Source organism: Gouania willdenowi, chromosome 4, assembly GCF_900634775.1.
Source record: "Gouania willdenowi chromosome 4, fGouWil2.1, whole genome shotgun sequence".
Lineage (NCBI taxonomy): Eukaryota > Metazoa > Chordata > Actinopteri > Blenniiformes > Gobiesocidae > Gouania > Gouania willdenowi.
This window is the reverse complement of record NC_041047.1, coordinates 27,734,102-27,799,249: the sequence shown is the minus strand read 5'-3', so window position 1 is coordinate 27,799,249 and position 65,148 is coordinate 27,734,102. Positions and strand designations below refer to the sequence as shown.

General features: G+C 40.2%; 1 protein-coding gene across 2 annotated transcripts; it reads right to left on the bottom strand.

Moving 5' to 3' along the window:
- Nucleotides 1–5,190: 5,190 nt before the first annotated feature.
- rgmd (RGM domain family, member D) lies at nucleotides 5,191–33,267 on the bottom strand. Of its 2 annotated transcripts, none has more exons than XM_028445347.1 (5): nucleotides 33,208–33,267; nucleotides 23,942–23,982; nucleotides 14,623–14,771; nucleotides 8,316–8,827; nucleotides 5,191–6,885 (listed from the first exon to the last, which is right to left on the bottom strand). In XM_028445347.1, exons 1-5 carry the CDS (start codon nucleotides 33,250–33,252, stop codon nucleotides 6,202–6,204), a joined length of 1,431 nt encoding a protein of 476 aa, XP_028301148.1. In that variant the 5' UTR covers nucleotides 33,253–33,267; the 3' UTR covers nucleotides 5,191–6,201. The 2 variants fall into 2 exon arrangements, with proteins under 2 accessions (XP_028301148.1, XP_028301149.1); XM_028445348.1 differs by lacking the exon at nucleotides 33,208–33,267 and adding an exon at nucleotides 32,357–32,455.
- Between the last annotated feature and the right edge of the window lie 31,881 nt (nucleotides 33,268–65,148).

The window sequence follows — 65,148 nt, the reverse complement described above, 5'->3', positions numbered from 1 at the left end:
AACAAACATTTTTTAATATTTCCACTTTAGCCCAAGGGAAACTATGTCCTTATTATGGAAGCAACTTCCTGTGGGATACAACAATAAAGGCAAATAACTGGGCTTTGTTTAGTTAAAATAAATTACTTTATTTAGTATCATAGACCATTGGTTCTCAATTTTTTAGCCTCAAGTACCCCTTTCTCTACTTTTGAATTCAAGTACCCCCTTATGTCCGACTACCTGCTCAGAAACACTGTGAAAAAAAAGGCAGTGGCGATCCGTACGGTTGTCGTATCACTATACCCGACATTTCTATCGGTACGCAGCGCCCCTCATTGGCCAGTTTACGTCATGTGACTAAGACTAAACTTTACCCTAAACCTAACCCTAAAATTGTTGTGGATAATGTGTTATAACAGATCCCTAAACCTACGTACGTGTACTTCGTAATAGTACAAATTGACACTTTCCAAAGAGAACTATAGAGCATAATGATGGCATGAATGAGTGGTAATAACACACAGTTTAAATAATCTACTTTTGTAAATAAGTCAATGAAACAGAATTTAGTGCCTCCTGAATAGATTTATTTTTTATAGTTTTTTCATTATTTCCAGTCACCTTGTTTTATCAGTTCATGTTCTAATAATTTCTATCATCATTTTATTGTTTTTTATCTTTTTATTATTCAGTATATTTTTCTCTCAGTGTGTGTGTTTTTGGTGTTGTTTGGTTGTTTCTAATGTGGTTTTTTTTTGTTTCTCTGTTATATTGTTGTATTTTGTAGTGATGTGTATTTTTCTTTCATGTGGTTGTTGTTGTTATGTGTGTTGCTGGTTATGGTAAAGTCTTTTTCTCTCTTATTGTGTGTTTTTGTTGTTATTTTCTGTATTTTATTGTTGTTTATCTGTTGTTTCTCTCTCTCTCTCTCTTTCTTTCTCTCTCTCTCTCTCTTTCTCTCTCGCTCTCTCTCTCTCTCGCTCAAGCACCCCCTGTAGTGCCATCACGTACCCCTAGGGGTACAAGTCCCCCATGTGAGAAACACTGTCCATAGACAATGTCAAGTGTGCCTCAAAAAGAGCCTTTCACAATAAGAGCCCTGGATGTATGCTACACCAGTGGTTCTTAACCTTATTTGAAATATATAAAATCTCAGAAATAAATATTATCAAATACACCAAGAACTATTTGTGCATTCATATTCCCAGTTAACTTCAGAATAGACATTAAAGTTCTGCTGCTGGTGATGCTGCTTTTAGTTGTTATGCTGCACAGAAGTGGAACCAACTCAGCAGAGCTGAAGTCAGCATACAATGTGCAAATCTAAGTTAAAGGAACTATTTTTCTTTACTGAGTATGACTGAGAGGGACAATTTTTTATTTTATTATTGTTGATTTAATGTTTTTACTGCTGATTTTAATGTTCTTATTAATGTTTTCTGTTGCACTTTTTCGTCATGTAAAGCACATTGAATTGCCTTGTGTATGAAATGCGCTATACAAATACCTTACCTATATGCCAGACATGGGCAACTGGTGGCACGGGGGCCACATGTGGCCATCAGTTTATTGTACGGTCCCCAAAGTAAAAGCACACAATGACACACACAAAAACACCCACAATGAGAAAAAATATACAAAACAGCAGCAAAATACACAAAACAACTCCAAATAAAATTACAAATATCACAGAAAAATGCACAAAAGGAAAGCAAAAGTACACACATTTACTCTAAAAACACACAGGAAGACCACAAATATTCACTAAAATAATTAAGAAAGAATCAAATGACACTTAAAAAACACAAAATGACTCAAAACAGACACACACACACACATGAAAAAAAAAAACAGGTCCATGCTTTTGTTCTCTCCTGTATTGATGCTCATTTTTGGGTTTCATTCTAAATGCTGACATGAATGTTGATTATGTGGCCCTCAGATCAGACTATCACAGTTTTGTGGCCCTCGCTGTGATAAAAGCAGCTCACTTTTGTTATGTATACTGTCACAGGCTGAGGGAACTACACCACGTTCAGTGTCAGGGCTCACACACACACACACACACACACACACACACACACACACACACACACACACATACCACACACACACAGTCAAAGATACACCCAGGTTTAGTCAATACAAAGACTCCATATATTGATTAACTGATCATATATGCATGAACAGGGGGAAAAACACCAAGTATTTTGCTGTGAATCACAATCATCACAGTAAAAATCTATTACCATTTACTGACCTTAAAATCAGCATGAACACATTTAAGCACAGGAGCATTTAAACTGTGCCTGAGGATAGTGTGGTTGTGTAAACATTCTTATTTCCACTACAGAAAAAGACTTTTACTGCCAATCCATCATAACTTGGCTCTTTCACTCCATCCCTCTTCAGCTTCCACCTTGTATTAAATATGAGGTGATGAAGTCACACAGGACAGATCTGATTTGGGCCATCTGGAGAGCGCTCCCAAAGTGAAGAAGTAAAAAAAAAAAAAATGATGAGGCATTTCATCGACTTATCTCCTGTATCGTGCTGATCCCTGTTGTGTAGTCAGAACGTGAAGAAAATGGGACATGAGGAGATTAAGTATGACTGCATGTGTGATGAAACATGCTGTCACTCTCATGGCAGTATCAGGTTAACTTTAACTAGATTCCAAATCTGAATTACATCCACGTCTTCTGATCCCCACTAAGCATTAATTCTTAATGTCTTCATAAAGAGTGAGCCTGGGCTGTCTTAATTGCATTCCTAATAGCAATAAAAAGTGATGGCAGCCCCATAGTGTCCTATCACTGCACCCACTGTTTATATGTAGTGCTAATATCAGCACTGTTGACTCTAACCTGGTGTTAACCACAAACTAAATCCTATTTGGAGCCATGCAGCGCTCTGGTAGACAGAAGCCAGCTCAGCACTCAGAGGTAACATTTACACAGGGGGGCTGAGAACACACTGAGGGTTCCTAAACACAGGCAATGGAAGCCTGTCAAAACTCTCCTCTTACCACAAGCTGTCATCACATCTAATTGACTGAGGACACCATCAGGTCACAGGTAGTAGTGCAGGATGCCAGGGAGAACATGCAACTCCCCTATCTCTGCCTCATGTGTCCCAGAATTAAGGGACGCAGGAGCCCATCACACGGTTAAACGTATTGATTACACTGGATTGATCACCGGTCAACGCAAAGCGACACAAGGGAAACCAGGTTTGGGGTCAATTATAATTGTAATTGATAATTAATTACGATTATAGAATAATTATAATTGACTTTGTAATTGTAAATGACGTGAAAATTCTATAAAAAGGTGCGATTATAATTTAACGCAAAACTGGGGAACCACGTTACAGTTCTATGTACAGTTCTGCACATACAGTATGTAGTTAACAATTATTAAAATATGTTTTATATCAAAATTTCCCACATTTTACACATTAAAAAAATGTTAATTGAGGGGTATACTGACAGATAAAAGGCTCAAACACCCATAGCAAAAATATTAAAACCTATATTTTCATTGATTAGGAAGTCTAATAAGGTAATCAATAGATAGGAAATAAATTAGATAATAAATATTTGTTTTTAGTGTATTTTACAGCTGACAGGAGGAAGGTTAACTTATTAAGTTGTTTATTTTAGGCTAAATAACAGTGATTAATTGTAATTGAATTTCAGTAATTGAGAACATAATAAAAAAAAACAAAATTTTTAAATGTTATTGAACTGTTGTAATTGGAAAAAAATGCTGGGTACCGTAATCATAATTGAACATGTAGAATTGAAAACGTAATTGTAACTGAAAAATGTAATTGATCCCAACCCTGACAGAAACCAATACAAAACTACAACAAACTAAGAGTTGGATGATATACTGAGTTTAACTTCATGATTTATGATATGATGGATGATAATGGACTCGCAATAACAATAATAATACAGTATATATATCAATATGTGGTGGACTAATGGTTAAGGAAGTGAACCTGTAACCAGAGAGATGTAGGTTCAAATCCATCGTGAGCCACCACGGGCCTTGAGCAAGTCCCTTAATCCTAACTGCTTTTTGAAGAAGAGATTTATAATCTCAATGAGTCTTTATTGATTAAAAAATAAAATATATATATATATATATATATATATATTTGGTTTAACTCTGGACACATACTCTGGGTATGACCATTTCAACTCAATAGGAATATTAAAATACAACAAATCAAACTAATCCGCTCCACCTGAGATACCACTCATACCATACGTCTTGTGTTGTTTTATTATCACAATATCTTGTAAAAGTCTTAGGAATAGAGCACATGTAGCTCATGTCAAACTCATGGCCTGGGGGCCAAATCCGGCCCTTTGAAACATCCAATTCAGAAAACAAGGGAAAGTAAAAATTACGGAGAAAACATGAATCATTAAGTGAATGAAACTTTAAACTTAACACACGGTGCTTATATCGCATGATTGCAATCATTCAAATACTTACAAAAACCTTCAATTTTTCCCAAATTATTACATTATATTTCCATTACTTAAATAAAAGGTGGTCACAAAATCTATAAAATTTATAAAGATCCTGTTGCGACTGAGATCCATCACTTATTGCTTGGATATTGTCAGTTTCGTACATAATTTCTATTTTATGTATACGTACGAGCGCAAACTAGGGCGAAATAATGTTGAAATTAGTTTTCACGCGCAAAATCTGTGACCCACTTGAAATCAAACTGCTCCGTATTTGGCCCTTGTACTAAAATGAGTTTGACACCCCTGCCTTAAAGGGACAAGGAGAACATGCAAAGGTATGTATTTATCTTTAATCCACTCAATTCTGATGATCCACAAACAGTTATTACGCTCGCTGCCCGTCCACGCCAAGTCGAATCAGTGGAGTCAAGAAAATAAGTTGTTAAAGTGCTAAAGAGGAAGTGGAAATTTTTAAAAACAACTGTACTATACACGAAAACAAAATACATCTCTTCCTCTTCTTTAAACTTCTTTTTCTCAGCGGTGTGTGGTTGACGGACCTTTGCTGTACATGTACACAAAACCGTCTCTACACCAGATACATGATTCCTTTATTTTGAAGAGGAAGATGGAGATGAATATGTGATGAAAACTCACTAGCATGCTCACAGTGACCCAAAATACCATATAGAACATAAAAAGGAAGGCCAGGTCGGTTCTCTATATTCAGCACTTTATTACAGAAAAGTAGATACACCACAGCACATTTTAGTTATAAATCAAAGAGCTAGTAACCACAACAAATGTAAAACAATCAGTTAAAAACATCTATACACAGGCAAATGTACACATTATAAAACACATATACACTCTTTCAATATATTATTATATAAAGATTTGAGGTGTTTTAAACCTTTGAAAAACGGGAGTCGTCGTCAGCTTGAGGAAGGAGTGTTTCACAGAAACCCTTACGGGGCACGTCACATAGGATAGGTAGTTTTAACAAACAGTTGTTGGATCCTTTGTACTCAGAAAACCCAATTTAAAAAAAAAAAAAAAAAAAAAAAAAACAGAAGGAAGGGGAAAAGACATTCTGAAGCCGTTCAATACGAACTATTATTCTATTGATTTTACAGGACTGTAACGTAGCAGTGCTGGAGTGTTAGTGCGCTTTATTCAAGGTGGAGTGTTTATAGGTTACACAGATTTTATATGATCAACAGTCGCATTTAGAGAAAAACCTGGCACTGAATCGACCCATATTTACATGCAGCTCAAGTCAACGTGCAAACATGAGTCATAACGTAGTGGAGAAATGTCTCACAATGTCAAATATCAATGTGAAAAATTTGCAGAATGAAAATCTTGTATTTTAAAATAACAGTATTTTTTTTTTTTTTTTTTAATCATTAAATCAGTGGATAAAAATATGTCAAATGACGTGTGTTTGGACTGTAAAAGTCCTAAAAACGATTCCACTAAGAGCCCAAAGAGTGAAAGAATCTGCATCAGATGAAATGTTATTGTGTACGTACAAAACAAGGTGACATTTGTATTCCATTCTGCAGTGTTTCACAAGTGTCAGATTATCCAAAAGATCACATTCACTAATTCCTCCAAACAACAACATACAGTAGAGAGTGAGTTGGAGTCACTCTTTCCTCAAGCTGGTGATGCTTCCGTTCGCTGTCCTCAGCTTTCAAACCATTCATATTTATTTGTTTCTCTTAGAAAAGCAGCAGAATGATGAGGAGGAGGAGTGAGAGCAGGGGGCTTTGCATCTGTGACACTCCACTACTGGAAACACGAGGAGTTCTTGGGGAATTCTGCTTCAATTTACTGGGCGGCAGCGCCTTCAAATCCTCCAGAGCGCCGTAGGCTGCCATGGAGAACTCTGGGTCTCCTGTGGTCAGCAAATCAAACACACAAGACTGGAAGTAGACGTCCTCCACCTGCAGAGTCTCTCTACATTTGGCCGTGGCCCGCTCCACCGTGTAGACCTGGTGCGGGGGTCTCAGAGAGCCCAGCTCGGTGCTGCTGCCCTGAAGGCGGGTCTGGTGGCCCTGGCGGCCCAGCGTGTGCTCTTTGATGAGCTCGTTGCGTGGACAGCCGTGCAGACACAACTGTAGGCCTCCGTTGTCCTCTGAAAAGTCCAGGGTGTCCTCTGGCATTCGGATGGCAAAAGTCAGGTAGCTGCCCACGCGGCGGATTATGATGGACGTTCCGATGTAGCGGGCCTGTATCTTCACCTGCCGACCCACGCCAGAGCCGCCTCGCTCTGTAATGGTCAGGCTGCCGCTCTCACCGCCTGTACGGCTCCCGTCCTGGAAGGCCAGGGGCAGGTCCTCAGTGGTGGCCTGGTACACCTTCTGCTCCGTACAGCCATGGTAGGACTTAAAGATCACAGTGATCTAGAATTAAGATGAAAAAAAGTGTTAGCAAGAACTGACAGGTTATTTATAAAAATCAACCACTGCATCATTAGCTCTCATATATGACTCAAATGAATCTTAATAAACACCAGTGTTAATTGAAAGGTTATCCAAGTCAGAGTAGTGATGCATACAGCCACAAGGGGGCAGCAGAACCATAAATATTTCAGACGCTGATGGTGTTTTTGGCTCACAGGCCTTAGGGTGCTCAGTCATGTTAAGTCAACACAACAACTGGATTACAGAGTTACCTTGGTCTAAGAAAAGCCAACAAGTTACCACAGACTGACAATAAAAGGTCTGTTTCATCATCATCATCGTCAACTTTTCCCCACTTTAACAGATGAGCCAGAAGTCTGTAGAACTCCACTAGTTAGACGTTGGCTCAAAGTGCAGCGTTCAGTAACAGCTCCTTGTTCTGTGCTGGCACTGCTGCTGTTTGCTCAGTGACTGACTGGGATTTATATTTCTGCAGAGTTTTGAAAAACTGGGGCCTAACCTTGAATGTTACTTTGAAGTATCTTGACAATGCCGTAGCTTTGGTCCCGTTTATACTTACGGGTGAACACTGTGTTTGATGGATTATTTCCTGTCTTTACTCTGGCAGTTGAAAACAACTACAAAAGCACGATGGGGGCATGCGGGTGCCGTGTGACAGGTCTGCATGGGGGATGCACTCAACAACATATTTCACTTTCATTCCCGGGCAAGTAAAACAGAGATAAAACCGTTCAAGTTATTATCAAATACAGGATTTGAACAACTATTTAAAAAAAAGATTAGTGCCTCAGTGGGAAGCCTGTTCAATCACATAAATGCCAGGGTTAGGGTGAGTTCTCGCTATGAGACGATTACTCCTTTGTTTTTCCTAATTATTCCACATTTAGACAGAAAGCGCTCAGTTAATTTTTGGACCAGAGTGGTGAAAAAACATTCCAAAATGTGGCGGCGGAGGAAAATGTTTCAGTGAGCGTTAATCACTACCATATGACCACCCATGTGTTAAAGGTAGAGCGCTCAAGCGTGTCTATGATTCAACACCAGTGGAGGACCTCCTCTCCTCCCTCCCTCCACATCCCCCCTTATAGATCTAAAGGAGCTCCAAGACTAAAGGAATGCTGAAGACTCCAGAGGAACAGTGGAATGACGATCAATTTCACATGTTTGATAGGTTAGCTCAAACTCGTATGTAGCCAATGAGGTTTGGATTCCACACGGCATCGTGAACAGACTGGAGGACAGTACAAGTTAAAGGCCCAAGTCTGAAATACTATTAGAAAACATTTAATGTTGCTGTATTTATTCCCACTAACCTGGCCCCAGATGAACAAATGAACAACACAACAGATTAAAGTGTATTACACAGATTTCAGTTTTAAAAAGCATTTCTTCTTCAGGCACATTCTTACCTGGCTGGTTGCCGTGGCACTGGAACCAAGGACCACGGGCACGTTGGTCACCTGCACCGACAGGAAACGGTTATCAATCAGAGGCCACGCCCCCTCCACCTTGCAGGTCTGGAATTCATCACGGAAAGTCCTTAGGTGCGGGTCTCCGAATAATCCACAGTGAGCGTATTTCTTCTGCTGGCCGCCCGTACCCGACATCAGGACGCGGTTCTCGTAGTTGCAGAGCTCCGATGCAGCCGGCCTGGACGTGCTGGGCACCTTGGCCGAGGACGTGGGGCCGTCACTGGAGCAGTTGTGCTGGGAGAGTAACTCCTTGATGCGGAAGACGGCCGAGTGGTAGACGAGGTCGCCTCTGCAGCTACGAGCCTGCCGCCGGGTGCAGAGCGAGTAGGCCCGTAGGGCGATGCAGTAGTCTACGTCCACGGCCATGTCCTCCTGCAGACCACTGGAGGGTGAGGTAGAGGCCACGTACTCAGCATTGCAGCGCTGGATTCGACACTGCTGGCAGTGAGCTAAAAAACAAACCCAAAGCTTAATATATTGTGTACATTACATGGTTACGTCTCATTTATAAAACAAACACATCTTGTGAAGAAACAGTGAAAACTTTTCCACTTGTAGGAGCCATAATATAGATGGCTGCCTGCTTGTGTTTTCCTTTGTTAGGATCGGTCTATTGGTGCTGGGAGTGTCACTGGGTGTGCACAATCAATTAAGCAGAGGTGACCTATACAGGTGGGTTGGAAGCATGGTGGCACATTGGAGTGTGGTGAACCACGGGGAAAAACCCTTTGTTAACCATGTTTGGATCAGTGGGCATGCACTGTAGCTGTTCTCACTCAATGTTCTTGAAGCCAAAATACGGCACTTAGGGGTGCTTCCATCATTTGGAACCAGAGTCTGCACAGTAGGGTCTGGCGGGAGGAGCCCTGGTAACACGCCCCGCCCATTTAGCGTACTGCCCTGATGACTTACGCAGCCCAGCTACGCCAAGAACTTAAATATCTTTCCCGCTGGAAATTCTACCGTCTTGTTCAGATCATAGAGGTTAGTAAAAAATCACGATATATTTTAACTCAAATATCTAAACGTATTCTATTTAAAAATGAAGAACATCACGTGTCTCAGCTTTCCTTCATGACGTAACTGCTATTCACAAAGAGAGCTACGGCTGTCAATCATCGTCATATGACGTAAAATCCCGTTTTTCAACCTCAAACTTATTTAAAACAAACTTCACAGAAAAATTAGCACTTGAACGCAATGTAGGGTGATAATAACTGATAATTAGGGGTGTCACTAACGCATTAATTGCGATTAGTTAATTACAAAAAAATGTACGAGTTAAAAAAAATTATTCAGGTTAATCGCTTCTTTTTTTTGCACCGCAAACAGCTCGGAACCTTTTTCATTGCATGCATTCCCGTAAACCCATAAATACTGATGCACCGGCTACAACGGTAGAAGCTGAAGAGTCTGAGGAGTCTTTGGGCATGATAGTTTTAGTTTAAAAAAAGCTAAAGCCTAGTTGTGTGCAAATCGTGCAAGAAAGAGTTTGTGGATCACCGGAGATCTTCTAGCCACCAGTTGAGCTTTTCCATCTTAATGACAACTATGTATCAGCTAACACGGACAGCGGTCCTTCAGACAGTACACTACAACAAGTAGACAGAGTGGCCCATACAATACACAATGGAAAAAGTGACAGGATTCAGAACCAAAATAATAAATCCATGAGTTACAAATGAGCAAAGCAAGTGGGTAAATAATTATAGTTGACCACTATTAGTGGTAGAGGATGTGGGCGGGGCTACTACTACTGCTAGAAGTGACTTAATTTTGAGATAAACAATGTTATTTTTGATGTGCTAATTTACAGCACTGTGATTTATGGGTCTGTTTTGTTTATTTTATAATATCTGAAGGAGAGAAAAAACAAGTTTGGTGTTCATTAATTGCATTGCTCAGAAAATTGTTCTTGCTTTTTATGATGTGCTAATTTATAGCACTACATGAACCTGATTTTATTTCATTTCTATTTTCTATTATTTGGAGAAGTACAAATCAATATTCCCCTAATGGTTTAAACTAAAGGTGTAAGCAGCCCATTATAGTCTCACATACAGAGGAATGTAAATGTTTCTGTTAAAAACAATAAATTACTTTGTAATGCCACTTTGTTATATATCATTCTTTCGACCGGCCACAATGATGTAATTTAAATGAAAATACCTCGTCCATTCTTTTTACTTAAACACACTTTGGTTGCATTGTGGACGCACCTTTGGATGCACGTTGCGTGCATACATTTGTACGTAGAGCGGAGTCGGTGTGTGCGTGTCATCATTTAGTTTAATTTTGTAAAGGAACAGCTGCAACACCACTGATCATGGTGTACAATTTCAACCCAAAGGTGCACAGAGTCAGTCAAAAGCTATTTCTCATGACTAGTCTTCACAGAAGGAACAAGCACTCTCACTGTGGGAGTAAACTACCCTAGATTGGACCGATGAGCTACCTCAATGCTGTTTGGCTGTTGTTCAAATAATTGAAGCCTATAAAGCTAAGCTAGTTGGCAAGGCATGCTTTGTTGAGGAAGACTTTCTTTTAAGTGTCAAACTTGCTCATTAAGTCATGGTCCAGGTTGGGTAGAGAGGAGGTAGTGGTCTAAACTCAACACTCCTGAGTCGTGGTCAAGACCTCCAGCTGCTTATTCAATAATATTCAAACAAGAGAACTACTGTAAGCTTTGGGATCTATGGGCATTTGTCAGTCTCTTCTTTGTTCTAGTTTTCCTTCTTTTTCTCCAGATGTCTGCTTGCTGAGATGCTACCTCCTGCTGAGAGAGATTTCCCTCTCAGATCAGAAACACCCTCTGCCTCAAACATCACTTTTACAGCAGCCCTGGGATCACAGCTGCAACAGCCTGCTCAGATTGACAGAATACGCTGCTTATGCTTAAGTGAAAACGTCTTTGACTGCAAACAGATGAACAAAGACAATTTCACACAAGATCACCTCATTTTTCCAGTATTTCATGGAAAGACTCACGCACAAAGAATGATTAATGCATGCTACAGCTGCAGCCCTTTGACATGAGTGCTGATGAATCTGAGACAGACTGAGGGGAGGTCAACGTAGAGGAATCTCTGCTTTGAATTCCAGCAGGTCTGCTCTCGCCCCCTCTCCTTCCATCCCTGGCGAGATCCGAACGGACTGCGGTGACTGACACTTTCTGACAATCATTGGCTGAATGGCCATCAACAACTGTGTATCTCCCTGAAGGGTCTTTGTGGTCCTACACTTAGTATGCCAACAAGTGTGCAGAGTGAGGGGGGTGGTGAACCAAGATTAAGAACAATCAGAGCATCATTGGTGAGGGTTTCCTGCTCTATTTTACCAACAAAGACACCATTACTGCTTTACACAAACACATTAATCGATGCAAAACTTAAGACAATCTAAATAGTTCATAGTTGTTCCAACTTCCCTACTCTACAAGACAAACTGCCATTGTTAAACTCTTGTTAAAAAAACATTTGTTTTCCAAAGAAAACCTATGAACATTAAGGGAGAACCTGTAACTTCACTCAGGAAGTTCAGCACCACATGGTTCTAATGCTGGTCTAAGTACCATTTTTTCCACAAATGTTAATAGTTTGGACATAGTAATGTTTAACTTTCTCCCATTAACATTTTTGATACAATATTAGTTTTGTTTTCAAACTCATAGAAAGGAAAACCCAGGATTTCAATAATGATCAACCTGTCACCTTTATAAGCTTGGAAGGTCAAATCATTTCATGTTAGAAGCTAAATGAACCAAGTTGCACAATACCATCACCACACACCAAAAAGGTGAACCAAATAACCAATCAAAGTCCATCCATATGAATGTATATGAAAGAATCACAACAGCCACACCTCAGGAAACCTGAGGTAGTCTTCATTGAGGTGTGTCAAATGTACAGCCGGAGAAACAATAAACTAATAACCCATGGGAAAACTTCACAATCCAGAAAGGAAACACTAAATACTGAAACTAAACTAATTTTCAGAACCCACACATACACAATGGTGCATCTCTATCAGGAGAGTTAAGGCTGTGAAATCTGAACAATAAAGCAAAAACATAACAGCATTAAAAATGTCCCTTCTGGGTTTCTATTTTGTAAATCAAAAAGGCACATATTTTTGTTTAGCAAGATCAATGATTAAAACCAACGCATCTTGGCATTGATCATTTAGACATGTATACTAGAACAATATTAACTGGAGTATTCAGCAGCAATGGCATGTGTGGTTTTTTTTCAAACAGTTCAAGTAAACAAGTTTTCCTCAAAATGTAAACAAAACACTATCCCATTATGTCAAAGATTGGGGCTTTTTCCACATACGCTTCAAAAATGTCTAAAAACAATAACAAAAGTCAAGTTTTATATGAGGCACAAAAAAGATCAAAGTGAATAAAAGATTTCACTTTATGTTTACTGACGTCTCTAACTTTTACAAATCACTCTGGGCCGAGCAGAACCCTCAGAGGGGCTGACATTGGACCATGAGCCGAAGGTTTCACACGTCCACATCAAAACAGGGTGTAAGGAATGGACATGGAAGTAGTATTCTTTTATTGTTGATGTATTGTAGGTGGGTTTGGCAACAAAAGCTAGTGGTTCCAAACTGGGGTGTCAAACACAAACAAGGCTTGCAGGACAACGCTGTCCTTTTGGAGAATTTAATCTGGCCAATCAAATGATTAGGCACAGAATAAGAAGACTTGAATAACCACCGGCGGGGGGATTATTTTTAATTACAGTGGCTGTACGTAGAAAATATAACATATAAAGAAACACTAACAAAATGAGGGATGTTGCGATGCAACTTTTTCACTTCCGATACGATACCGATATTGCGGTCTTGCATATTGGCCGATATCGACATCGACCAGATACGATATCAGCATGAATCAAACATACTTTTATGACTTATTTTGTAGTGTGGAATGTTAGAAAAGGCTTGATCAAGTGATGTTACTCAAACAGAGAACAATATTCGGATATTCGTTTTCTGGCCGATATCCGATAATCAATATCGGACGGGGACTAAACAAAATATACAAAGTGAACATACTGTAAGACATCGGTTTTAGCAACACATTAATAAGGATTAAAAATGAATATTGTGTGTTAAATACAAGTCCAAATATGTGTGAAACTGTAATACAAATATACAATTATAATTATGTCTTTCTAATATTATTGTTTCTGGGTTGATTTTTGTTTCTTGTTCTTTGCACCAACTGCCTAGTCAAATTCCTTGTGCTGTTTTAAATAAATTCCATTCTGAATTATAATCAGTCGTCTACAAACTAAAATATACAATTACAGGACGGGTATTGGTGTCATTCAAACATCATTTTGTAACTTTATTCATTTTAAGTTATCAGAAAAGTTGTAAATGTGTGATTAATTATAGTAAGCCGCACTTGGTTCTTAAAAATGATATTTAAGTTAACAGTTTTTTACTTTACCACACAGTATAAATAAAGTTGTCTCCAAATGATTATTGAATATTGCGTTACGATGCAATGTTGTGTTCAGGACCAAGTGACACCCAGATCCACCCAGCGTGGTCCTCCTGGATCCGTTACACTCAAAACACTCTTCTGGAGCCCAAAGTAGTGCTTTATAGCTAACAAGGCTGGTAAACCAGGTAAGTGATATTGATATCTTGTTTTTTAGAGTTATATTAAACCCGTTGAGGACAGATAAATAGTGTCTAGAGAGCGTTCAAAAACACAAAGCTCCGAGCCCTCCATGAAACGTTCACTGCGGGTGGGAAACGCCAGTTGCTCGTCAGCTATGCTAACTCAAGGCTAAAGCCACAAACTTGGTTAAAAAAGACAACACAGATGTATGAATCTAGTAAACTAGGATTACATGTTAGCATATTGTAAAGGGTGTTCTGAGGCAACGGTTTTGAAGTGGGAAAAAGTGGAGGTTTTGTTAAGAAAAGCGTCCGTAAAGTAAGTGAACTCGTGCTGCTCAGCTAGCACTGCAGGTCTGAGGCTGCACTGTTACTTTGTCCGAGCACAGAACTTTATCCAAAGACCCCAACTCTACTTATCTCACAATTCGATCAACTAAAACCGATTGATAATACGTTTTGAGGCACATTTTTGCACACAACAATGTTAAAACAAAAACAAAAAAGTTAACTTTTCCGTGATTTCTTAGGCTGGGAGTGCGTACAAAGGCTGGCATGCAGGATGAGGGGCGAGTGAGGGGAAAACACAGCATCAACTTACCTGCTCGAAAGAGCAGCGAAAGTACAACCATGGTCAACGTCGCATAGTCCCAAAGCTGCCGCTTAGCCGTGATCTGAGGTCCGCTTCTCCCCATACCAATCCATTCAGTTAGAATGGAGATCCTCCACTGCTGCTCATCGACGCTGTGGCTGCGGGAAAATCACACAAAAAGTCGACTTTCTTCCACAGCGCTGCCTGTCATTCAAAAGGGGCCCCGACTTCAGGGCAGGTCCACGGGGAGGGGAGGGGAGGGCAGGGGAGGGGTCTAACGCGTGGACCGGCCCGGAGCTGGTGGTTGGCCAATCAAACACTCATTATTCACGAACCCACTGTGATTTGTCCGTGTGGGAGAAATCAGTGAAGATGTTCCTTCATCCATGGAGTGAAGGCGGTGTGACGTCAGAGCAGCTCCAGGCTCAGGTTAATGGTGTTTCTATGCGTGTTAGCAAACACTGAAGATGGCCATGAATAAGGATTAATGTGAGAACATCAGTGATCTTTCATGCAGTTAATGAGTACTCAGATTAAATGCTTTGATAGGCTCTAGTCTATTGCTTTCATAGGCAGCTGGTGGCCCGGGGGCCACCCGCGGCCCTCCGTCTAATTTTGTGCGGCCCCCTAAACAAAATTGTAATGCATGAAGTTGGAAGTTATATGAAGCCCAACATAACACACAAAACTTCAGAAACACAGAAAACGACAACAAAACGATAACAAAGATACACTAAAGTGTTTCTCAAATGGGGGTACGTGTACCCCTCGCGGTACGCGATGGTACTACAGGGGGTACTTGAGAGTAAGAGAGAATGGCAAATTCACAAATAAAATGTCTTGGCCCAACCCCAAGCGTGAGATAACGGGAAATGATATATATATTAAAAAAAACTATAGAAATTACTCTATTCAGGAGCCACTAAATCAGTGTTTTTCAACCTTGAAGTTGAGACCCCATGTGGGGTCGCTTGAAGTTTAAATGGGGTCGCCTGAAATTTCTGAAAAATTATAATTGATTTTGGAATGTTTGTAATTATTATTTGTAGTTCTATACTTTCACTTTTTGAAATATAAATCTAGTGAAACTAAAATGCAGTAATATATATGTTTATATATATAATTTTTTTAGGTCACGATCCAAAAAAGATGAGGAACCTCTGCATTAAATACGGTTTCTTTTCACTTATTTACAAAATGAGATTATTTAAAATGTGTGTTATCACTCGATCATTCTATCATTATGCGCTATAGTTGTTTTTAAATCATTTTCTAAGCAAAATGTTGAAGTTGGGGGGTACTAGGATCCAGAAATAAGAAAAAGGGGGTACTTGAGCCAAAAAAGTTTGAGAACCACTGCACTAAACAACCACTTAAACACAAAATTACTAAAAAAACAACAACAACATATTCAAAAGGACGGACTTCAAAGACACAAAAAAATGCCATAGAAATCACACAAAATGACAGAAAAACACACAAAATTACAGCGAAAACACAAAAATATAACAAACACACACTCAATAAACACACTAAAAAATGGACTAAATGAATTCAAAAACACGCAAAATGTCTAAAAGCTCAAACACATCAAGAAAACCCACAAAATTACAACAAAGACAAAACTCTTTGTTCTTTCCTGTGTTAATGCTCAGATTGGTCTTTATTCTAAATGCTAACATAAATGTTGATAATGTGGCCCTTGCATCAGACATGTTTGTGGTCCCGCTCTGATAGAGGCTGCCTATCGCTGCTGTTTGACACTTCTCAGTTCAGGGAAAAAAAGGGATACATTTAGTTATCAGGACATAGATCAGGTTCCTCCCACAATCCAAAAACATGACTGTTAGGTTGATTGGAGTCTCAAGATTGCCCGTAGGAGTGAATGTGTGTGTGAGTGTTTGTCTGTGTGTGTGTAGCCCTACGATGGACTGGCGCCCTGTCCAGGGTGTACCCCTGCCTAACGCCCAGTGTGAGCTGGAGACAGGCACCAGCAGACCCCTTTTTTCAGACAAAACGGGTCTGAAAATGGATGGTGGAAAATAATAGAACGTTAAGTAAAATATATTTGTGAATGTTAAATACATGTTTGTTAAAACTATTGTTAACAATAATGATGATGATCTATTGTGTGCCAGTTTCTTTGTAAATGAATAGAGCTGGGTGTCAATTCAGATTTGGTTTGGTTCTCTATTCTATTCCATTCCATTCTAGATTCAAGACTCAAAGTGTTTATTATCATGTGCACAGTAAGGAAACTAGTTTCCCTGTACAATTAAATTATTGCTTCGCTGTCCACACTGGATACCACAAAGATTAAAAACAAAGAAAAGAAAAGTAATAATAACAATAAAGATAATAATTTAAAAAGTAACTAAAATGAATATGTACAATACATACAGTAACTGCACTTGAGTGCAAGGTCGAAAAATCAGATTATATATATATAAATGTATATTGTGTATGTATATATATATCAGTAGATTTTACTTGAATATGGAAGAGATTGTCAGAGAACTAATGCTGTAATGTAAATTGAGGGAACTCTAACTTGGTGCATTATCAAAATAAATGTTGTTTACACTAAGAATTGAGCCCACAGCACTAAAAATAAATATAGCCTGACAGCTGCGACAATAGCAGACAGCTAAAGCCATAACACACTGAGGCTACTTCTGTCTCGTAGTTTAGTAAAGGAATCCTAAGAATCCCAACATGGCCGTCACACCTTCTAACCATAAGTAATAACTTAATCTAAGTCTGGGCTTCTCAACTGGTCTCACCTGGGACCCACATTTTGCCATGGTCATTAAATCGCGACCCACTTTTTTGTTTAGAGTTCATCCAACCAAACTAATTTTTTGGGTCCCTACCCACCAGTTGAGAATCACTGATCTAAGTTATTGTGCTTTGTATTCATGAGGCTGCTGCTGGATTTGTTTTTTGCTGAGACAGAATTATATATTTGGAAATCTGAAGCACTTTGCATGAGTTGGAGATATTGCTGAGAAACCTCTCTCTCACACTAAACAATGCACTTCTACAATGTTTGTTTTCTCCCCCCTGTCTACAAAAGTCTCAGACAGGTAATTTATTAGAATAATATTTAATGTTAACTGATTGGAAGATGTGCCGATTCAACTGAAATACTTGTCAGGTTTGGAGCTTGAGTCATGGATTTCAAATCTGCCTATTTTTGTGAGAACCTGCCCGATCTGGCAAAAACTGCTGATAATATGAAAACATCAAATGCCTGTGACTGTATTACTCCTGGAAACACTCCATTTTATCATCTATCTCAGTCACTTCATCTGGCTGCCAGTCTGCTATAATAGTGAGTCACACTCAGTGTGCATCAGATAGAAAACAACTAAGAAATCCCAGAATAAACTGACATCCTTTCACCTGAAGGTTCAAATATTTTTTCTTTAACAAATGTTTTAACACCATTTCTATATAATAATAATAATAATATAATAATAATAAATAATAAAAGACACAATAAAACTACACACAAAATTTAAGACTTAAAAGCTTTCCTAAATAAATATGTCAGCTTTAAATCAGTCCAGACTCTGCACATCTCGGAGCTCCAGAGTGAGGCTATTCCAGAACCGGGTGCAACTGAACAAAAGGCTCTATCCACCATGGTTCGGAGCTTAGCGCAGGGGACCTGCAGATCTCACAGTGCAGGTCCAGCTTTGGAGAGGGATTAGTTCTTGTAGGTATGATGGACCATGGCCGTTGATACATTTATAGGTGAGAAGGAGAGTTTTGTATTGAATACGGAAGGGGACTGGGAGCAAGTGGAGGGAGTATAGAATGGGAGTGATATTCTCATACTTGCACACTTGAATTAGGATTCTTGCGGCACTATTCTGAATGTTTTTGGAGGTGATCCCAGTAAAAAGTCCAATGCAGTAATCCAGCCTTAAAAAGTCCATCACAGTAATCCAGTCTTGAGAAAACAAAGTCATGGACAAGTTTTTCAGCGTTGGAGAGGGTGAGGAGTGAATGGATCTTGGAGATGTTTTGGAGGTGGTAGAACGCGGTCTTAGAGAGGTTTTTTATGTGATCGTCGAGGGTGAGTTGTTGATTAAACCTGACACCAAGGTTGGTTATGGATGAGGAGAGAGCAATGACCTGGCCATCAAAGGAGAGCTGGGATTTGGAGGAGTTGGTGATCTGGTGAGGGGTGCCAACAAGTAGTGCCTCAGTTTTACTACTGTTGACCTGGAGGAAGTTGTTGCTCATCCATGCCTTTATCTCCTCAAGACAAGCACCAACACATGAAAGGGCCGTGAAGGAGTTGGAGACAGTTCTGATGTACAGATGTGTGTCATCAGCATAACAATGAAACTACAAGTTGTGTTTGCTGATGACACGACCGTGTGGAAGCATGCATGATATAAAAAGGATGGGCCCAGGACTGATATAACATCTTGTACTGACCTTTTATAATGATGTGACACGACAGTCAGTGTTTTGTTAAAATGTCTCAAAACAGAGAAGCAATGTATGAGTGGTTCATTAGACTATTTCATATTGACCCTATATATGTGGATATAAATGCCTCGCAGCCTATTTAAAAATCACTAGCAATAAGTATTAAAATACAGTAGTTAACCAGTTGATTATCAGTCCAAGTAAGAAGTGCAAAATTCTGACTTTATGAAAACTGTGAATAACACATACTACTCACTATAGTGGTGGATGATACAAGACGACGATACGAGTTCACGACATGATGGACAATACTGGGTTCATGATAACGATACAAGACAAAGTTTTTGAAAGGGAAAAAAGACCAAAAAATGAAAGATAATCATGCTTTAATATCGCAATATATGGTCCCACCTTTACTAATCAACCATCATATTATCATCTCCCTGTGTGATTTAGTCTTATTTCCTTTTTGCTGTACCATACGTTGCAAACATTTATACATGTCACAATTTTGGAAATCAGTGTAAAACTTTGTTTCAAAACTGTCATTTAGTAGAAAAACCACAATAATGACTCATAATCAGTGTTACCACAGTTACCATGACAAAGTAATACGACTACTGATTACTGTCTTAAAAGTAACTTAGTTACTTTACTGATTACTTGATTCTAAAAGTAACTGAGATAGATTACAAGTTACTTTATTAGTTACATTCAGCAGCTGCCGACAACACCGCCTCAACATAAAACGACAACCTGTTTTGCCAACATTCACTTTATTGGAAGTTCATTTTTAACATAACGTCAACAATAGGGGTGTGAAAAAAAAATAGATTTTATATATATATATATATATATATATATATATATATATTTTAATCACATTTTTTTTTATTGTGTTTTTCACATTTTTGTGGACGTGTTTTCTACTGCTGGAGACATTGTCTCTTCTCAGCGGAGCAGCTTATATACTGGGCATGTTGACCAAAAAAAACCTTGAAAATCGTGCCACTTCCACACCTCCACTCTGGTAGATGGCGCCGTATTAAATAGGATGTTTTGAAGCAAATAATTTTGACTCAATTTGTCCTCTGAATGATCAATATCTTCTGATAAACATATACAGCAACTGGATTTTTCATCTCTACGTTTAATTTTGATATTAACTGGGTAGAATATGGCAATATCGTGATAATATTGTATCGTGAACCAAGTATCGTCATACGTATCGTATTGCAACATCCTTGCCAATACTCACCCCTAGTCAACAATGTATCTCCTGACAAACTATTACCCGAATAAAATACATGTTTCTATAAAGACAGTCACTTAACATGTGACATATGTCACTTAACATAAATACTTGTTTTTTTTGTTCATAAAATATAAAATAAAGTGTTTTTGGACCTGACATTGTCTGGGTATGTAACACATGAGTTTTCCTCATGCTGAAAACATGACTTGTCGTATACGTGAGGAAAATGACATTAATTGTAAATCATTATACTGTATATCTTCGACAAACTTTTTTTAATCCTGCTGAGCAGATGTCATATTAGAGCCCTCCCATACAGTGTGTTTGCAGCAACAAGGAGGATCTCGTCACCTGTTGTTTTCTTACTCCAAACTTAGCACCTAAATAATAATAAGGATTAACTGGCATTCTGGGGTACAAAGTAACACATTATGCTCTTTTGTGGTGATTATTTTAAACCTAAGGCTTACTGAGCTGGTGTTTTTATTAAAGCCTGACAAATGTGATGGAAATCAACCAATATGGATTTATCAAAATCGCTTTTCTGCGTTTTATTGAAGATACTTTCTTGTCTTTCATTGATACGTTTTACAAAGCAAGGCCAATTCGGTCCCCCTTTAAAATCCCCAATCTCAATGTGCCGTTCATTTTTCCATTACATTTTTAGCAAGCAACTTGTAGGCAACTCTTTTCCCTTTGTGGCTAATTTTCCAGCCCTCTCCCTCTTTCAACAACACTCCGTCTTTTCATTTGCACAGCTGCTGTAAGGCTGGACCATCTGTGAGGCTCAGTCTCACCAGATTTCTGCCTCTCCTTTTTGTCTGTGCTACACGTCGCGGTTTTTGCATACAGCAAAGGAAGAATTTTAATTTACCACCCAATTAGTGGATAAGTTATTAGCATTAGGGAAAAACAGTCAATGACGGCTGAGTTTCTATATTAAAATTCAAAGTTAATTCTTTGTTTTGGTGCAGCTGGTCTCTGCCTTCCTCCTGACTTAACGAGAGAAGTGAACCCAAACAGTGGCTGGATCACTGCTTTTTCTATACACATGCAGGCTCCTGCAACAAAACAATAGTGTGATTCAGGTGGCCTGTCAGAGCAGTGAAAAGCCTTTACCGGCCCAAGTTATTGTAAGCCGGATTTTCTTAGAATGTCCCTTTATTGCTCTGCTGTTCGAGGCTGTACACACAAACAAGTTGAAGATTCATCAGACACTTGATACATGAAGTAGAAAAAACCCTGAAAAGTCTTAGTCGGCAAAAATGAAACCAGATTTTTACTTGGTGATTAGTAAAAGCCCCACAGCCCCACATGTCAGCCATGACAGCCCCACAACATCCAGGGCCTTGAGGAACTCCGGGCGGATCTCATCCACCCCCGGAGCCCAGCCACCGAGGAGCTTTTTAACCACCTCGGCAACCTCAGCCCCAGAGATAGGAGAGCCCACTCTCGGGTCCCTGGGCCCTGCTTCCTGATTGGAAGGCGTGTCGGTGGGATTGAGGAGGTCTTCGAAGTATTCCCCCCACCGATCCACAACGTCTCGAGTCGAGGTCAGCAGCGCACCATCCGCACCATACATAGTGTTGACGGTGCACTGCTTCCCCCTCCTGAGACGCCGGATGGTGGTCCAGAATCTCTTCGAAGCCGTCCGGAAGTCGTTCTCCATGGCCTCACCAAACTCCTCCCATGTCCGGGCTTTTGCCTCGGCGACCGCCGTGGCTGCACTCCAGTGCAGTGCCGTGATGCGGAGTCTGCACCGGTCCGTCATTGTAAAAAGGGAGCTGAGCCAAAAAGCGAAGCTCTCGATTTACAGGTCGGTCTACGTTCCAACCCTCACCTATGGTCATGAACTTTGGGTCATGACCGAAAGAACAAGATCACGGGTACAAGCGGCCGAAATGAGTTTCCTCCGTAGGGTGGCTGGGCTCTCCCTTAGAGATAGGGTGAGAAGCTCAGTCATTCAGGAGGGGCTCAAAGTAGAGTCGCTGCTCCTCCGCATCGAGAAGAGCCAGATGAGGTGGCTCGGGCACCTAATTAGGATGCCCCCTGAACGCCTCCCTAGTGAGACGTCCCTCCGGAAGGAGGCCCCGGGGAAGACCCAGGACACGCTGGAGAGAGTATGTCTCTCGGCTGGCCTGGGAGCATCTCGGGGTCCCCCCGGAAGAGCTGGAGGAAGTGGCCGGGGAGAGGGAAGTCTGGGCCTCCCTACTGAGGATTGTGCCCCCGCGACCCGGAAACGGCTAAGCGGGAGAAGATGGATGGATGGATTAGGCTGCAACATACCACTATTGAGTGAGGTAGAGGAATAATAGCAGTGCAATGGATATATCAGGTGTGTTTCCACATGTAGGGAGATCAGTTTCAAAATGTGATTAAGTGTCGACAACACTGAAACCCAGGGACTATTAAGGCTCTGACTTGGCTCCATGTCAGATACATTTGGTTGCCTCCCACTGCCAATCACTTGAAGTAAAGGGAACAGTATTGCTGTAGCCGCCTGTTAGTAATGTTGTGCTCATGACCACATTATCTGAGACCAAGACTTTCCCGAGACCAGAATGCACCAAGACCAAGACTTATGGAAGTCGAGACCGAGGCTATACAATTAATTTTAAAAAACATGACATGGTTGAACAGTTAAAGAACATTCTCTCTTGAGTTTTATTAATAAAGTTAAAGAATAGCAGAAGTCAGTGCTGGTCGTGTCCGGTCTTGATTGGTCTTGACGAAAAATCCCGAGTCTGGGTACTCCGAGACCGAGTCAAGACAGAGTAGAATGTGGTCTTGAGACCGGTGTCAAGTACTACAACCAGTGTTTGGAATAACACTGGTTGTTAAAATAACGGCGTTAGGTCACTGCGTTTTTTTTTTTCAGTAACGGGGTAATCTAACTAATTCCTTTTTATGCCGTCACAACGCCGTTAATGTTACTGAACGTTAAATGCGTTACATGCATTGATTGAATAAACTGCTATCCGAAAGCACCGCTTGCTTCATACGCAGCTGTAGTGAGGAGGTGGGTTAAAAACAAGGTGAGCGATTATGATTGGCTAAGGCAGCGTCATGTTTCATGGTAGCCAATCAGAGCCAGTGTTTTTACACATGTGCCAGCACACGCGCCACACACACAACCACTACAGATTTGATGGCGAGCGTGGAGCAGTCCGATGAAAAGCATTTTTAAGGTGGAGATACAAACACTACTTTAAATTAATTGTGGTCAAAGGCAAGAACGTGCATGTGAAGTGTTCATTATATCCAGGAGTGAAGACTTTGTCGACATCCATTGTAAGCAACTCAAATTTAATTAAACACCTCACAATGAGACACGCATCTAAAAAAATCTGAATTCTTTGACTCAGTTACTTTTTGGATCAAGTAGTGAGTAACTATAACTAATTACTTTTTTAAAGTAACGTTCCCAACACTGACTACGACACTCGCTGTTGGTTTTTGTAAGGCATCATGGGGGATGGGATGAAACAGGTATTTATGTATGGGATTGGAGACGGCAACAGACAAATGGACAAACTTCACATTCTCCTCACAGAATCCACCTTTGAGCAGGCAATTTTAAATTAATATGTGGCAAATCCATCTCAATCTCTCGCAGGCTTTTCTCACCTTTTACATCCTGTATCTTCAATGATGAGATGTGACATTTCCTATAGGAGAGAAAACACACTATTTAATTTACATTTTAACAGCGAAAACCAACAAAAGGAGAATTTCTCAACAGGTCACACACTCTGACTCAATAAGCCAGTGTCTTGCCGATGATGTGAGAATCCTCAGTGTGCGGCTGATGACCAGTGAAGCAAACAGTTAATTGATCCAGGTGGATGCTATGGATGAATTCAGCACATGAAAGAAGCTCAGAGACCAGCTGTCAGGTTTGATGAGTAAAGAAAGGCTTCCTTCTTCTCCTGTTTCCTTATGAGCATATTGCATTGCACGTCCAAGCACATACATACACATTAGCTGCTTCAGAAAGCAAAGGAGCAGGCAGATGACAAAGGTGTATTATCAGCTGCTCAACAAGACTCAAGTATTTCTTCAGCTTACAGCTTACAGTCACTTGTTCTCGTCCAATCATAGTAAAAAAAATGTATTCAGTTATCAAAAGTGGCAGGTTATAATGCAGAGAGCAAGAAATTATAATCAGTTACATATTATAGCCATTATATCTTTAACTTTTTGAGATTTATTTATTTTTCTATATTCTGTAAAGCGACTTTGAGTCCCAAAAAAGCGCTGTATAAAATTGATGTTATTATTATTATTATTATTGTTATTATTATTGTATTATTATGCCTGTGGTGATCAAACTTCACAATATCTGTATTATATTTGCATATTTGTATTTAATATTGATTATTCATCTTATTTTACTGTTTTCTACTGTAGTGTGTGTGTGTACTTGATCCTTATCTAATTAACAGTCTTTTACTTAAGTATGTACATTTTTTTTTTTTTTTAACGTTTATTATTTTTACAGTATTCATAATTTATTGAGCGGCTGTAACGCAAGTAATTTCTCCCCGGGATAATAAAAGCACTTCTGATTCTGATCATTATTATTATTATTATTATTACTCTATAATCGGTCAGGGTATTGACCAATGTTTATTAATTGTTGATTGTTTAAATTGGTCAATGGGCTCTTTAAAGGGGACATATCATGCTAAATCCACTTTTTTAGCCCTTAAATGCATTTTGTTGTATATTTAGAGTGCTTAGAAGTACAGAAAAAATCAAATTAGTCTCTTCAGGTGCTCCGTAGATATCTTTATATTCTGTTTTGCTCATATTTTTCAATCTGTTTCGATTGTCTATTCTCTATTACGTTTTTTGAACTATTACATCACAGTATTTGCAGCGGAACTGCCAAATTAGTACATCAAGTCCAGCCCCAACACTTCGAGCAATCCGCCATTTTTATTTCTCGCTTTTATTTTGTAGTCCAAGCTCCAGGATGCCGAAGTTACGAGAGGATAAGTCAAAATGTTCAGTTGCTGGATGTTGAAACCCACACGCTTCATTACACCGTCTCCCAGCATCAGAACCTTTCTGAAGTGCCTGGTTGAGTTTTATTTTTCACGGAAATGTACCCACATCTGTGGGTAAGGTCATTTTTGTGTGCGCGAAGCACTTCAAGGATGACTGCTTCTGCAACCTCCGCCAGTATAAAGAAGGTCAATCCCTTCTATCTTTGGAGATGACGAACAGAGCACTTCGGTAAGTGCACTTCGCTTAAAAGTGTGATGATAAGACGTCCCTGTCATTGTTTTGTTAGCATTAGCAGTTGCTTAGTAGTTGCACCGTCTTCAGACTTCATATGTTAGCGCTGTGTGCTCGTTTTAGATCCTTGATGATATGGCCTACGTGATTTAATTTATGTCTAAAGTTTTCATTAGTCATTTCATTTTGCCATTTTTGTCTTTGAAAAGATTGTATTAAAATGTATTTCGTGACGTTAGCTTGGCGCGAGCGTTAGCGCGGTGCTTGTGTTAGCTCACTTGTTAGGGTTCTGCAGGTTCATCATCTTCATTTTCATCTCGCTCCGCTGGGTCAGACTCTGGCTCGAACATGTAAGGCTGGATGGACAAGTCTTCTGTTGTTGACATTTTGTAAATAACCTCTGAATAAAAAGTTTATGCGTCGCTACATAGCCGTATCTCTTCTATCAAACTACAAAAATGGCCGAGCAGGGTGGAGTTGAACCGAGTGTCACCTGAAGAGGGGGCGGGGTATGGAGTGTCTCATTTGCATTTAAAGAGACCGAACCAAAACGAGTTGTTCTCAGAAGCACATCAGAAAAGGGGTAGAAAAGGGGCCTGTGGAGCTATAATAATGAGGAATTCAGACCCAAGCATTGCAGTTCCACTTTATATAGACCACAACTGTATGATTTATATGTAAAAAGGAAGGATTTAAAACCATGATATGTCCCCTTTAAAACTACATTTAGTTTAAGACCTATTTTAAACTTTATAATTCAGATTCAGTTTAAGTTTCAATAAAAACTCAAATAAAAATGACTTTTGCTAATGTAAACTAAGCAGGTATTAATGCACAATTCAGTGTTTTTGTGCGCTCGTTCATATTACAGCATAAATGTGTATATTATCAGTTTAGAATACGACCCTGAAGTGACCCGCATGCGCAAAAGTGAAAGTGGCCTGGGTCGGATTGGAAAAAATTGGAACAGATACAGGTCAGTTATGGACAAAATAAATCAGATTTGGGTTGCATTTGCCTGCGGCCAGAACATACGTTTGACATCATATACTGTATGTCATCAACATCTTAATTTAATCTTGTATAAGAAAAGTGTTAAACAATGCACAGTTTGCCAGTAATTGTTAACAATGAAACATCCTTGTCTTCGCTTTCAGCCAGCGTGATGTCAGAGAGGTGGGTATACATGATGTATGTTATCAAACAACATGGCCAAACCACTCAGAACTGTCTCTCCTAGAGAAATATATTTACAAAATGTTCACCTTTAACGCTCGGATGTTAAATCTGAACACAAGTTAGGAATAGAGATTCTGTTTAAGGTAGTGGTTCAACTATGTCGCTTTGAACTCTATCATTAGGACATACATCGTACAAGCAGGGCCATATACAGTATATTTATAAACCCTCACTATGCAGCAGAGGTGTAAAGAGTACAGCTCTGCTGCATAGTATATATATATATAAGTAGAAGTACTGTTACTTTATTGGAATTGTACTCAAGTACAAGTAAATCATACATAAAATACTCAAGTACAAGTAAAAAGTAGCTCAATTAAATGGTACTCAAATTAAAAGTTACTACTTACTTTCACTCCTCACGTTTATTTTTGGTAATAAATATTTCCACGGTTCTCTTGCATACAGTAAACATCTCATGTATAAACTTAAAAAGGAAGAGACCAAATCTTGACCAATTGCAACGTATTTTATTTTCCAGGTTTGTCAAAATATACAATTCTTTTTTTTTAAAATAAAATAACACCAATGCATTTAATTTAAAATAAAATTATTAGGATCTAAGTATAGCTACAATTATGAACTCCAAAAAACGGAGAAAATAACCACCATTCAGTGGTGTTTTGGTCCGGTGCATTACGTTTAATCTGATTGGTCGGCTATGATGTGATGCATTTGATTGTTGTTTGGTCATTTCATTTTATTGTAGTTTTGCAATGTTCGTTGATCGTTTAAAAAAAAAAAAAAAAAATAATAATAATGTACTCAGTCACTGTTGCGTGTAAAAATTGTAATGAATTACTTTACTTCTTTTAAAACATACTTAAGTAAAATTACTGATTTAGAAATGTACTCAAAAAAGGACCCATAAAAGCAAATCAATTACAGTACTATAAGTTCTTGTAATCGCATTGAGATGACTTTGTTCTAAATTGCGCTATGCAAATAAAGTTGAATTGAATTGAATTAATTCATTACTTTCACCTCTGCTATGCAGTTATATACATGCTAAACTTGGCTTAGCCGACTATAGCTAACAATTGACCAGAACAATCCGACCATCGTCCTCATCAGCACATGATCTACCATCCAAGTGGCCTTCTGCTTATCCACAGCGGAGCCTCTCCATCGTTTAACTTTCCCCTCGCACAAAATTACACCCGGAATTATTGACATTCTTTAAAACTATTTTAATCTTTAAGAGCATTTTTGTCTTTGATATAGTTTTAGTCCGATGTCAAAAAAATGCCGACAAAAACTAAAGAAAAAGGCAGCTTTGATTGCACTTTAAGAGTGGAGTTAGTAGACATGTTTTAGGTAGAAGGCATGGAGCATGGCTAAAAGTAAAGCTACATTGTAAAAGACTGAGTGAAAGAAAGTGTGAGCAGAATGAAATAGCAAGAATGGGTGAAGAGGGGGAAGGGTGGAGGAAGGAGGAGGAAAAGAGGGAGTGAGGGATTGGGTTTCTTCTCACAGTGTGTCTGGGCAGCACCACATGTTCCTCATTAAAGTCCTTACACTATGGGACCAACTCCACACCAGGATGCTTGTTTTTGTTATTAGGCCCAACGCGCTGTGGTCTGCTGGAAGCCTGAAAACACCACCAGTTCAGGACCATCTCCACAGCCCATACGGCATAAACTCAATTATAGTTAGTCCCTTTCACCATGGTCCCAACTTTATAAACTATAGTTTTCCAATTATACAAAATCTCAACTATCTGCGTTAGCTTATCACATAAAAACGACTTACATTTGGCCAAAAATGGGAAGTTTACAAAATGATTTAAGTACAGTTGCAGGATATTGATAACATTTCATGCTTCTGACTTTTGTTTATTTTCATGCCTGTGAACATTTGTCAACTGAGACATGTATCGTGTTTCATCTGGAGGCTGATAAGATCAGAGATTGGAATCAGAAGTAGCACGCGCGCTCTATAGCCTGTGCGAGCACCACGCGGCTGTGATATGAGACACTCTCATTGAATTCTAAACAGGAACCACAGCAAATTGGCTGTTTTTTTTAAATATTTTTTCTAGGGTCGTTGAGTGAAATGAAGTTGCCTGTAGACCAGATGAGATGGCGTGTGTGTGGTTGTGTGTGTGTGAGAGAGAGAGAGACATGCAGAAAGCGAGTGTGGCTGGCTGCAGCCTCTGGCTGTGAGAGGGGATCTGTTATCTCTGTGGAGATAAGGGAAGCCGTGGTGTGAGTGTATATGAGGCAGAGCTGATAGCATCTTTACTCAAGGATCCCACTTACGGCACCCTGATTGATAGCTGACAGCACACACAGGGTCCAGGGAGGGGTGGGGGCTTTAGGAGGTAGGTTCCCCTCAGTAGGTATTCATGCTGGAAACTGTTTACCAAGCTCTTTTGGATATTTGACTCCAACTAAAGAGTTATTTCTCACTTGTGTGCCGTTTTTACAGAGGGTCTCAAACTAATCATCTCATGACTTTTGTCGGAAAATTGTAAGTCCTTGTTTTAAAGCAAATGGTGTGCACACTTCTGTGAGATCATTTGAATACAATGCAACTTGCCTCTTTCTTGTGATTCTGCACTTTTCCTCTTTGATGTGTTACAGCTAAACCCTGCTCCTCCTCCTTTTTTCTTCTTCTTCAGAGAACAAATGTTGACACAGCATCGAGCCCCATGCTCATGAATAGACAGTCAACTGACAGGTAACCCTAACTCTGGGGTCACAGGGTCATCCCCGCCTGATGAGGGATGATAGGTAAAATAAATGGAGAGCAGTGCACAGAGTCTTCTGATGTCCTCAGCCCAAAGGGAGAGAGTTCAGTGCTATTTGACCCCTGACCTTTGCTCTGCCTATTTGTTTGTGTGTATAAGTTTTCAGGGTTAAATCACTCCCCCGTCTTGTTTTGTTTTGTTTTGCGGGTATTTTTTCAATATTTTTTAGCCTTTACGGGAAACAAAACTACCGGTGGCGTGACACTGGGTTACATAGCACATAATACAAATACAAAAATACAAATAACTTAATTGAAACATTTCTCCTTGTGATTATGTTTATTCATTATTAAACCTCAATGCATCAATAAACACACCATGTCTACCTACACTTATTGAATCCTGCATTTTTTAATTCACGTTGCAGTCTCAAGTTATATATATATATATTGTGCAATTAATAATTTAATAATGGTTTCTCTTTAAAACCTGCTGAAACACAAGCGTGAATACAGACAGCTACACATAAAGATGTTAAATGTTTTACTTTGATGGGTATGTTTATTGATTTTTTTAAAAAAAACATCGTTGCTTGGTGCTTGTCTCGTTTCCTGGTTGCCTTTGGGGCGTGCCTCGCGGCGTGTGGGTCCGGGGCGGCTTGCGCGCTGGGGGGTGCCGGCGTCTGCGCCGGGGTTGGGGCGGGGTTGCTTGGCGCTCCGGGGTGGTGCTCTTTGCTGGGGGGCGGCTCTAGCTGTTCCGGGGGTTGAGGTCGGTATCGGCCACTTGGTAGGTCTGTCCTGCTATCTGCGGGCTGGGGGTGGGTGGGTTCTGCGCCTTTGGCTGGGGGCTGCTGCTCCGCATCGGTTGTGTGCCGTTGGGGTCCCTCTCTCCTGTGGTGGCGGCCGCCGGTCGCTCTTGCGCCGGGGGGAGCATTGCCCCGTAGCCTGCGCTGTCCGGTGGGGGGCGGGACCTGGGCAGCTGTCTTTGTGCCGTCTGGGGCTGCGCGGTCTTGCTGGGTTGTGGCCCTGTTCGTGGGCTGGGGGTGGGGGGGTGCCCCCCACGGAGGTTCTGGCCCGGGGGCTCGCCCCTGGGGGTTCCCTGTCCTGCGGTGGTGCCCTTTGGGTCCGGCGGTGTGTGCCGGGCTGGCGGGGTCTGCCGGGGCGGGTGGAGTACGGGCTGCGCCCTGCCATACCTGCGGGTGCGGCCCCGGGTGGCCCCGGCGGGCGCCCTGTAGCCGGGCTCTGCGGTGGTGGCTGGGCCCTTTGGTGGGGGGGGGGGGCGTCTGGGGCGCATCGCGCGGGCGGCATCAAGGAAAGCCAATCTGGCGCGCTCTGGGGTGCTAGGTCGGTGCGCCTGGGGGCCGGCGGGGCAGCTTGCAGCATCCCCTTGGTGCCCTCGGCGACTATGGGCGTGGTTGTCCGTCCCTGGGGGCGCTGCTCTCCGGTGCTGCTTCCGTTCCGGGTCCTTCTGGCCTGGGGTCCGGACCCTGCTGGCTCTGGGCCCACCGGCGGGCGCCCGCCGGCTGCCCGTTCCGCGCGGCTCTAACCGTCTGCTGGCGGGGGGCCTTGGGGGTGGGGGTTGGGGTCGGGGGGGGGATGCGCTGGGTGCTCGGCTGCTTGGGGCTTCCTCGGATGTGTGGTGTGGGGGGCGGTGGCGGCCTCTCGGCCTGGGATCTTGGGGGCATCTGGGGGGTTGCTCGGCCGCGGGGGGGTTGCCTGGGGCTCCCTGGCCTCCGCTCTTTCTGCTGGCCTGGCTGCATCTGCGGGCCCAGGGCAGTTCCTGGGCTTGCAGTAGCGTTTTTTTTTTTTTTTGGCACATATGCTGGTATACGAAGAACAGTCTATTCTTCCCCACCTTTTCTATTTCCTGCCTTGAGTCTCTCCTCCCTGCTCCCTTTCCCCTCCCCCTCCACTTAGGTGTAACACTGCTCTCCCTTTTTATATCCTCCCTATAATAAAAGATTTCTTACCCTTCCTTAGGGAGGGCTGGTGATGGTCACAATTAAGCAATAAATAAATCAATGTATTTTATTGCAATAAACAAAATATGCATTGCTGTCTCATAATGATTGCACTTCCTGTGGTGTTGACCTTTGACAGCATGTGCAGACAAGAAGAAAAAAAATATATATATATATAATTGATATGCAAAATGTAGAGGTTTCATTTTAGAAATTATTTTTTTGATTTTAAACTTAATTTAACTCGCACAACCATGTATTAATATTCTTATTCACATTTTATTTTGCTACTTTGTTATCCTTGTTTTTTTTTTTTTCTTTTCTATATTTATTGTTTGCACCAAACCGCCAAAACAAATACCTGGTATTGTGTAAGCTGTACCTGCCAATAAAACTGTTTCTGTTTCTGATTCTGATGCTGGGCACCTCTGTCTTTGTGACAAAGCTCTAAGCCACCAACAGTTAGCATTGTTTCTACCAAGCATCCAAAAAAAAAACCACTGTCAGACAAAAAAAAAGATCCGAGGTAAGAGTTCCGAATAGCCAATAGAATTGTTCGAATATTTAACTGATCACATGCTATTTTCCTCCACCTTCAATATGACTTTAAAAAGTGAAGAGCTATGGTAGAAGGATTCATATGTTCAGCGTATTGTGTTGATCAAGGGAGAAAATACTAAAAAAAAAAAATACATTTGCTTTTTTGTTAGTTGACTTTATAGATCATTACAATGGACAACACAACCTGCTTTTTAATGATGACAAACTTTACTATTTTATACCTAAAACCACAAAGACGATGTTTGCCACTTTTATATCCAAGTAGTAGTTTCAACTAGTTTTCCTTTGTACTCTTGAATACAAATAAGCATTGAGTGGTTCCAGAGAGATGAAGTAAGAGTCTTACCTTTGATCTGTGTGTTTGGAGTATTCGCTGTAAACTGAATGCGAGCCTAGCACTGACAGAAGGTTGAATTAACGGACGCTGTTAAACCTCGCTCCCTCTACAACCTCAGCTGGCCAAATAACCACTCGGGCAGCTACGGGAACAGATAGCTATTGGAATTAACGCACATGTCAACAGCTGTCTGTTTAAAGAATCGGCACTTTGATTAACGTGGGACAGTGGCGAGCGATGCGGGCCTAATTCCTATATAACTGGGTAGGGCACTTCTGAGAAGAGAAATGAAAGCATTGGATGGAAAAAAGATTGAGGCGCAATCACAATGCTGATGAATGCACACGCTTGCAAACACACCCACAATGATATTACTTTTATAATAGCTACATTCAGAGATATTCATAGGCTTGAAGCCATGTGTCAGACTTGGAAAGAATCCCATGTTTTCCAGAGTCCATCAAACACACAGACAGAAGGATATGAGTTCAGTCAACCATTGGCCCTAGTGTAAGCTGAGCATGTGTGCAATGTCAATGAGACTTCTGTCTGTTAATGTGGCCAATCCTCAACCCTCCAGCCCCCACCTGCACAACCCCACCCTTACAATATGTCAGTTTTTTTCCATGCTAATTCTTTGTGTGTTTTGAGTTATTTGGTGTTGTTTAAACACCCAAAACCTTTTGATATGCTTGGTAACAATCACAAAAACAAGTTTGAAACGGCTGCTTTACCTCCAGTTCTCTAGTTGAATTATTGGCAAGAATTCACAAGCAAGAACGATCATGCCCTGTAATGTGTTTGGTTATCAGCTGGTTGCTGCAAACAGGCTGGGTTAGTACAAATATGATTAACCTCACCACATGGAATTTGCAGACTTGCTTCTGGTGTGTAGGGTAGTCCATCCCAAAGATGCCTGGGGCTGATAAATGCAAACAGAAATCCATGTACGATGATCTATAAGGCTACCTTTTTCTTTTCTGTTTGTAAATTTGTTCTCGTAAACTCACATAATCAACAGTTAAAGAGCTGAAATTCAACCCCCCCCAAACCCACAACTGACAAATGTGTGATTTACCCCATGCCTGTTGTTTTGGCTAGACAGCATACAAAATGTTCCCTGGGAAAAGTTACTTGGCACAGCTGTGAATTGAAAATAAAATTGTGTCTCGCATGCATTTCTCAAAGTTGTGAAATTGCAGAATATCTCCTAATCTTCACGCAATTCTTTGGGCATTGTTCTTTCTCCCTCCCTGTGCTTGTTCTGTCTCTTCGTTTTAGACCAGCAGCTGTTGGCGTATAGACAGCTGCACGGGCCATTCGTCGTAGCCAAGCAATTAAAAAATCAAGCCAATGTTGTGTTTGAGTTGATCCATTGCTATTTCTACATATAATCCCCTCTCTCATGCCTCCTTTCTTTATTTTGCACACATGGACACACATGCATGAGCACTCACGCACATACACATATAGGCGTATAAACGACCCTATCAACTGTGTCAGTGTCTAATGGTGTCAGATGAAATAAAGAATAGATTTTTTTTTCTAAACATAAAATCCCTAATTGTACTGGCATAGAGGGGACGGATTTGAAGCATTATTGGGGCCAGATCCCAGAGGAGCCACATCATATCTGAGACTTATTGGTCTGCAGATTTTTTCCATATCTTCTTTAGCTGAGATAAATGTGGCCACACAAAGACGGACTGGCGTCCCTGTGGCATTCAGTGCAGGGTTAAATCAAGCCGAGTGCCACCAGTGCTGATGCATTCTTACGTTCAACACACACATTCATGCAAGAGACCATTTGTTCTTCTCTTTTTTGAGAACACACACTATGCCTCCAGTTGTTCCCCCGTCTCACAGAACACAGCAGGTGTGACGTGGTGCGTGATATTGTCGACCCCGGGAGACGCTCAGTGATATGCCAGCCTACAAACAGCTTTTCCATTGTTTTACATGTATAGTCAATTGTGAACACATTGTTAAGCAACTACCCAACCTCAGCTGATTACCCTTTCTGTGCCTGTGGTCTTCTGCAGAGTGTCCACATCATGATGCATTTATATATTCCTTCACGGTGTAGTTTCTATTAGCAAAAGTCATAAAAATGTAGAATAAGTGGGCAAACTTCAAAACCAAGAGTGAGGCTTCATTTTTACTTTCTGTTGACCAGATCCAGGCTTGACAGCTCTGTTTTTGCCTTGCTCTAAGCGTGGTGAGGTGATATCTTCCAATATTTCATAGGTGTATTTTTAAAGAGTAACTAAACTAGTGCTGTCAAGAGATAAAAAAAAATAAAATACTGCGATTAATTAATTATGCTCTGTCTAAAAATTGTGGAGAAACACCCTCAACTTGAGGTATTTTCATTTAAATCACATTATTGTGGCAGATCAAAATATTGGTATAACAAAGTGTCATTTATTGTTTTTAACAGACTTCAACGGATGCAGGCGGAGCCATTTACATCCCTCTGTATTTACTAGTCCCAAGGGCAACCTGTCATATTGATGTGTGCTTTAGTCAATCTCCAAATAATAGAAAATACAAATTAAATAAAACAGGACTTAATTATTTTGGCCCTTAACCCTGTCATCTTGTCCAGTTTGGGCAACACAGCGTGCTCGGAGCATGTTGCAGTTAGCACTGTCCAAGTCTCTGCACTAGCTGTCCATGCAAGCTGCTACATGTTTAGCATTGAGTTGATAGCGGTGGCTGCAAAGCTCCGGTCGTCAGCAAACTCATTGTAAAGAACATCTCCAGAGTGAAAGGTTTAATGACTCAGAAAGATCAGGAGAAACTGGTCCATGCTTTTATCTCCAGCAGACTGGACCATTGTAATGGTCTTCTGACAGGAATCCCCCAAAAGAGCATCAAACAGCTACAGCTGGTTCAGAACGCTGCAGCTCGGGTCTTAACCAGAACAAAGAGGTCAGAGCACATTAGTCCAGTTTTAAAGTCTTTACACTGGCTCCCAGTCAGCCTCAGAATAGACTTTAAAGTTCTGCTGCTGGTGCATAAATCTGTGAATGGGTTTGGTCCAGAATATATCAGTGACATGTTCGTCAGGTATGAACCCAGCAGGTCTCTCAGATCTATGGACACAGGTCAGATAGTGGAGCCTGGAGTTCACAGTAAACATGGTGATGCTGCTTTTAGTTGTTATGCTGCAAAGAAGTGGAACAAACTGCCAGAAGAGCTGAAGTCAGTATCTAATGTGAACATTTTTAAATCATAGTTAAGGGCACTTTTTTTCTCTACTGCGTATGATTGAGAGAGAGATTTTTTATCATGTTGTTGATGTAATGTGTTTGTTGATGATTTTAATTGATTTTACTCATGATTTTTAAATGTTCTTATTGATTTTAAACAATTTAATGTTTTATGATGTAAAGCACATTGAGTTGTCTTGTGTATGAAATGCGCTATACAAATACATTTACCTTGCCTTGCCTATGGATTACTCAAAAACAGCCCCTGCTTTACTCTCGCCATGAGTCTCAGAACACCGCGGCCTCAAACACACACAGCAGCGAGAAGTACATGCACGTTTGCGCACATGCAGAGACATATGGGGATACACACACATTGTGTCTGTACATACACACATAGCTTGATGAACCCTCTGATTAGACCAGAATCTGCTCTTTACAGAAGTTAAAAACCATCGCAGTAACTCACGGAGCATGGAGTTCTTCATTAGAGCTGTCAATCAATGCTCACTGAGGGCTGTGATTGGAGGAAACCCTCCCCCCTCCTTTCAGCTTTTATAGGAAGGGCGGGGCCAATAGTGAAAGTTGATGACGCAGGGGAATCCAAAGAATCCGTCTCAGCCAATAGCAAAATTCAATGGAAATTGCTGGCGTTCAACCCTTAGAGGCCAGTATATCTGACATTTTACAACTAAATACACAAAATTAAAATACTTTTTCTAAATTGTTAATAGTTTGACTAACATCAATCAACAGCAATACTTAATACCCAAATACATTTGTATTCAGCAGAAAAAAGTTGGTTTGAGGTTTAGTTACTGTTTAAGGAGCATAACACGCATGAAAAAACATAATTCCACTTCCCAGGAGTGCCAAGCAATTCTTCATCTAATGGCATCATTAGAACTACCGTGACGCCAAAACAAGTCCCTAAAATATAGCCTCTCAGATGTATTGTTGACAATAACATAACTGTTACTGGTGCAGCTCTGCCAAGTGTCTTTGTGACCCAACAGTAGTTCAAGACTAAGCAGACCTGAAGACTTAGTTTAGACAACAAGTTGTGAATTTTAAGAATGGCAGCATGGTGGTGTGGTGGTCTGCACACCTTCTCCACAGCAAAAAGGTTCGAGGTTCAAGTCTTGGTGTAAACGTTTTGGTCATTTCCCTATGGAGCAGGTTGGAAGATGAATTAAATTTAAAAAGAAATCTTTTTTTGTTGCTTCTGTGAAAATCGTAGTGAAATGTGATTGCAGAATCTCTCCTGGTCAGTTCTGGTCAAACTGCCCTAAGCAGGTCAGATACCATTGTACTGATAGCATTTACCAAGGTCTCTTCTCGGAGGCCCTGTCATCGTTATGACTACCACTATCAGCAACATACAAAACCCTGAGAGCACACAAAAACTGCAGATTCATCGGACACACACACTGAAACCATTGAAACCCAGACCGGTCTACTTCCAAAACCCATTGACCATTAAACCCTGTGCCCGCATCTGACCAACAACCCTAAATCTAGAGTCCTTCTCATTTCATCCAAAACCACCATACCACTAGTACTGTTCTGAGGAATAAACCTGAACACATTAAGACATTTTGCTAGCTTAATGACATGGTGAAAAGTCTACCCAGAAACCTAACATACAAAGTCGTCATTGGGCCTGTCTTGTTGTAGTCATGCCAAGTTATGTGCTGTCAAAATATGGCCACAATAGGCATCTCAGTGGCTGCTCTGATTAATTATGTTGAATCATTTATTTTCTTTAATGGGCTGATGTTTTCAGTTCAGCGGTTACATAATGTATACCCTATCACAAATAACAAAGTGATCTATTTGTAATGATGGTTCACATTCAACTCAGAAACCAGATTTGTATCCTGTAGGGAAAGTTTTTTTTTTTCTTCTTTTTTTAACAAAATAAACACAAAATCCAATGCCTTGTGCCAGATAGGTCATGTATGGATCATGTGGTGTAATGATTTGGGACTTCCTCTGGAATATTGTCTAATGTTTAGTCGGGATAACGGGACCATCATCATTCCTGCTGGGCCTCCAATCCTCCCCATGCCTGACTAGGCCTACTTCCTGTCTGCCACATCTGTGTTCTAGTATCCACACCCTCATATACTACAGCCTTTCTTCTTCTAGAGTTTGAAGAGAAAGCTGCTGATAACTTTTAGCTAATGTAACGTTGGTTGGAGTTCAATAATTCGGAGATTTAGTCTCTAACCAATACTAATGCGGTACTATAGTACTGCATCAAAATCAACTAATGTTTCCTCCAGCCTGCCTTATTGTTCTCATTTTTCTATCTTTATCCTCACTCACTTTCCATCCCTGATCCCCTTCTCCTCTTTTTTTCTTCTGCTCCGGACAGGAGCATTACAAAGTAATAACAGGCAGCTCGGAGCTCTTTCGTAATTGCTTGTGCTCATGTGCTGTGGAAAGCCGGGTCGGGGGCCAGCAGCATCAAAGCCTGACTGATCATTCCTCAGCCTTCCTTCACTGAAGGGTGGGTGGGGGGGGTGGGGGTGGGGGGCAGAGGAAAGAGAGGGGGAAGGAACACAAATACAGATGGACAAACAAACCAGGGGAAGTCAAAACTGAAGCAGATGTGGTGATGGCAGGAGATGGACAGACAGACAGATGAACAGGAACAGAAGGATCTCGCTTTTTACCTCCTTTTCGACAAAAACCTGTTAATAGTTAAACAATGAATGTTGCAGTAGAAGAAAGGTAGAGGAATGTTTCATATGCAAAGTAGTGACGCTGAGGTGACATCATGGATTATTAAAGTGTGTGTGTGTGTGTGTGTGTGTGTGTGTGTGTGATGGGGCCTCAGTTTGGCCTGATCAGAAAAAAAGGCAGGAAACTAAGGCAGAAGCAATTTGAGACTCTGAGGCCTCAGTCTGCAGCTGTGAACTCAGTTTTCCTCTCCCAGCAATACACAGCTGCAGGCTCACAATGCTGCAAGTATTTACCGATGACCTCTCCTCTTGTCAAGCCATTGCACATGTGTTTGACATGCCGTACAAAAGAGCATGAAGATTATGACAAAGTCTATGGTCAAGCTTTTAATTGAAAAAACTAAATCTGCTTTTAACAGTTTAGTTTTTTACAGAATAACAACCAGCTGAAATAGTTGAACCGTAATCAAATGTCATATTGTCTAAATTACGTGCACCGTTATCCTTGCAATCTTTTATCCAAGTCCTTTAAGTCATTGGAAGATTTGAGTCGTGTTGTTCCACGAAAATGGACACACAGCTCTCATCTCAGCATGTGTTCTCCAGAAGACAAAGATTGGAAAAGATGAACAAACACCAAGGTGGAGATTTATAAGTTGACGTCAGATGTTGCAGCATTGAAGGTTGTTTGATATCTGGTATTCTTTTGAACTCCTAATCATTATGTGATTGTTTTTGTGTATAGGCTGTGTTTGCAGAACCAAACCAGGGGGGAAAAGAACTCTGGGAGGAGAAGCAGGATAATATGTGGCACTACCCTGAGAGCTGAGCCTCTGTTACGGCACTTTTGTTGCCAGATCACAACCAGATGTGCCAAGTGTGTCCAAACAGGAATGACTGTGTGAAGGCAATTTTCAGCAATTTGTCAGATTTGAGAGTTGCCCATCCCAGTTCATTCCTACCAACCCCCTTTCTCAGCATGTCTCCTGAAAGACAAATACTGGAGGAGCACAGCAGTCGTCTCACACAGGCTCCCACCAATGCTCGCTGCACACTGCCTGCAGCGCCCTCGTGATGAGAGATATACAGTATACTGGCTGAACGCACTGGGACAAGACGAGGCCTGTAGTATTGACAAATAACCACTCGCTGAACTCTCATGCATCAGCACTGTCGATCAAAATGTACTGTACACGTATTCACTCTTTGTTTGTGGAGTCTAAATCCTTGACGACGGTCACATAACCTGAATCCATTATCGTCAGTCTGCCTGGGTAACCAAAACAACATGAGAGATAATAGAACAAATGTAGTTAATCTCTCCCCAGTCACCTCATAAAAAACTGATTCACTGTCAAGGGTTTGCATCCAGTTCAGACTCCTTCCAATCCCACCTGCTTATATGCTTGTGCACCTCAGTAGGGCCTCTCCGACAGGAAATTGAGGGCAGTGTCTAGTCTTCATAGCAATCATTAAACATTAGGGGCTCTGAGGACTATAGGACACAAGGGGGTTAGTGTTGGCTTTGGATGAACCCTTTTTCTGTCTGTGTAGTGTGTAGTCCCTCTCAATCTACACAAACTGCAGAAATACCAAAACAAGTAGTTTGTTGCTGTTTGGAACACCATCAAAATGATTTGAAAAGATGGCTTTTGTTTACTTATATTCTGATGTATGCAGAGATGTAAAGAGTACTGATATACATCTAGAAATACTGTTACTTGATTGAACTTGTACTCAAGTAAGTCATAAAATACCCAAGTACAAATAGTTCAATTGAGTAGTACTCAAATTTAAAGTTATAGTTACTTTCACCCCCACATTTATTTTTGGTAATAAATCTTGCCACGGTTCCCGTGCATACACTAAACATCTCATGTATAAACTTGTACAAACAAAATTCAAGAGTTTCCCATTGTTGGTTGATTAATTTAAAACAAAAAAATAATAATTCACTCAGTAACAGTTGGGTGTAGAAATGTAAAAAATTACTTTACTTCTTTTAAAAAGTAGTTAAGTACAAGTAAAATGACTGATTTAGAAATATACTCAAAAAAGTACCCATAAAAGCAACTCGATTACAGTAACGTGGTGAGTACTAATAATCCATTACTTTCACCTGTATGTATGAAAGGCTGCAATCTGCAAAGATTCAGAGCTTTTAGCCTGTTGTGTCTTAAAAATGCATTTCTGGCTAAAGCTTACATTGAAACATGGAAAGAAAGTGAAAACATTCTGCTAGCCCAGAGTGTGTGTACTGCACTGACACATGATACCATTGGATACTGCTAAGCACAAATGTGGAAATGATTGGAAACTGAAAAGAAATGTGAAAGGTTTAAATGTGCCGTTTATGAGAAAGTTTTGATGAATGCCACCCACCTAGTCAGCACTTTCTGCTTTTCCTTTAGTCACATCTTGGACAGCAACATGCCTGCATCTTGTGACCGATGAAAGGGACAATTGTGGGAGGGTTTGCGTAACGTTTCTGTCAGTCATGTGTCTTGTTACTCCCTGAGAAAGCTCAAATTTACTACTAATGCTTGTTTTAATTTGTTGCCTCATTGCCCTGGAATCTGGGATAAATTGCTGCCGTTGTTCATCTCGCTAACAGCTAACGTCTTGCTTGGAAATTTGTGGCCTATTTGCCATATTTAGCTCGGCTTGTTGTTTTGGCTTATATAAAATAAAGTTCTGCTTATGCTTGGGGGAAAGCTGTTGCCAATTGAAACCACTTCATATTTTAGCGCAATTATGTTTTGAAAACAACCACTTCTATTGTACCCAATGATTGGAAAAACCTCTCCGTATGATTAAATCAGTGTAATAATTAGCTGTGTAAGAATTATATCGTTAAAATGTTTGGTGATTTGAGCTTATATAGAGTTTGCCTTCAATCAAAACAAAAGCCGCCTAAAAGAAAGAACATGCCAGCAGTGAAAACTGTCATAACCCAGAAATCGAGTCAGTTCCAGGCAGTAAAACTGTGAAGCTGCGGGTTTTCCCCCCTCAGGGTGTGTGTCTAGCATTACAGCTGAAAGATGAAGAGCAGCATTGGCGTTTCTGTGTGGGTGTGAGAATGGCTGAACATCAATGTATGCTTTTTTTTCTTTCATATTGAATTAAAAGCTGTTGTTTTTGCGCTTTCAACCGATCAAACTTGTGTGTGGCAATTCATTTGCATGTTTATACGGTTTTGTCTGGGAAACTGTATGCTTTGGGTTTGATTGACAGTGGGGCTTTGTGCTGGCATGTATGCAGACCAGATGTGGGTAAAATACCCACATACAGTATACACTATAGTGTGTGAGTATGGGAGAGATCATTTGTCTTAATAGTGGACTTTGCTTGCACGGCGTGTGAGTATCTGGGTGAGTGATGTCGTGTTTTTTCCACAGCTAGCTTCTATATATAATAGCACGTGTTGAAACGTATCTCCATATTGGTTGATCTAATCCCTACATTTATGCGCGTGATACACATGATGATATACATGATGATATACATTTGAATGCTTTTAGCTCTGTTTTCTGTTGTCAAATATGTTGGCAATGGGGGTACACGATGGAGAGAGAGAGAGAGAGAGAGAGAGAGAGAGAGAGAGAGAGAGAGAGAGAGAGAGAGAGAGAGAGAGAGAGAGAGAGAGAGAGAGAGAGATTTCAATAAAGGCATCCAAAATATGGGGCTTTATTATGATTAACTTTAGTTGAATTTTATCATTACACTTAATATTACCAGCAACTTACAAAACAACCACAAAAACACACAACATATGAGAAAAATATACTGAATAATAAAAAAAAAAAAAACAGACACACAACAAAATACACTAAATGACCACACACGCACTAAGAGAGAATACTTTTTATTGTTACTGGCAACACACAAAAAGACAACAAAGACACTGAATGGGAGAAAAATACACAAGATCACTGCAAAATAGGAAGAAATAACAGAGAAACATACAAAATGACAAAATAAACAACCAAACGACCCAAAAACACACACACTGAGACAGAATAATTTAAATAATGGCAACAACAAACAAAAACAACAACAAAGACTGAATGGGAGAAAAATACACAAAATCATGACAAAATAAGAAGAAATAACAGAGAAACATACAAAACGACAAAATAAACAACCAAACAACAACAAAAACACACTAAATTAAAAGAAAAACATACCAAATAATAAAAAGAATAGACAAACAACAAAATGACACAAAAAACCCCACAAAATGATGATAAAAATTTACATTAACTGAAAATACAAGGGTGAGTCTTGGTCCCAGACCAGGTGGAAGATGACCGTAAATGATAAAAACACAAATTAATTTCATCATTATGCTCTATAGTTGTTTTTCCTCTTAATTCTGAGCAAAATGTATAGTAGTTGGACATAAGGGGGTACATGCATTCAAAAGGAAGCGATAAAGGGTAAGTTTGAGGACCATTGGTCTTTATGAAGCAACGGTTTGATGGTGTGTAAGTTTGACACAGTATGATGGGGGAATGTGCATTAGTGTGGACTTTATGTTTGTGTATAGAGAGCCACAGCAGCTGCTGGACACCACCTGTGGTGGAGCTTTCCCTCAGCCCTGTTGTGGCTCCAAATAGTCCCTCTGGGCTCAGCCTGTGGATGTCAGAGATAGTGAGGCTATAGTCACAATGTATAGATTCCTAAATGGCTCCTCTTTTGTCTCCCACAAGACATAGCAAATGACCAGCGCTGTATTTATTCCACTGTTTTAACACATTTTACTGTTTAGAAGACAATTTGCTCAGCTTATTTCATTCTTTTGACAGACTGGCTGACAGATGCTGATCAGCTTCATGTCGTTTGTTCATGGCCAGAAACAGCTTTAGGCCACACATTGATACAAAAACTGCAATACATGCTGTTGTAAAAAAAAAAACAGACTCATGGCCAGTGTTGGGTTAGGGTTAGGTTACAATATGGTGCTTTTGTCCGTTACTTTGCTAGCTGCAATGTACTTCCTTTTTACAGTAATGCTACATATTTTTACGTGACGCCGTGCCAAACACGGTAAAACAGTAGAAGAAGAAGCATTGTCAGCGTGTTTCTGTTAACATCAGGTGCGCTAATCGTGGCGAGTCAATGCGAGAACAGGACGAGCTTCTCAGAGTGGAAATACGCACATTCTATTTGTCTCCAAAAGATGCATCAGTGAAGCTAAGCTAACGCTGCGGCTGGATTTTAACGGACTGTGACTGTTATCCAGGGACAGATCAGCCAAACTATTGCACGGTATGTTGTAAATATGCAGTCTGTCGCTGCTGCTGAGTCACTGCTAACAGCAGCTCATTAGCCTGATATGTTGAGCATTGTGTTGCTGAGAAAAATGCTGTGAATTCGTTTTTCCACATTTATTTTTATAAGCATTTTCAACAGCAGAATGTGCACCTGGAATATGCACAGCTTACTTTACATTACTGTGCTAAGGCTGAAAAAAGTACTGTTTTAATTTTGGAGCAGCTGTTTTGTGCTTTATATGCACATCATTTATGGTTGTTTTATAGCAGTTGATCAACAGTGGATTATTATATTATTACAGCACTAAGATGAAGCTGTATGGACACAAATGACCCAAAATAAATAATACATTCTTTAATTCTAAGTAACTCAAAAGTTACTTTTTACAGTAACGCATTACTTTTTGGTGTAAGTAATCAAAATAGTAACTAAGTTACTTTGTGAATGAAGTAACTATAAAGGTAACTAGTTACTTTTTTTCAAAAATTACACAACACTGGTCATTGCATACACAGCTTTTTGACTTCATGATACTTAAAAAAAAGGACCTTTTGTAAAGCCTTCTCAGTTTAAAATTACAAGACTTTTTGTAACACTTTAGTTTAGGGAACATCTATGAACCATTAATTAGTTGCCTATTAGCATTAGTAACGTATTGGCTCTTAATTAGTCATCATTAAATACTTATTAATGCCTTATTCTTATTAATGCCTTATTCTTATACACTTAATGGCAGTTTCGCAGTCCAAACACGGTTAGGGTTAGGATTAGGATTAGGGTTAGGGTTAACTTTAACCCTAACTTTAACCCTAACTTTAACCCTAACTTTAACCCTAACCCTAGCATATTGAGATTCACATGCAATTCACATACAATCATTTTCTTACTTACTACTAATAAGTAATGTACCCGTTTGGTTCAACCTGACCCGTCCGGTGATTAGTAGAATAAGCGGACGTTACAGTAATAATTCTGAGGTTATTGAGGGAAAACTCTTACTTAATGGCTTACTGTTTGTATAATAAGGTCATTCAAAATAAGGCATTAATAAGTACTTAATAATGACTAATTATGAGTCAATATGTCACTAATTTGCATACTAATAAGCAACTAATTAATGGTTAATAGGTGTTCCCTAAACCAGCGATTCTCAACTGGTGGGTGAGGACCCAAAAGTAGGTCATGGACCTTTACTGAGTGGGTCGCAGACAGCTGGTAAAAAATTAATAAATACTTAATGTCTCCCATGCGGGACTTGTCTTTTCTTTGCTGTGAAATGCATGCTGCACAGGAAACTATATATATTTATGTTTTAAAAAAAGAGTATATACTGTATGTGTTTTCAACAGCTATTTTTGGTTGGTTGAATTCTAAAAAAAAGTGGGTTGCAATTTAATGACCGTGGCAAAATGTGGGTCGCAGCTGAGAACCCCTGAGCTAAACTAAAGCGTTACCAACTTTTTGTATTGTAGAATAGTATTTAATCCGTTCACATGGTCATCATATAGTGTTTAGCTTTATGAAACTGCACTTTATGTGTCCAAAAGTGACACATGAACATTTTAAGTTTTAGTTTCTTGTTTTTTATGGGCCAGATTGTGAATTTCCACCTAATCTCCTCACTTAGTTTACAGCAGTGCGGAAAATTTGGAGAGAGGAGAACTGCAATAATAATAATAAATCTGCACAAAACTCTGGACTGCAAGTAAATATGAAGAAAGGTAAATCATGAATAGATAAATACATCGGTAAACACAAAATAAAGTGTTAGCCACGAAAATGACACTCCGCTATCCCTTTTAAAGCTATTATTTATCACTTCTTTCCGTGCTGAAATGGTTTCAGATGGACTGCTTTGCAGATCGTATGTGTTAGTAATTTGGAAACTGAAGCGAGGGGGTTACCAGTGTCATATCCCATAATGCACCACTGAATTCCTTTACCATGTGGTGAGTCAGGAAAGGGGTGGTTGACCTATGCCTTCCCACGAGCCCCTTGGGAATAGCTTTGTGAGGTTGCTAAAGAAATCTAGGCTCACTGCACACACTGCTGTGCTGGTTGTGACTGGAATCGTAATCGCTGTATTTTCCTTCATCAACTGCAAACTTGACGGCTCACTAACCTTGCTTCTTCCTTTTTCTTTTGTCCTGATCTTTCACCACTGCATTGGTGCCTCATCTCTGTTTTAGCTCTCTTAGTTTTTCCTTTCACCTCTAGCACTGCACATGCAATCTATTGTTTCAGGTAGAACAGAGAGTCAAGGGGAAACTTGCGGCTCTACTTCACTATGCTTCCTGGATGATGATCACCTACTTACTCTCTGCGGCTTCACAACAGGCACAAATACAACGTTTTCAACCATTAAAATGGTCACAAGCATGTGTGACATATTGATTACAGAATAAGTAAGGAGTACAATAAATAATGAAACAGCATTCTCTTAACAGATTGATGTCCATGGTTTACCACACTTTGGCTCATGGGATGGACAAGCGGGTACAGAGGAGGAATGCATGAATTTCTTTAACATATTTTGTTGAAAAGTGGTGCCCAATACATAACAAAAAAAAGAAATCCATCATTAACAACAGCAACGGGATTTTAAACACATAAAGAGAAATGTAAACAGGATAAAACATAAATAAAGAGGAAAACACCAATAATAATGGTAATTATTTAATTATGCTGGTCAGGTGTAAGATTTTGATCAAACCTCTAAAACTATGAGCGATGGATTGCATTTGTATATCTTTTTCCATCCCTACATTCATCTCTCCATCCATCTGTTTTCATCTCGAGTGCAGCTGCATGCACACGCTCTGAATGCCGTGTTCACAATGGCGAATCCTAGTTTTACAGTTTAACTGGTATAAGCTTCATTCATCCCAGAAGGTCTTTTTCTTTTAGTCCTGTAAAGAAGCCTAAGTCTGCTGTATCTTGGAGTGATTGTGATGGAATTCACAGATCTGATGAAAAGCTGTAATAAAATGACATCACAAAACATTAAACAGGCTCATAAACAGAGGTGTACTGATATGTATCCTACTCAAGTAGAAGTACTGTTACTTGATTGAAATCATATTCAAGTACAAGTACAAGTACCTCATACATAAAATACTCAAGTACAAGTAGCTCAATTAAATATTTCTCAAAGTAAAAGTTACTCCCCACGTTTATCTGCGTGACATGGAAACACTTAAAGAATTGTTGCACGCGTGCAAGTCAGTAAATGTGTGTGTGTTGAGTGTTATATCCTGTCCAATCACAGCAACGATCTGACTGAGAGCGTAACACTACAGTCACTACCACTCTATGGATGGGTGTCGTGACACAGACTGTAACCGGACTAAATGGTGGTCCGTTATACACTCACACACACACACACACTTACATACCTGCATGCCAGTGGTGGGCCGTCAGGGCCAGCAAGGCCTTCTCTGCTGGCCTAAACATAATCAGAAATAATATTTTTTTTTCATAAATATGTATTAAATTATTCCTCATAGTCTTTTCTCTTCATTTCATAGCTTTCCTCTTGGTTGCGCTGCTTCCAGGATTGTATATTTATCTTATAGCTTTCATCCAATCATATTTGAGATGTCACGGGTTGCCAGGCTTCACGAAATCTTCCCGAGGCCTTCAGAATTAACAGTGGGTGGGGCCTGTACACTTAAATGAACTGAAACAGACAGATTGTGATAACCAATCAGATTTCGAGTTGGCGACATCAGGGCCAGCTAGCAGGCATCACGTTGAACGCGCACCTGTGACTTCAGTGAAGGGACTGAATTGTTTCGCTTTAATCTATATCAAAGTGGACGTTCAAGGAGTAGGCTACACCATTTCACCGCTGTCGGAAATGAATGAATGAAACTGCTTTACGGGTGCGACAATGTGCTGTTTAGTGGACTTTTGTAGACTAATTGCCTTTTATTTTTAAGTTGTGACAGTATCCAAGCGATCATATAACCTTTACTTTACCATTCATTGTTAATACGGATGTATTGATTTTAAATGCTCCGGAAATAAAGTAGTTGTACTCAACTATGTTTGTTTCTGTATAAATGTATGGTTTAGAGAGACGTGGCGTCATAATGATGGTATTAAGAGGTGGATTCATTCAGTGTAGGACATCACTGAAGGCCTAGGTGTGAAATGCACGGCACGCCACTGCTGCACGCGTAGTATACGCCTGCACGTGTAAGCGCCTAATATTTTTTCTAAGTGTTTACATGTCACGTAGACGGTGATCAATAGTGAAGCGCGCCTGATCACTCACGCCACACCTGTGTTTATGTGTGACCAATATATTTATGTTTGTTAGGTGCACATCCAGGTGTGAAGTGTCTACAGACGTGTTAACACGTTAACCTGTCTGCAAGCACACATGTGGACGTGACTGTGCCTGTGTACCCATTCTAAGTGTATGGGAAATGTAGATCAGACGTGCAGGCGCAGGGTAAGCGTTCGTTTACACGTTCGATAGACTGGTGCGCATGAATTTAGAAGCGATCTACCCCCCATACTAAGTATAGCTAAATGTATGAACTCTAAAACAGTGCCATGTCAAATGTGCAATGTGGGTAACAACATAATCGGTAGAAACCCCAACCTGAACCAAAGAAAGTGGCTGGGTGTTGATCAGAAATGGCACGACTAAGAACATACTGATAATGAAAGACAATGAAAATAAAAAAAGAATCACAAAAAAATGTATGTAACAATTGACTTTACTTCTTTTAAAACGTACTTAAGTACAAGTAAAAAGAAGAAATATCGTCAAAAAAGTACAAGAACCCATAAAAGCAACTCAGTTACAGTAATGTGAGTACTTGTAATCCATTACCTTCACCTCTGCTCATAAGCAGGTGTGAAACAGTGAAAAGGGGCAGGGTTGTAGATGTTTGTAGAAACTCACTGAAATAACAATGTTTTAACATGCTTATCATGATGACGATGATGGTTATTTTGTTTTACTGATTTAAAACCAAAACAGAAATACAGAAAAACCAAAAAACAGATAAGCAGTGTTTTTCTGGGTTTTTTTTATTTATTTTTTTTAAACTTGTTCTGTTTGTGTGATATTTAGATATTTACGGGGTAATTAAAGCAAGAACTGAAGTCCGCTGCACCTCGTTCCCCTCCCCAGGTCCTGGACCAGGTCTCCTCACACAATAGGACTGTTTAGGATTTATTTCAGCAGTTTTCTGGTCCTGCTCCTGTTTTCATTCAGTGTGTGGATGTTTTAGCTCGTAAAAAGCTGCTCACATTTATGTTCTGTGTCCCGGTGTTACGGTCCAAAGAGTATCTAAATAAACTGGTTAACAATAGATGTTACAACTTCTACCATTTGACACTTTTGCAAAAACAATTACAGCTTTTTGGAGGGCAGAAAAACTGTTAATTTTGTAAATAATAAATACCGCTAACAGCAGCACACAGAAGTTGATCACAAGAAAGGAGGAGCACCAGTATATTCATTACACCACCTCTGGTTCCACATATCATGTACATGTTATACGTAACATCTATTTTTTGGATTTTATTTGTTTATGTATTAATAACGTTTCAATTCACCAGTAATGTGACTTATGCATTGCTTCTTTTTATGTCCGGACCGGGAGCAAAAGTTCGCCCAGTCACCAGTTTATCTGGATACTATTTGGACCGTAACACTGTTCAGTAAAGTTGGCAGATATTCACAGATTCAGACTTTCAGTATCAATAACACGAAACATTATCAACTCACAAATTACGCCTCTGCCATCAGTTTGAGGTGTAAAACAAAAACAGGCTGCAAGATTATTATTTTTTATCAAACGCAGCAGAATAAAAGTCTGTCGGTCGTTCTGTGTGGTGAGTTTAAAACATGAAGCTCTCGTCCTAGTTTCCCCGTAAATATCAAATATCCAAATAACACACAAACAGAACCAGATTTAATTTTAATTTTTTATTTTTTTAAAAAAACCCCTGCTTGTTTGGTTTTTGATTTTTCCGTTTTCCTGTTTCTGGCTTTAAATTAATGAAAAAAAAAAACAATCCGTTTTTTCGATTTTTTATTTTGGTTTTGAAACAAAATAACCAAAGTACCGAAGGGTACACGGATTCATAAATATGCAGCTTTTGTAAACTGATGGGTATTTGCCTGTCAGTTTGGAGTGATTTCCTGAAGTGCATTGTGAACACAAACCGAGCATGATCCAGGTGTTAATATTATCAACCACAAATAGTCTAGGACTATCCCTTTGTGAAAGCAGCCTAAAACTAAGGTTGAAAATCTAACAGGGATAAATGGCTCAGACATAGGAGATTCATCACTAGTGAATTCATAATACTAACAAGGAGGAACCATTGCTTTAAAGCATCCTTTAGGTGGTGCATTAATCAAAACCAGACACAAACTAATTGGTGGAAATCATCTACTACAGTGAACTGGAAACAGTTTTAAGGATATTAAGACTTAAGGGAGAAGAAGGTCATGGAGGATATTTGGGTCAGGGTCATGAAAGGCATGCTTCCAGGTGGGATTATGATGGCAGTGAAAAGTTGACGGTTGTAGCTCAATTCTTCCTGAATGAGGTGGTACACATAGGCAAAGGTTGCATGGGCTGGGACTGGATGGAGGAACGTAAATAAAAGGTCCCTTTGTGACCGGACAAGACCAATATGTGACCAATTATCTGCGTCTGTCGTTGTGTGTCACAGGAGGGTTTTGAACAAGGTTAGATGGAGAATGAGATGAACTGATGTTATTCAAGAAATGTTTGTGTACATATCTGAGGTTGTTCCCACAAACTGTGTGTTCTACAATTGAGGAAAATGTATCTGCCTTTGCATCACCCCCCACCTAACAGAGTCAGCCTCCAATTAGTGCATTTAGAATTCCAGCTACGTGAAAAGTGTCTCCAACTGAGCGAGGGAGAAAGTGGCGGAGAGAAGAGAAGTCGGGGCCACGGATGGCTTGTAGGCCATGTGTTAGACATTAAAGGGCTAATTACAGTTTTAAAAGCCTTGTTTTTACCACTGAGAAACGCCTTGTTAGGTATATTTTACTGTCTTCCCTGAAATTATTCATCCTTGACAAGCTCAATTGACATGATCATAATTAGAAATGTGATTGCTGCTTAATCGCTACAACCGCTGTTGGCCAATTTAAAGTGTCTGCGGCGGAAGTCAGTAATGCTCAATTACTCCTCCTGGGCCATCCTTCATGGATGCAGGTTGGTTGTCTTTGCATTTAAAGAAATACTAACAATGGTAAAAACAGTTCTTTTTCTTGGACAACTCTGGAATGGTGGTGCAACAGTGTGTTTGTAGAAAGTGGATAAAGGCGTGTTGTGGACTCCAGCCCAGCCGGGTGTGTTATTACATAGGTATAGAATGACCATTCTGCTGGTGACCCCAGGGCCACCTCGCCCCTCCACTCCCAACTGGTTCCCAATCGCATTGACTCCAGTTGAACTTCACCTGTCAAAGCAAAGTTTTGACTAAAGACTTGCAGCTGGAGGAGGAGAAAGCAAAACAAGAAGAGACGAAGAAGCGACACAGAAGCTTTGTGCACAGCTTAGGTGGTATTTAGGCTTTAACAGAAGTCTTAAATAATGTTAAGATAAGTTAATAGTAATCATTGTTTAAACCCAAACACTGCAAAGGACATTGATGGGTTTTCTTCAGTCAAAATAATAAGCATGCAAATTAAGGTTTTTGCATATACATTTCCAACAATGTGAAAGTTATGTGTTCCTAACATTTACCTACAGGCTAACTAAGTGGCAGTTATAGGATTTAATACTTTATAGACTGGTCAGCTGCTTCTTTATTAGAAACATGTGAGAAGATCAGCCAATAAGCCTGTTTGCAATGCAGTGAAACAACTCTGGATTGGTGATAAGTAAATAGGAAGATTGGTACTTTTGATTTGTAACATGGGGCCTAAAACAACCACAGAATTGTGTTTGTCTCTGTCATGTCTTGTTTGGGCTTTTAGCAATAGGCATTAGATAAGGTCATCCATGTACCATATATTGACCAGTGATGAGGTGTTACCAGGTACATTTTCTTTAAGGAGTGTATTAGTGTATGATTCTTTGTAGTGGAAATGCATAAATGCACCATCACTTTGTTTTAAACAATTAGTCTTTTGTTGTATGTCTAGAACAGGGTTCACCAACAAGGTGCCCATGGGCACCGGGTAGCCCGCATGGACCATGGAGGGTGCCCTCAGGAGATTTATTCACCAATGAGCTTCATCTAACATCTGATTTACTTTCCAGGATTCAAACTCACTAAGATAAACACAGATGACGGATGTAGTAGTACATGAATACTGCTGAACCTGATCAAGTATTAGAATGAAATGACCATCTTTACATTTTTATTTTCATTGAAACATTGTGACAAATGTTAAGTGTTGCAGATCTGGTGTATCGATTGTGGTATGTTATATGATATGATATATGAGAGGATTTTTGTAAAAGTTGACGTATTTGTTACATTTTACAATAATGTTATGTTATTCAATTAGTTAAAAGTCGTTTTTAGCAGCTAGGAAAATAGGAAGATGATCATTTTCTATAAAATGTAATGAAAATGAAACATTTGCATAAATTAGGAGAAAAAGTTTTGCATTATTTCCTATTTTTTTAAGTTACTGCTAGCCTTCCTTATTATCTTGCCATCTAATTAAAGTGAAACCGTGAACATTTGGTATTTAAGAAGTGCATTTTAAACTGGTAGCCCTTTGGACTATTCACTATTCACAGTTTCAGAAAAGGTTGGTGACCCCTGGTCTAGAAGAAGCGAAAATCACATTTTTTGAAAAACTCTCAACAACAAAATAAAATACATCAACACAGCAAACAAACAAACAGACAGAAACAATAGATATAGCTAAAGTTTATTCTATTGATTGCTTCACAGTGGTGTGTACATTCATTATTGATGCAGGAAGAATACAAATGTTTTTATAAGCTTTAGCAGGGACTGATCAAGCAAGCGAGCAATAAACACAATAAACCCCTTAGCCAGGTTTTAAATGTCATGAGACAGGTAAGAATTAACCCACTGATGATGTGTTTTTTTGGAGTTTAGTCCTTCAATAGTAACTAGGATTTATATGCAACAACTAAATTACACAAATAACGTCTCAATTAATTAGTGTTTATGGTAAATAAGTGTTAGCTTCAGTGTCTTTAGCCACCCTACAAGAAAAGAAATGTGATAACTCCCAATCAATCAATCAGCACACAACAGGAGATTGGCATTGTTTTGCATTTTTCAGTTTGTTGCTTCCTGGGAGTTTTTCTTCTCTTGACAGGAGGTGCCGCGAGCATTCCAGCAGTTGATGGAGAAGCTGCATTCTTTCAGCACAGATTCTGCCGTACCTCCTTTGTTCAAACGTAGTGTTTGTTTGAGTAGGTTTCCTTACCTTGAACTCTTCGTTAAGTATTTGTGACTGGTGGGGGTGGGCTTTAAAAAGTAGCTGATTGGCATTTCTGGCACCAAACTTAACTCTTGAGATTTGACCTAGATTGTGAAAGTTGTACAAAGCAACAGTAATGGAGTCACACACTCGCTCACTTTTAATTTGTTTACAGAATGTGGTCTCATTCTGTTGTCATACTATCAGGCCTGTATTAGCATGTGGCGTATTATTGGCTTTTCACAATTCACTCTGTGTCATGTGGTTTCTGTCAGAGTGAAAGTACAATGAAATCGTTGCGAGTTTATGAGAGGAACGAATATGAGTAACCTTGATTGAAGTTGTCTGACTTAAAGAGAGAAGCCTCCTCATAAAAAGCTACTAAATCCTCAGTTCTGCTTCACTAGAGTCCGACCCCCCCCCCCCCCCCCCCAAATTTCCCTCAAAGAGGGGAGTCAAACATTCCAGGCACAAAAACCCTCCTTGGCAATCTTTGGTGAATTGAATGACAAATTTGATCCTGGATCTCTTCCCTCAGATTTCCATTTGTCTTCTATTGAGGTTGAGAAAAAACTCTTCAGTTTCTGTGCCTCCGTGGGTCAGGGTTAGGCAGGGGGCGCATTCATCTGGGGGGTGTCATTGTTACTGTAAAAAGCAGCACAGACTGTCACAAAGGGGCTGTAGATTGAGCAAACTCAAACTCATCCTCTTTGTGGTTTTACTCACAGTGAGGTTCCTGCAGAATTACTTTTCTACAAAGCTGTGGGGGTACATGTGGAAAGAGGGGCTACCTGTTGCATAAAACAGCTAAGGCATTATGCTGTGCACACTCCCAGCCCGACCCCCCAGCCCTGGGGAGAGCACAGTATTGATGGAGAATTGGCTGTGGAGTCTGAAAGCACATCTGGTACATGTTGTGGACTTTCTGCAGATGGGCTGGGATTCTTTTAAAATCTCTCGTTTGAGCAAAGAATGAAGAAAATAAAGGGGGAGTGTGGAACTTCCCTTTAGTACAGACTTATCTGTTCTTTGTTTCTCAGTCCAACACATCAGGAGGGAAGTGAACACAGATACACATAAGTGTAATCATCAAATCCCAACAAAAAACAAAACCACAGTGGCTGGTTGTTCTTTAAAGGTTATGTAATTGGAGCCAAACAGGTGATGTATGAGTAGGCAGGGGTGGGGAGCTGTGGCCTGGCTTTTGTTGACGTTGGCGATGTTCTCTAGGGCTTGCCTATGGGAACACATTCAGATATTCTCTCTATTCACACCACATGTTTATGCTGTACGCTGCATCCACTTCTAGTTCAATGTCAACTTTCAAAGGAATAACTCTGAGTCCTTTTACCTTTAAAAGACGCTATTATACAGAATAAAACTGTTAAGAGACTTTGTTTTGTATTTGGTGTTGTGCAGTGTATTGTGCTCGCTTTTGTACCGGAAGAAGATGTGTGTTGTATAGAGGGTTTTTTCCGACGTCACTTTCTGGGTAGTTTCCCGGATGCGCGGCCATGTTGGAGGTAAGTGGTTCTTGACACTGCATGTCGGAGGCGCACAGAGGTGTACTCTGCAATGGATAAATCACAGAAAAGCTCCTCAAAATGCATTATAGATGTAAAGGCATACAGGCAAGGATTTGCTCTGCAGGAAAGGGCACAATATTTGGAAAAAATACGGTTTATTGATGATGCAGATCCATTCGAGTCAGCTCCCTCGGATCAATGTCGACCTGGAGAATCTTCCGTATATTATGTATCCTGATATCGTCATCATCATTTCACCAAGGCCATACACAGCGGAAGACCTTAAGTCTAATTTATAGAAGTTTAGAGGTCGGGAACGGCTGCAGAGGCTCGCATTAGCAACGGATGTACAGTATATTGGCAGATAACTCAGTCAGTTCTAATAATTTCACAGTGAACCTGCAGCGTAGTTACTCTAAAAGAGTATACGAACACCTGGCAATCTTAAATTCAGGCAAATCAAACAGTTATAGTCCGTTAGATGAGACTACTCTGGAACTCGAGCCTTGTATTGCTACGTCGCCTACATCCAGCGGCCTAGGAAGCAGCGGAGCCTTGTACTAGTGGTGTACGTCAGCGCAGGAGATGTAAGCGGGTGGTCAGAAGCAGGAGCAGGGCTAGCAACCAAGCTAAAAGCTAATTCTCAGAGAACGCCGCCTCCTTCCATCCTGCGTTCTAATATCCGCTCCCTGGAGAACAAACTGGCCGACCTGAAGCTGGATATAAATGCAAGACAGAAGATGATGGCAGTGTTTGCATATACACCAATAACAACTGGTGCAACAACAGTGAGCTAGTCTCATGTCACTGCTCTCCTGATGTAGAACTACTGATTATTAAATGCCGACATTGTTATCCTGATCTGTTATAACTGTTGGCAGTCTATAAAACTCCACATGTTTTTCACGGTCTGACCATTTCCCTTCAAAATTCGGGATTTGCTCATTTGTGTGCTGTTTGTAAACCTGCTGCTTATCTCCAAAATGGCGACTTCCGGGTTGATGGCGCGGTAGATGACGCACCGTGAAAACCCTCTATAATAAAAGTGTGCCTTGTTGGTTGAAGAACACTTTATTTCCTCCATCAAATTATTTTTCCCTTTGAGTTCAATGCTGGTGAGGCTGCGGACCTCAACAAAAACAAAGAGCTTGCTTTTCTAAAATGTCTTTCATCTTTTTCTTCCTTTTTTTTGTCAAGATTGTCTGTTAGTTGGCAAGCTGTCCAAACTATCAACCAATCAAGACATTTAATCCTAAAACATCGAGACGTTTCTCAGAAACTCCGAATATCAGCTTTAAGCAGTTCTCCATGAACTCAATTTGGAAACTATACTATGGGAATACTGGATCGTATTGCTGCCTCACAGCTCACAGCTGGCCTTGGTTTTTGTTTTTGTAGAGTTTGGATGTTCTTTTCAAATGTGTGCTCGTGTTTATTTGAGTTCTTCTTAAATTCCAGAACCATGTGTGTCTTTAAATTGACTGTGAGAAGTGAAAGGGACCTGTGATTGTCTGCTATGTGTGTGTTACGCACACACACACACACATGCACACACACACCTACAATCACTCCCCTCTCTCTGTCAGAACCGTTAGATTTATTGAGTAACTGCAACCATGCGTGAAAAGACATTTAATAGAGCCCTAAAGAAACTTTACAAGAAACGTTCATTTATCTTACCTCTGGAAAATTCCACTCATCACAACAGTGATGTAGTGTAACAAGAAAAGTCAAAAATGTAAATTATATAATGTTTTATATTGAATCAGAAGAGTACACAGTCAGTTTTATTGACATTAAACATCTAAGTCATGTACTTCCCGCTGGCTGACACAAGGATTTATAGCATACCATATGTATATAATTCTTGAGATATCATTTATGCATTCTAAAACGTTAATAAGTAAGACATAATGATTGATCATTTGTCCAATTCAGGTAATAATAGCGCAACAATTCTTCCTGCAAAATGTATGAAGTCAAATTAGAATTTTACAACAAAATCAGGGGAGCAGTGTTCCAATGTTGACACATTTCATACTACGACACGTGTCAGTTACATGAAGGGATATCCATCACTACACGTAGCGACACAATAGATACTGATAAAGGCATCGAAACAGTGCAGTAAACAAAGCTCTCCTGTGGAGTAGATGATTGAGGTAAAGATGTAGATCAGATGTATATATTGTTTTCATGATAAATCTCTGAAGAGCAAAGATGGCTTCTCCGTTCCAGAGTCCAGACTGAAGCCTCTGTCTGGTATGCAATCTGCCTGCCATCTGCAGGCCTCTGTGGCTCTGTTTGATATTCAAACAAACACCTGTCAAAGGTCCATGTCTCATCTTGCATAGCTTTTGGATTTTTTTTGGCAAAAATCTCAACTTCTTCCTTGCAATAAAAACAGACGAGATGAGGGGCAAATAAGGGTTTTTATTCCAACCATCTGTGCATGTGTTAAATATAGATTTTATGGAGGGCTCAGAGGACCAGTTCTACTTTCTGCCAAAATGTCAAAGAATAATAAGCCATTGAAGGAGCTGCATACAGAGGGGGGTGTTTGCTCAATAAAAGATTTCAAATTCAATTTGTTTCTTTCTTCCCAACATCAGCTTGCACTGTTGATTGAACCGTTGGTGTGCAGTCGATGTGCAACGATCCTGGGAACTTTAGCGGACCTCCTCACATGGAGGATTAGCTGTTGTATAAAATCTGTCGCTGTATCTTTTTTTCTGTCGTTTTCCTTTGCTATTCCTTCTCTCCCGCTCGGCTTCTCTCTCACTCACAGCGAGATGAAGGATCTGCTGTAGGATGACGGGCGTCGCTTGGCAAAAATCCAGGCTGCACATCTGCCAGACTGCTGTTCTTCTTTTTTCTTTCGCCCCCACTACAGCCCCCAGCAGTATTGGTTCAGTTGTCAGCCCATTTCAGGGTCTGTCTCAAGGTCTGCAGATGTATTTCTCAGAGCAGCAATGATGGACTCTCGCAGAGATCTCCAGTGTGAGTGACTAATGGTGCGGAGACATCTCTGAAGGCATTGAAGAATGGATTTATCTTGTGTCATTTATCACTCCGCCTGTCAGTGCCAGTACAAACATCTGATGGAAAGCACACGTTCACCTTTGAGAAGAACTGACTCAGATGCTCAGCAGGAAAAAATCTGCTGTTAATCACAAGATAAAGTATCTACAAAAGCAAAACACAGGTTTTTACTTGATTATAGCAGAATAGTATAACGTTGGATGGGCACTATAGAAAACGGACATTGCCTGAAGTTAAATTCTACCAGATGAGGGATAGTTTGCATAAAAAAAGACTTAAGTTAAGTGCAATATCAGACAAAGACTTTGTGAAGACAATATAACTCATACTCTTATCTGTGTGTTTCTCTTAAACGAGCTTAGCACTTTGGGCTCAAGGTGTCTCTATCCGTCTTTTTTCATCTAATTAAGTAATTATATATATTATGGTGTATCATTACAAAATGCATAATTACATATGGAGACCAATGCACCAATAAAACAAACATACTTTACATGTAAAGCCTGATGGAGACTGGACATGAAGCACTGCTGTATCACTGGGAAGTGTAGTGACTGTCTTAATGAATATAAAATTGTGCAAAAAAGTTGTAATTTTTTTTTCTAATAAATGTGCACATCTTTTGTTTATTGGTTAAAAAAAAAAACAAAAAAAACAAACAAACAGATTTTATGTTATACACAAGACGAGCACATGTACTCCTTAAGTTCATTTTTATTAAAGATCTTAAATATTTAAGTTGGAATGTTCAAAATAAAAGATCATTTCTGTGGCCTTTAGGTGTAAAAATGGCAGTAAATTTTGTTTAATTTACATGAGGATTATGAGAAGTCCTTAAAAAATGTTCTCCCCTGTCCCTGGATCCAAAACATTTGAGAACCCCTGCTTTAACCTGTGAAGTTCCAAACAGAAAATATTTGAACACTGATGTCATATGAAGTGTTTTAGGGTCAAAACATTTAGTTGATTTTTTTTTTTTTGTCTACATGAATTCACAAAAAATGTTTAGACATTGTTTAGCTTGTTATGATGTCACTTTTTATCGAGTTTAATTCATTGTGTGGGTCTTTCAAATTCAGGGTGGCAGCATCACAATATTAACTTTACTTGATTTTCCTTTTTAGTTTGGGCTTCTTATATCTCTGGAAAAGATAATGCTGTCAAAAATATGTATTATACATTTTACCATGGTCTCACACACCCACTGTTCTGATTATAATAGACCCTAAAAACCCTCATTTTTCCGTAACCACTAAATTAAGAATTATTTTTGCCCTGGTGACGAGCTGAGAGAAAATATTTACATAGTGACAAACAAATGACTCACCATCCAGTAACACAGACGGGTCAAGATGCCTGAAAGAAAGCTTATGCTTTCAGCGAGCAGAATTAGAAATTGCAGCAGGACTAATTAAAATAGTACTAAATCAGAAAAAAAGTGCCGTGCATTTTTGGGACAACAAAGGAAGTGCAGCGTTTTTAATGAAGATGTTGTTACTAGAGGGCGAAAGATAGGGAGAGAGGGAGAGATTGGTAAAAAGGAACAAGGAACTGACAATTAGGGCCAACTAATCACCGAGTGTGTAACCAAGCGCATCCCCCCACGCTGGTGCCAGCGCTTGCACTGTGCTTGAACCTGTGCTGAATGCCAACGGCAGATAATTATAAACCCGCGGGGCAGGCCTCCTATGTGCAGAGAGAGGAATGGAGCCTCAGCCAAGCCTGAACTCCTGACCTTCTTCACACACCAAGCGTCTGTTGTGGGCTTCAAGAGGTGCAAGATGGGTCACAGTGAGCCGTGAGGCAACCGGGAGTGAATACAAGAGAGAGGGGAGAGGGAGGCAGAGGAGGCCGGGGGGTTGAGTGAAGGGCGCAGAGCAGGAGAGGGTAAGGTGGGGGATGGAGAAATTACCGTAGGTGCTTAGTGGAGGGTCACTTTTTTGTGGGCATTCTTGAAAGCTCGTGACCAATCACAGCAGAGAAAGAGGCCACTTGACAAATCCGAGTGAAAGCCAAAGTGGTAAGTGAAACGGCCTTTGTCATGCCGGTGTGGTTATCTCCTCTCTCTTATCAACATTCATTATGTGGGGAAACATGGGTTATTTAACTGCTTTGTTCAGAGACAAGCTTTTGTTCAGAGACAAGCTCGATTGACTTTTAAATGTTTCCGTAGTATATCACTGAATTGTCACACATTATCAACAGCCAATTATCTGAATCAGTGTTTCCTAATTGTTTTTAAGGCCTTTATCTTGCTTTTTGTAAGTCCCACAACACACCACAGACATGCTTCATGACTAACTCGAAGAGATCCAGCAATACCTTATGTAAAGGAAATGTAATTAGTCATGCATTCATGACCCCCTACTTTGAATATCCACCTGACTCATGGTAACAAACCTGACTCTGACAATGAGCCATATCATCACCAACATTTTCCAGAACTTTTCAGTTCAGAGTAGTTACAGTATCTCCCCCCAAAAAAGTAACTGCCTTGTGGCCCATTGATGTTTGCGTTTCCACACATTTTGTATTCCGCTACAACGCACGCATGGCTTGCGATGTATTGCTGCGTTCACACCGGATGCATCACAAAATGTCCGTACGTCCAGATTACAAACAAAGTCAATAGATAGATGCGTCCCAGATGCAAAATCTTTCCTGTGCGGCAGTGCAGTCTGATCCGCACGTCAAGTGCGTTGGCCGTGCGAGCGCTGTCCCAATTTTACATATATCCGCACATACGGAAGAGTTGAAAATATTGAACTCCTGTGACTGTTTCGCATGACGAAAGCCAATCAGAGTCATGGTTGACAATGATGTCAGGCCGTCAACAGGGACACCGATCTGTTTATCCATTCAACCATGGAGTAGAAGCTGTGTGTGACCCCTTGGAGCACGGCCTCTATAACCGGGACCGGACTAGAAAGGAATTGGTGTGGAGGAGAATCAGCGAGGAGGTGGTAGTAGCAGGTAAAAGTTCTCTCTGTAGTTTACATCTTTGAAAGTCGGCACTGAGCTAGGATCGCATTAGCCGCTAATCACACCGGCTTTTTTCACTGGTTGTTTATGTTTGTGAGAGGAGAAAAAGGAGCGCAGCTCCTCGCTTCAGCAGGCAGTGAAACTCACCGAGTTGGATGTGTCGCTGGTGGGCGGTGCTTCGCTTCAAACGCGCATATGAAGCGAATGGGGACATATTTTGATCCTGCGGACCCTGCGATACGCTTCATGCGGCAGATGCGTCCGGTGCCGCAGAAGAAGCGTTCGGTGTGAACACAGCATAAGCAATGGTAGTGGAAGAAACACACCGGACTTTGTCCACTCATAAGATAGCCAGAAACTCTTGGACCTCAAAGGCGACGTTTACATGGGGCTTTAATTCCTCTTTCATTCAGAATACAAGTTAAATCCTCTTTAAACTGACCTTGTAAACACTTAAACTCTTCTTAATGCAAATTTAATTCCGTGTCAGCACTTAATTCTGCTTTAAGTTAATTCCAGTCGTTCTGCACATGCGTGACTTGTCGCGATGACGCCCCGGTGACGACATAGTCCAGGATGACTCGAGCCTTAGAAGACATGGATATAATGAAAAGAGTGGATGGAAGGAAGCATAGACATGCAGACATTTACACGGACACACAGACTTAATATACACACGGATCTCGGAAAACGGAGCAGGCTTCATCGGACGGGTGATACTACCACCACGTTTATCATTGTACCTGTTGTTTGAACTACGATCTTTACCAGGGAGCCAATATTTGTTCCTGGTTATTGTTTTCTGGAGTTTTACAGAGCTCTGCGGACCAAATTGAAAACTGTATGTTATTGTTGAGCTGCTGCTTCAAAACTACAATCAAAATAAAAGTGAAAACAGTTTTCATGTGTGGTCTTCTATGTTATAGCCAAAAATAAAATGTTTGTTGTGTGTTTTTCCCGATATATGTGATATGTCACGTTCGTCCCCTGTCCAATCAGAACCCTTCCCAATTCCCAGACTGAAAGCGGAACTGAATAAAGCTACATGTTTTCCATGCAAACCTCAATTCGGAATTACTATTTCCATGTAAACGTGAAGCAGAACACTTTAATTCGGAATGATTTAATTCGGAATAACTAATTCTGATTTAAAAAACAATGTGGCCAATATCTGTCCCCAGCTGATCTCTTTATTAGTGGAGGTATCCATCATGCTGGATTGTAAACTATATTTAAATAAATAGTATTGCTGCTCAGCCTACAGCTTTAAACATGGCAGGAGCTGAACTATAATCTGTATATTGGTTCTTTTAAAAAGTGATACCCCCACCTTCCCAAACCCACCTCGCCAATCAGTGACGATATTTTTACATTTTTAATTCTTAAGAAGGAAATGTACCGTAAAAAAAGAAGCATGATAATCAGGGATTGTAATGTGGTAAATGAGTTTTAATATGGCACCAATCAATGCAGATTTATTTGTGGAGACAACATTTATTAAGGTAGTCTTTTATCCGTGGGCACAAGGCCCAGAATTGTCGCCAACAGTTTGACATACCTGCAGATCTGATTACATGGGTTAAAACCAGCAGCATAGTAGTGTAACTACTACTAGTAGTGTCATTATTCACAGACATGGTAAAATACATAATAGGATAAATAAATATGCAAGACGACCAAACCAAAAAAACTTTGAAAACTCTGGCCAAGGCTCGTCCATATGGGTGAACCATACAGTACATTTATTTGAGCAGTTTACCTGCTTTCTGTGATTGAACATTAAGTTATCTTGTGTATGAATTATATAAATAAAATGACCTTGCCTTACTTGCCTTGCATGTGTTTGCTCCCTGTCCCCAGTTTCCTTTCACTGTGAGCAGAAACATGCACCAGCAGAGACTGTGCATGAGAAAGTAGGAATAGTACACAAAGGAGTCAATCACCATTGAATCCCATTCATAGTAAAAATCCTTAAGAATAATAACACTATCATCCATCCATCCATCCATCCATCCATCCATCCATCCATTCATCCATCCATCCATCCATCCATCCATTCATACATTTATACATCCATCCATCCATACATCCATACATCCATCCATCCATACATCCATCCATCCATCCATCCATCCATCCATCCATCCATACATCCATACATCCATACATCCAAACATCTACACATCCATACATCCATCCATTCATCCATCTTCTGACCTGCTTGCTCAAGTTACTGTAATTGCGTTGCTTTTATGAGTATTTTTTTGATTTTATATCTAAATCAGTAATTTTACTTGTACTTGAGTATGTTTTAAAAGAACTAAAGTAATTTGTTCCATTTCTACACCCATCCGTTACAGAGTAAATTAGTATTTTTCATTTTAAAATGATCAACAGACATTGTGGAACTACAAAAAATGAAATGACCGGACAACACTCATGGCCAACCAACCAGATTCAACGTATTGCACCACGTCAAAATAGTATTGAATGCAGGTTATTTTCTCAGTTTTAGAGTTCATTAATATAGCTATACTTAGGGCTTGATACATATTTTAAAAAATAATTGTACATTTGGACAAACCTTTTCTTTTATACAGATGCCTTTATGGAAAATAAATTAAATTCCATTTGTGCAAGATTTGTCACCAAAAATAAACATTTGGGGGTTGTGAAATTAACTTGTAACTTTTACTTTGAGTATTTTTAAATTGAGCTACTTTTTATTTGTACATGAGTACAATTTCAATCAAGTAACATTACTTCTTATATCAGTATTCTTTACACCTCTGGTCACAGGGGTCTGCCGGTGCCTATCTCCAGCTCTTATTGAGTGCTAGGTGGGGTGCACCCTGGACAGGGCATCAGTTCATCATACAATGAGAGTAAAAGAGAAATAAAGTACTAGAATGCATTCCAACAATTTAATCTGATTTATGTTCGATATATGAAGCGTTGCAGCCATTGTCACACACACTCACCACAAACTGCTTGTGAGAAAAATAAACTTACAACATCCACAACATTGTTATGACCAGAGTCCTCAGACAATTTGCTGCTCATCTCTGACCAGCCAAAGATGTTTGAAGACCACCTCGGCTCATCTGGCCTCCTGCTGTAATCATAGAGATCTCCTCTTTGCACTTTGCCAATTTCCCATGATTTAAAGTAATTGGGACCAGATAACCTCTCTCTTTCTCTCTCTCTCTGGACTCAGCAGTCTTTGATCACTTCTGACCAGGCTCCAGCTCAACTCTTACACACTGACAAGCATTTCTTGGGTGGTTTGTGATTGTTCACAGACAAATGCTGAGATATATTGAGTATTGATGTGAGAACGCTAAAAATCCAGCTCGCTGAATGGATATTAAAGCTCTTCTCTGAGATTGTCAGACACGGAGTCAGAAGATCATTTTAAGTACAAACTTTTGTACGAGGGAATTCGTGCGTTTGCGCTTTTCGTCAAAGGTTTTCCAGAGGTAATGAAGCACAATGTGCCCAGAGATTCCCAAACTTGATTCAGGAGATTTGTAAATCCTGTGCAAATTACTGTGGCCTCTCTCGTCTTTCCCCCCGCTGTACTCCACTTTGAAACTGGTCTTCTGAGGCAATCACTCCCAGATGGAGAATATTACATGTAATCACTTCCATTTGCCAGCTCTTTTACTCTCACTGCGAGGTGACACACTGTCTCACTCTGACATCTTCTCACATCGGTCACTTATCCAACACTCATCAATCACTTCCGGCAAAATAAAAAAAAAAAAAAAAAGTTCAAATCGGGGGAATAAATCTATTCATTTCATTTTTTTTTTTTCAGATATAATAGCTGGGCTATCTGTTCACTGCATTAGATGTCCCTATACTCTGATATTGTTGAGTGTTTTAAAACTGTCAAGAGCACTCACTATGAGTACCATCAGGCCTTTCTTCATAGTTTAGAGTGCTCAGGAATCGCTGCCTTTGATCCTCTGCTTGATACAAATACAGTGTCAAGGGTATTGGCTCTGCTTCAAACATTGACATTTGCTTTACAGCCATTCATTGTCAGCAATCAGTCTTTCACTCAGTCATATGGAAAAGATGAACATCCCAGATGAGTTATTGTGACATGGATAGCTCGGGGTATCCACCTCTCTCATCCTTTCTACTTCATTCATTTTATCTGTCTGCATGTCAGACCTTCTTGTCCTTCCTAATTTGTAATCTTCTCCTTACTAGTTACTCTGATTGACAGCCTTGTCTCTTTCTGAAAAACCCTTTCGACCGACCTCTGTTGCTATACCCTTTATCCGTCATTTCTTCGAGACGGACAATAAAACAAGTTTTTCCATGGCTGACCTACAGTTCACCCCTGCTTCCTCAACATCCCAAACTACAGACAGTAAGGGTGAGTTACAGCCTGGGATTCAGCCCAGTGGAGAATAGTTTGGTGTTCCGGTCCAGTATTTGGGGCCCATAGGACATTAAAAGTGGTTTACTTTGTTTTACCCGATGCCAATGGGTGTCACACAGACTCCAGACACCCATAGTCCACTGAGAGGAATTTCCTCTGTGTTTAGGGGGGTGAGAGCAAGTGAGATTCAGGGAGACAAAAAAGAGAGGGCTAAGCTAAAGAAAAGAACAAGTTCTACTCTGTCAAATGACT

Bases quoted from the DNA above. Each gene is read 5' to 3' on its own strand.
- rgmd (XM_028445347.1), bottom strand. From the start codon at position 33,252: ATGGACTACCCTACACACCAGAAGCAAGTCTGCAAATTCCATGTG. The intron at 14,772-23,941 runs GTGAGAAAAGCC...ATTTTCCCGCAG, and splicing joins GAAGATACAGGATGTAAAAG to CCACAGCGTCGATGAGCAGC. The intron at 8,828-14,622 runs GTAAGTTGATGC...TTTGTTTTTTAG, and splicing joins TTCGCTGCTCTTTCGAGCAG to CTCACTGCCAGCAGTGTCGA.